Source organism: Arachis stenosperma, chromosome 3 (assembly GCF_014773155.1).
Source record: "Arachis stenosperma cultivar V10309 chromosome 3, arast.V10309.gnm1.PFL2, whole genome shotgun sequence".
NCBI lineage: Eukaryota > Viridiplantae > Streptophyta > Magnoliopsida > Fabales > Fabaceae > Arachis > Arachis stenosperma.
The window spans coordinates 26,783,891-26,855,979 of record NC_080379.1 but is presented as its reverse complement, the minus strand read 5'-3'; the positions used below and the strand labels follow the sequence as shown (position 1 = coordinate 26,855,979).

General features: G+C 33.4%; 3 protein-coding genes across 5 annotated transcripts; all 3 read right to left on the bottom strand.

Moving 5' to 3' along the window:
* Nucleotides 1-5,520: 5,520 nt before the first annotated feature.
* On the bottom strand, nucleotides 5,521-6,632 carry LOC130965754 (uncharacterized mitochondrial protein AtMg00810-like). The gene is made up of 2 exons (XM_057890515.1): nucleotides 5,763-6,632; nucleotides 5,521-5,706 (listed from the first exon to the last, which is right to left on the bottom strand). Exons 1-2 carry the CDS (start codon nucleotides 6,630-6,632, stop codon nucleotides 5,521-5,523), a joined length of 1,056 nt encoding a protein of 351 aa, XP_057746498.1.
* Nucleotides 6,633-19,411: 12,779 nt separating this feature from the next.
* On the bottom strand, nucleotides 19,412-28,571 carry LOC130965753 (pentatricopeptide repeat-containing protein At3g58590). The gene is made up of 3 exons (XM_057890513.1): nucleotides 28,531-28,571; nucleotides 27,102-27,595; nucleotides 19,412-22,499 (listed from the first exon to the last, which is right to left on the bottom strand). Exons 1-3 carry the CDS (start codon nucleotides 28,569-28,571, stop codon nucleotides 20,227-20,229), a joined length of 2,808 nt encoding a protein of 935 aa, XP_057746496.1. The 3' UTR covers nucleotides 19,412-20,226.
* Nucleotides 28,572-28,702: 131 nt separating this feature from the next.
* LOC130967525 (pentatricopeptide repeat-containing protein At1g77360, mitochondrial-like) lies at nucleotides 28,703-32,602 on the bottom strand. Of its 3 annotated transcripts, XM_057892421.1 has the most exons (3): nucleotides 32,241-32,602; nucleotides 31,630-31,760; nucleotides 28,703-30,285 (listed from the first exon to the last, which is right to left on the bottom strand). In XM_057892421.1, the coding sequence occupies exon 3, from the start codon at nucleotides 30,264-30,266 to the stop codon at nucleotides 28,824-28,826; it is 1,443 nt and encodes a 480-aa protein (XP_057748404.1). In that variant the 5' UTR covers nucleotides 30,267-30,285; nucleotides 31,630-31,760; nucleotides 32,241-32,602; the 3' UTR covers nucleotides 28,703-28,823. The 3 variants fall into 3 exon arrangements, with proteins under 3 accessions (XP_057748404.1, XP_057748403.1, XP_057748405.1); XM_057892420.1 differs by lacking the exon at nucleotides 31,630-31,760 and having other exon boundaries at nucleotides 32,241-32,601; XM_057892422.1 differs by lacking the exon at nucleotides 31,630-31,760 and having other exon boundaries at nucleotides 28,703-30,243; nucleotides 32,241-32,601.
* Nucleotides 32,603-72,089: the final 39,487 nt, after the last annotated feature.

The window sequence follows — 72,089 nt, the reverse complement described above, 5'->3', positions numbered from 1 at the left end:
TTTCAACTGCTTATTTTCTTCTACAAGATCACAAGCAGTTTCGGCCTCCCTCACTTTTTCTTTAAGAAAACTATTTTCAGCTTTAAGAATGATAATTTGTTGTTCAAGATCTTGATTTTCAAGCAGACAATATCTTATTTTTTCAGAAAGGTGGTCTATCATGAGATGAAGGTCTTCAGTGTCAGGATTTTGAAAGAATACCTGATCTACATGATTTGCCATGAGACAAGGTTGTGACTTGGTTTCAGATTCTTCATCACTGTCTGAATCATTTTCCAAGTCTTCCCATGATGCCATTAGACCCTTCTTCTTCCCTCCTTTTTTCTTCTCCTCTTTCTTCAACTTGGGACAATCAGATTTGAAATGTCACATTTCCTTGCAGTTGTAACAAGTTACTTTGCTAAGGTCTTTCTTCATTTTTCTTGAGCTGCTGCCTTTGCCTTTGAACTTCACCATTTTCCTGAATTTTTTGGCAAACAACACAAATTCATTTTCAGAGGAGTTATCACTGGATTCTTCATCCAGGGGGGTTAGTTACAGAAGAAAAAACAATTCCTTTCTTTTTTGACTCCTTTTTCAAATAAGTGTTTTCAAAAGCAAGAAGGTTTCCTCTCAAATCATCAAGTGTCATGGAATCAAGGTTACTACTCTCAGAAATAATTAAAGCTTTTATTTCCCACTCTTTAGTGAGACATCTCAGCACTCTTCTCACAAGCACAGAATCGGAATGTGTTATTCCCATAGCATCCAAGCCAACAATGATGGTGTTGAACCGTTCGAACAGTTCATCAATGGATTCTCCTTCCTTCATTGTAAACATTTCATACTCCCTGTTTAACATGTCTATCCGAGTCTTCTTTACAATGGTGGTTCCTTCATGAGTGATTTGCAATTTATCCAAGATTTCCTTTGCCGTTGTGCATCGTGATACCCGTCGATACTCCTCGAAGCTGATAGCACAATTGAGTAGATTTACAGCCTTGGCATTTAGCTCTACTTTCTTTCTATCTTCTTCGGTCCAGCTTGCTTCAGGCTTAAGAGTGACTATTCCTTCAGCACTTGTGTTGATCAGAAATTGAGGACCCTCCAGGATAATCTTCCATAGTCTGTAGTCTACTGCTTGCACAAAGATCTTCATTCTCTCCTTCCAATAGGTGTTGTTTTTCCCATTGAAAAAAGGCGGTCTGTTGCTTAACTGTCCTTCTGTAAGGTTATAGGACACCAGATTTGAGCCACTGCTTTCTGCCATGAGGATCTTTTCTCCAAGCTGCAAAGTTTGATCTCTTTGAGACCAAGCTCTGATACCAATTAATGGTTTCAATGGCTAAAAGAAGGGGGGTTGAATCTTAGCCCCCTTTTATAGATTACACTTTCTGGTCTTTGAGGGGACTTTTCTGTTTTTGTCTCATCCCTAGCCACGAGACTTTTATTTTTGTCTCGTCACTTGGCACGAGATATTTTTTTTTTTGCTCCTGGACAGTAGAAACAAAAATGAAGTAGAAGAGAAAGAAAATTATACCCAGATATATCCTGGTTCAGCTGCTAAGTGCAATGCAGCCTACATCAAGTCTCCATCATAACAATGATGGAATTTCACTATAATCAACCTGATTACAAACTGTAAAGTGCTAACCCAACTTACAAGAGGATTCCCATAGAATCATAAAACACAACATAGACGTACAAAGGAACTCTAAGGACATCTATGGCTTTTCTTTTAATTTTGCACTTTCTGCCTTTTTCCGCTCTATGACTTTTTCATACAAACTTCACTTGTTTGCCTTTTTCCATGAGACTCAAGACATGATAAAATTAAACAGAAAAATACAAAACAGAATACATTGAAGGAGAAGAAAATCTGTAAGCTTAGGTAGCTATGAGAATCCTGTGCCTTGCACTCTCACTGCTTACTTCTAACTCCTTGAATCAAACTGTGACTGTTCACCCCTTTTATAGAGAGGAGAAGCATTCACAGTTGAAACAAAAACCAAGCTTAACTTCTTTTCCTTCACTACAGAACCGGTTCGGCCACAGAGAGAGAAGAGGTAACTCATGCAAAACCCAACATGCAAATACCTCTAGTTCTTCCTTGGTCATCACCCTTCATCAATCCGAACGCTCCATCCTTGGCTTGTTCTCCAAGATGGATTTCTGGCCCTTGATGCTTTATGATGATGATGGCTTCATCTGCTCCAATCTCTGCCTCTTCCATCACTTCACCACTCTAGCTACTTCCTGTGGTGGTTGAGCAGAATCAGAGACAAGCCATGCCTCCAAGAATCTCTTTCTTGCTGGCCGAATCTCCTTCTTTCTTTTTGGGTATGAAGAGCTCGAGATTATCTAACCAAATCTTACCATTTTTGGTGAAAATCTCAGCCACAGTATACTTTTATTTTGTTATGTTTTCTTGCCATCATCATGATGGTCTTGTAGCGTGTTCTTCCTTAACTTTGGTAGCTCGTTTTTGCTTCCATGGTTTCCTGGGTAATGAGCAAAACAGAGAAGGAAAGAGATGAGAGAGAATAAATAACTTGGAAGGAAAGCAATTAAATGAGTTAAACAATATAATTGAAAAAGTTGCTTTTACTTCCCTTAGAGTGGCGTGTAGCTTAAACACATCAATCATGTCACTCATATTCTCTCTCTCATTTATGTTTCCAATGCTACCAAATTAAAATTTGAAATCCATCCTTAATGAGAAATGGAATCCGTTGGGAAGCATAAGACAAATGATAACATTTGATTTCCTGATGGATTTTTGAATCAAGCATTGGATCACTTACCGTGGATCATAGTTGGGCTTTGAGTAATAAAATTTATTCTGGCCCAAGTGACATTTTTCCTATTCAGCCATAAGAGACTAACTTCATATCAATGCTGAATTTTTAACATTGGACTTGCAACATTTTCTTTTTATTTCGGTCCAATTATAAAACTGCAACACAAAATTATTAATTAACATATGTTAAATAAAAATCAGATTAATAATTTTGTAATTAAATATTTCAATAATGTTTGTTTTCATCATCAAAATTAAATTAGAGTTTTCCAAACTCATCAAAACTCATTATACACATTAGTGACATGTATGCATAGTCATAGCGCGCGAGTGTGTCACACATCAGATGCGTCATACACATTAATTACACCTTTGCTTAATTGTGGCTGTTAAAACTAATGGAAGGATTTAATAAACCAAAAATAAAAAAATTTTAAGATTTATTTAGGAGTTAAAATTTTTTTATAGAGCAACTAGTTTCTGGTGAAAATCCTTAAGAATGAATATATATATATATATATATATATATATATATATATATATATATATATATATATATATAGGTGTTGTCTATAGTGGCTTTATTAATTTGGTAGTTATGGTGACTAAGATCCAACAATCAATCCAAACTTGACATGTGAAATGTTTGAAATTATGAAAAAAAATTTGACTAGATGTAATGATCGTGAATGTCTTAATAAAGTAAGGTAAAAATTTTGAATCAATAAACAACTACTAATTAACATTTTGAGAAGTTTAGTAATTCATTATGAAATTTCAAAAACTAAAAATACAAAAATTGGATAAACTCAAAAAATTGAAAAATCCTCGATTCTAATTTTCAACGGTAGAGAATGCAATTCTACGAAACTTTGAAAAACTAAAACTCCATCTGTAATTAGTGGGTAAGAATTGGAAAGCACTCATCGCTCACCTCGCCTGTAGTTTTTGGCGGCCAGTTGTTCTCTGAATTCGCTTCCGGAAGTAGTAGGGGAGGTCCTCGTCGGTGTTGAAGGTGAGAGGGATAGGTGGAGTCTCCGTTGGCATTGAAGATGAGAGGTGCAGCTGAGATTTTCGTCGACTATGAAAGAGTGTGATCCTGAGAGGGGCATTGGAGATCTTCTCATCGTTGAAGGTGTGCGATGTCAATACCAATCCATCCATCGTTATTAACTGTCTTCAACTAAGTACAAAGCCACTTTCTTCTTTTTCGTCATAAATTATCAATCCGTTATCCACTTCATCGACTTCCAGACGAAGTCATACCTATTAGTACTAAGCATACATCATTCCACACATAAACAACCAATTATTGCATTTTTTTTCCAATGACAACAACTTCACTGTATCCCATCTTGGCACCGGCCAGCGACTATAAGAAAGACAATCTGGACGAGTGACAAAGGACGACGACAGTGATGCGGAGGCGACACAAATCTGAGAAGCGCGACAACAAAAGAGTGCGGAAGAAATCAAATCTGAGTATGCAAGGGAGGAAGAGTGATGCGATATATATATATATATACTGAAATTTTTTAAATTAATTAAGGACAAAAATAAATAATTTGTATCCCATAAATTATGTTTCATTGTCCCAATAACTTTAAATAGAGATACTTAAAATATGTATTTTATTTGTTTTGTGTATTTTTATGTCTATAAAAATATGTATCTCGATCAACAAACAAATAATAGACATATTATATATTAGTGTTCATATTTCAGCAAACAAATATAATCTAAGGGAAAATTATGTCTATGTTAATTTTATCTCTAGATATTAGATGAATATAAGAAAAAATTATTTCTAAGATAAACATATTTTATCCGTTTTTATATTATATTTGTTATATGATAATCAGAAACTCTGTATATAATTTTCATTATATCTATATCACTTAATTTTTCTTCACCATGATCCATAATGAGTGAATTTTTTCATTTTAAAGAGGGCAATGGGAAGCGAATTAGGTGTGTCAAATAAAATTTTCATCATACAGAAACATATAAAGTCGAGATAATAATTTATAATTTCGTTATGTATTTATAGATTTTGTTTTTGTGGAAATAGCTTTTAAAGAATTATAACAAATGAATATTATTTGATACCAAATATTAAATGAGAATTAGTAAATGACCACTACTTCTAGTAAATTTTTTATTTAATGTGCGATTATATATAACTGTATTTTTTCTGTGTTTTCTTTGTTTTTTGTGTTTTATGTGTTTTCTTCATTGTTATTTTTTTCATTTCCTCCTTTTTCCTCATCTTTCTCTTTTATTATCATCATCGTCACTGTCACTATCTCCATATCCTTATTCTCTTATTTCTTTTCTCATTTGAATTTCTCCTCCTCCTCTATCATCATTATTATCATCATCGTCATCTTCTTCTTATATGTATAATACAAAAAAAAAAGAAAGAAATAAGAAAAAAAAAGAAGAAAAAATACAACATTAAAGAAGACATTTTTATGTTTTTATAGCAAACTCTTAATGTAAATGTTAGAAATAAGAGACTGAGAAAGTAATCTGAAGAGTGTTTTATTGAGTATGGTAAAAAGTACAATATACAAGGGGTATTTATAGGTGTTAAATGAATCAAAGTAATAAAGGCATAGAATCCTACAATTAATATACAAATATTCTATATAAATATAAACGATACTAATTGATCTAAATTAATTCTAATGATTCTCTAACATCCCCTCTCAAACTCAAGTGGGAGCTAAGGATACCAGCTAGAGTTTGGATAATAAAGTCCGGAAACGAGTTGGGTGATGAACTTTCGTGAAGATATCAGCAGTCTGATCCAGTGTTCCAACAGCAATGAGACGAACAACATCAATAAGGATACGTTGCCGAACAAAGTGACAATCAATTTCAATGTGTTTGGTGCGTTCATGAAACACATCATTATGTGCAATCTGAATAGCATTGCAGTTATCACAAAAAACAACAATAGGAGTCGACTGAGGAGCACCCAGATCTTTGAGGAGCCAACGAACCGAGATAACCTCAGCAGTGGTATCAGCGAGGACACGGTATTCAGCTTCTGTGCTTGAGCGAGCAGTGAACGTTTGCTTCTTAGCACGCCAAGAAACAAACAGTAACCAGTAGTAGAATGACGATCAGTGGGATCACCAGCCCAATCAGCATTGGAGTAAGCCTGAAGAGACAAAGAGGAATGAGCAAAAAAATAAAGGCCATGAAATAGAGTGCCTTTGATATAGCGAAGAATGCGAAGAACTGCCGCATAGTGAGTAGTACGAGGAGCTGACAAGAACTGGCTAAGTACATGAACCGGATAGGCGATGTCTAGTTGGGTGACAGTCAAGTAGACGAGACCTCCAACTAACTGTCGATAGAGGGTCGGATTATCCAAAACAGTGCCATCCATAGGGATAAATCGAACATTAGCCTCAAGAGGAGTAGACTCAGTGTGACTATCTGTAATCCCAGCGTGAACAAGAAGATCTGAAGCATACTTAGCCTGAGAGAGATAGATGCCATCATCAGTAGAGATGATCTCGAGACTAAGAAAATAGCTGAGAGAACCAAGATCTTTCATCTCAAAGGTACCGTGAAGTAAGGCCTTGAGATCAGAGATACCATCAATATTATCCCCAGTGATGATCATGTCATTAACATACAAAAGTAGAAGAACAACTCCACGTTCGCTTTTATGAATGAAGAGGACATTCTCATGAGGGCTAGAAGTAAAACCAAGACTACATATGGTAGTGCTGAACTTGTCAAACCATTCAAGAGGAGCTTGCTTAAGTCCATAAAGTGCCTTGCGAAGGAGACAAACCTTACTAGAAGGACAAGGATATCTCGGAGGTGGTTTCATATAGACTTTCTTTTTAAAATTCCCATTAAAAATGCATTCTTCACATCCATCTGACTGAAAGACCATTTTTTAACCGCGACAATGGCAAGAAGAGTTCTAACAGATGTAAGACGAGCGATAGGAGCAAAAGTCTCTGCATAATCAATACCATACTCTTGCGTATAACCTTGAGCAACCAAGCGGGCCTTATAACGGTCAATAGAGCCATTAGAGTGAGTCTTGATCTTGTATACCCATCTACTACCCACAACTTCCTGATCAAAAGGAAGATCAACTAAATCCCAAGTGTGTACTTTTTCAAGTGCCTATATTTCTTCCTGCATTGCTTGTTGCCAATTTGGGTTTGTGGAGGCTTCTCTGAATGACTTAGGTTCATTTTGATGAAGGATAGTAGAAAATAAATGATAATCAAGAAGATGAGGAGGTGGATTCCTTACCCTAGAAGAACGAGCGGAAGGAGGAGGCATGACGGTAGGAGTAGGATCATTGTCCGGTCTGGAATCATTGGGAGATGGAGAAGGCGGAAGAACAGGAGGCTGTGGAGGGTCAATCGAGATAGAATCTGTAGAATCATCACTAGGAAAAAGATCAACATTGGGGTTAGTAAACAAAGGTGACTGAGTAGTAGGAATGGACTCAAAGGATGAGAACCGAGAAAACATGTGATGCTCCCAGAAGACAACATGACGAGATATACGAATATGTTTAGAGAGAGGATCCCAACAACGATAACCCTTGTGTTCAGTGCCATAACCAAGGAAACAACACATACGAGCTCGAGATTCAAGTTTACTATGTTCATGAGGCTGAAGAAGAACATAACATACACAACCGAAAACTCGAAGAGAACTATAATCTGGGGAGGTATGATAAAGATGCTCAAAGGGAGTAACATTACCAAGAACAGAAGAAGGGAGTCTATTGATAACATGAACAGTAGTAAGAACAGCTTCACCCCAAGTACGCTCAGGACACGAAGAAGAAAGAAGCATTGCACGGACGGAGTCAAGAATGTGACAGTGTTTGCGTTCAGCTCTACCATTTTGTTGAGACGTACCAGGACAAGAAAACTCAGACAAAAAATCCTGTTCTGGAAGAAAGGTTAAGAGTTTGGAATCACGGTATTCCATAGCATTATCATGTCGGAAAACCTTAATGATCTTGGAAAACTAAATTTTAATCATAGTAGCAAAGTTGATATAGATTTGAGGTAACTCATGGCGATTAGTCATCAAATAAACTCAAGTAAAATGGGAATAATCATCAATGAAAATGACAAAGTATCGAGCTCCGTCCATAGAGGCAGTGGGAGCGGGGCCCCAAACATCAGAGTGAATGAGATCAAAAGGAGAGCAAGCAAGAGATGAATTATTGTGAAAAGATAAAGCAGGTTGTTTGGCAGCTTGGCAAGAAATGCAATCAAAAGATTCATTTGGAACCTGACCTAAAACACCCTAAGACACAAGAGGACGCAGTTTTCCTAAGGAGATGTGGGCAAGAAATTGATGCCATAAGTGAAGGGTAGAGGGAGAAGAAGCAGCACAGAGATTTGGTACAAGAGGAATATGAAGATTCTCGAGTTCAAACAACCTTCCGACCTTACGTCCAGTCCCGATGATTTGTCCCGTCTGAGGATCCTATACACGACAACCAGAAACGGAAAAAGTGACTTCAAAACCCAGATCAACAAGTTGGCCAACAGAAATAAGATTAAAGTTTAATTTGGGAATATAATAAGTATCAAGAAGATTAAGAGTTGACTGGGATATAAAACCCTTGTGTGTTGCGTGCAAGAGGGAGCCATTTGCAGTATTAACAGAAGGTCCATTTGTAATGGTAGACATGGACGAGAAAATATTACGCAACGGAGACATGTGATTAAAGTAACCCGAGTCAAAGTACCATTTAGAATTACCTGGAGGGGTCGAAAAAGCAGTAGGGGTATTATCAGAAATGGAGAGAAGACGCTGAAGAAGAGATGCAATATGAGATAGAGAGACAAAAGACGGGTTGAGTGGATCAGGACGTGGCGGGCGAGTAAGACAGGCAGTAATTAAATGTCCCGAGAGCTTGCAGTAACAACAGAACATCTGTGAACAATGGTAGCTAATGTGGCCCTTTTGGTGGCATGTGCGACATTCAACAGAAGGACACTCGGAGAAAAGGTGCCAGGAGCGGTTACAATTTCGACAAAAAATACCCTGCCTATCTGTGGCAGCAAAAATAGCTGATGTTTCCATAATAGTAGACACACAAATTAAGGAGAGGAGAGAAAACTGTAATTTCATAGCAGAAAATGAGAAATCCGATGACGGAATCGAAAAGAGCTCACAAAAAAACCTTAGGAAGGGTCCCACTGTCTGCCACGTCAGCAGCCATGTCAGATGCCACGTCAACAGGCAATGACAGTGGCACGGAATGATTGGAGACGCAAGACATGTTAGTGGTTGACTGGGCGTGAGGTGGCACACGGGTTGGCGGATCGGGTCGGGTCGAGCGCGCGGGACGATCGGGTCGGGTTGAGCGCGTGGGCCGCTCGGGTTCGTCTCTCGTCAGGCTGACACGTGGTGCATTGTTGAGCCGTTGATCTGGGGCGCTGATCCAACGGCGATGGAGGCTTCTAGAAGGAGAACGCCTGCAACCGAACAGGCAACTTCAAGTGGCGCATGGCGGCGCGTCTGGCGGAGTCCGATGGTGATTCCAGTGGCGTTGGAAGCGTTGCAATGAGGAGAATGCGACGGTGGCGGCAGTGACGAACCAAAGCGTCAGGAAGAAGTCGAAAACTAAGCACAAAGTATTGCTCGGAAACAAACGGATGGCGACCTTTAGACAGGGCGTGGCGGCACGTGTGGTGGTTTCTGGCGACGAGACTGAACTCGTTGTACTCGCAACGACAAGACGAAGGCGGTGGTAAGGGCGGTGACGAACCAAAGCGTCCGAAAAGGAGTGAAAGAGAGACCTAAGAACACTGCCAGAAGAGAAAAAACAAAGGACTATGAACGAATTATCATTGACAAAAAAAAAGAACATAAGCTCTTGATACCATGTTAGAAACAATAGACTGAGAAAGTAATATGAAAAGTGTATCATTGAGTGTGATAAAAAGTACAATATACAAGAGGTATTTATAGGTGCTAAATGAATCAAAATAATAAAGGCATAGAATCCTACAATTAATATATAGATATGCTATATAAATATAAACGATACTAATTGATCTAAATTGATTCTAATGATTCTCTAACAGTAAAAATTAAGAAATTTATGTGTTATTGTTAAAAATTTTTGGTGTAGTTGTATTTTGATAAGTTTTGCAAAATTTAAAACTCTTTCTCTTCATCTTTTCCTTCTTGTTTTACCTTCTCAAGTTTCTTCTTGTTTTATTCTCTTAACAAGAATAAAAACAAAAAATATCAAACAAAGAAGAAGAAGAAACACATAATATTGCAAAATTACTAGGAAGAGGATGAACCTACATTTATTCAACTAAAAGAAAGAAAAAAAATAAAAAAAAAGAAGAAAAAATGTAGCATTAAAGAAAATATTTTTGTGCATTTGTAGTAAAATTTCGGTGTAAAAACAAAAAAAAATTATGTGTTATTGTTAATAAATTTTGGTGTATTTTTATTTTGAAAAGTTTTGCATCATTCAAAATTCTTCCTCTTCCTCCTTCTCATCTTCTGCTGCTTCTTTTTCTTCTTCTTTTTCATTATCATCATCATCTTTTTTTTCTTATTCATCTTTTCCTTCTTGTTTTACTTTCTCAGGTTTCTTCTTATTTTATTCTCTTAACAAGAATAAAAACAAAAAATATCAAACAAAGAAGAAGAAGAAACATATAATGCTGCAAATTACTAGGAAGAGATGAACCTACATTCATTCAACTAAAAAAAAAGAAAAAATAAGGAAAAAAAGAAGAAAAAATGCAATATTTAAAAAAATATTTTTGTACATTTGTAGCAAAATTTCGGTGTAAAAGTCAAAAAATTTATGTGTTATTGTTAAAAAATTTCGGTGTATTTTTATTTTGTAAAGTTATGTATAATTCAAATAAAATTCTTCATCTTCCTCCTCCTCATCTTCTGCTGCTTCTACTTCTTCTTTTTTATCATCATCATCTTCTTTTTTCTTATTTATGTTTTTCTTCTTATTTTACTTTCTCAAGTTTCTTCTTGTTTTACTCTCTTAATAAGAATAATAAAAACAAAAAAAAATCAAAGAAAAAAGAAAAATAAACACATAATGATACAAAATGACTAGGAAAAAGATGAATTTACATTTATTCAACTTAAAAAAAGAAATAAATCAATAAAATACAGCATTAAAGAAGACATTTTTGTGCTTTTATAGTAAATTTAGGTGTAAAAACTAAGAATTTATGTGTTATTGTCAAAAAATTTTAGTATATTTTTAATCTGATAAGTTCTGCATAATTCAAAATTCTTTATCTTTTTTTTCTCATCTTCTGTTGCTTCTTCTTCTTTTTCTTTTTCTTTTTCATTATTATCGTCTTTTTTTTTCTTATTCATCTTTTCTTTCTTGTTTTACATTCTTAAGTTTCTTTTTGTTTTACTCTCTTAACAAGAATAAAAACAAAAAAAATCAGACAAAGAAGAAGAAAAAATACATAATGCTGCAAAATTACTAGGAAGAGGATGAACTTACATTTATTCAACTAAAAAAAAAGAAAGAAATAAGAAAAAAAAAAAGAAAAAATGCAGTATTAAAGAAAATGTTTTTGTACTTTTGTAGCAAAATTTCAGTGTAAAAACTAAAAAATTTATGTATTATTATTAAGAATTTTCGGTGCAGTTATATTTTGATAAGTTCTACATAATTCAAAATTCTTCCTCTTCCTCCTCTTTATCTTTTGCTGCTTTTTCTTCTTTTTATCATCATCATTTTTTTTCTTATTCATCTTTTTCTTCTTGTTTTGCCTTCTCAAGTTTCTTCTTGTTTTACTCTCTCAACAAGAATAAAAATAAAAAATTAAACAAAAAAATTAAAACACATAATGATGCAAAATTACTAGGAAGAGAATGAACCTACATTCATTCAACTTAAGAAAAAAGAAATAAGGAAAAAAAGAAGAAGAAAAAAATTACAGCATTAAAGAAAATATTTTTGTTTATTTGTAGCAAAATTTCGGTATAAAAACCAAAAAATCTATGTGTTATTGTTAAAAATTTTCGGTGTATTTTTACTTTGATAAGTTCTGCATAATTCACAACACTTTCTCTTCCTCCTCCTCATCTTCTGATGCTTCTTCTTCTTCTTTTTCATCGTCATCATCATCTCTTTTTTTCTTTTCATATTTTTCTTCTTGTTTTACCTTCTCAAGTTTTTTTTACTCTCTTAACAAGAATAAAAACAAAAAAATCAAACAAAGAAGAAAAAAACACATAATGCTGCAAAATTATTAGGAAGAGGATGAATCTACGTTCATTCAACTAAAAGAAAGAAAGAAATAAGGAAAAAAGGAAGAAGAAAAAAATGCAGCATTAAAGAAGACATTTTTGTGTTTTTGTGGCAAAATTTAGATGTAAAAACTAAAAAATTTATGTGTTTTTGTTGAGTTAAATCTCAATTTGGCCCCTGAAATTTGGTCTGATATTCAGAATAACCCCCACAATTTCGTTGGCCCCAATTAAAACCCCCAAATTTACAATTATGGCTCCAACTTGCCCTGCGATCATCTCCGTCACCAGAATATTGATTTAGCGCAATTGCATGACATGGTGGACACTACTTAAATGACGGCGCATTGGTTTTGCGTGCAAACCCTTTGGAAACCACGTAGTGTAAGGGTTTTCTTGATGTTTGGCAACTTATGATCGTCGTAGTGGAAAGAAAGAGTTTTAACTCACAAAAAACTGAAACGACGTGGTTTCTAAAGGGTTTGGGTGCGAAACCAATGCACCGTCATTTAAATAGTATCCACTATGTCACGCAATTGCATCAAATCAGCATTTTGGTGACGGAGATGATCGCAGGGGCAAGTTGAAGCCACAATTGTAAATTTTGGGGGTTCTAATTGGGGCCAACGAAATTGTGGAGTCATTTTGGGTATCGGGCTAAATTCAGGGGCCAAATTGAGATTTAACTCGTTTTTGTTAAGAAATTTTGGTATATTTTTATTCTGATAAGTTTTGCATAATTCAAAACTATTCATCTTCTTTTTCTTCTTTCATTTTCTCGTAATGCTTCTTGTTTCATTCTTTTAAGAGAAATAAAATTAAAAAAAAAGAACAAAAATTAATTCTGCAAAATTATTAGAAAGAAAAGGAGGAAAAGAAAAAATGTAGCAATAAAAGAACGACGATGGAGAAAAAGCACGCGAAGAAGAAGAAGGAAAAACATGAAGAAGAAGAAAGATATGTTTGCATTAGTGAAGCACGCGTATGTGAACGTTGCATGTAATGAAAGTAATTTTTATTGGGTTTGGACCAACTTGATTGGATTTAGTTGTCACAAAGACTTAAATATATAGCGAAACTATATATATAGATAGACACACACACAATTAATGTTCAGTCTAATTTATTTTATATAGATAAAGAGTTAACTACTAATTCACTACCCAAAAGATTAAGGCATTGACAAAAAGATCCATAAATAATGTTATGGACAAAATAATCCCTGAATAATTTAAAAACGCGACGATAATAATTAATAAATATTATATTTTTTATAAATAATAAAAAAAACTTTTGTATTTAATAAATAATGACATATTCATTTGATCTAAATTTTATAACAATATTTGAATAAATATTTAAAAGATACACACAAAAAATTCAAAATAAAATTTAATGTTTAAATTTTTTTATTTTTCAATAAAATTTGGTCATTTACAGTAAAAAATACAAAAAAATTCACTTGACAAAAATATTAAAATTTAATAAAGATAAATTTTTTTTATTATTTTAATAATTCTTGTAAAACATTACATCAAAATATAATCTCTAAAATCTTGTTTAGAATATATATTTAATATCTAAACTTTTATGTCGTGTTTTTAAAATTTTTTAAAAAAATTTGTTCACCGTTAACATCTTTTTTAGGTTATTTTTATCAGCGATTTAAACTTTTAAATACTATTTTAATAAATTATTCTTTAGATACATTGTCCTAACATATTCATACATATATATATATATATATATATATATATATATATAATTAAATAAAATAAATTAGACTGAATATTAATTGTTTGACCTAAATTATTTTTTTTTATATTTGTCCATTTTATATGTATATCATAGAGATACATCGGTATTATATTTTAATGTAAATATGAACTACTTATAGATCCCCACAATTTAGTGGTAGAAAAAATATAATTTGAAGTTTTGCTTAAATATGCTAATTAATATAAGATTTGTTATGATATACTTATTTGCATTAAGATATCATTATCTTTTAATTATTTAAATTTTGCTCGCTACTCTTAAAATTTTATATGTTTTACAAATTTTAAAATAATAGTTTTAGTTATTAGTATGAAATTTAATATATTTTCAATTTATATATATATATATTGTGCCAATTGACCAACCGCTAGGCAGTTTTTCTTCGATTTTTGACTCCCAAACAACAACAGAGAATAAACTACCAACTTGTCTCTTGTCTTTTTTTAATTAGTGCGTGAGGTAAACGTTAAATGCTTAAGAAAGAATAAGGGTTTGATTTCTCTCTAAACTTAAATTGATTAATTAAGAGATTATTTATTCATATTTACATGGACAAAACGATGTTTTAACATCAAATTAATAAAAAATTTATTTGTCAAAGACCTATCACAACAACAACAAAAATTAATTTAAAAAAAATATTGGAGTAAAGTGATAAATAAATTTTTAGAGATTTACACTTCGAATAAATTAACCACAAAAAAAAAGTTACTAATGAAATTTGTTATGATAGTAGATATATATACATACTATCTCCAAATGAGTCCTTATAATGATAGTAAAAAGTCTTAATTTAAATATAATTTGCTCATATCTTTTATTTTTAAAGACTTTATTAGTATTTTTTTTAGATTAATTTATTCAAAGTACAAATTTTTAGAGACTTATTTATCACTTTAATCAAAATATTATATCAAAATTTTTTAAAATAAATAAGTCCCTAATAAATAAATTCCTAACAAATTTGATACTAAAACTTAAAATAAAATTATTTTATTTAAATGAATTAAGAATAAATATACCACTGACTAATTTAAATTAATCGACTCCTATTTTTTTTTTAGCCATCCAAATTTAACACTTAATGTCCACTTTACTAATTTAACATGTCAGATTAACAACTTTTATTAATATTTAACAACAAAACTTATAAAAGAATTATATTGTCTCACAGAGATCAGAAATAAGAGTCAAAAAGAGTTTTTTATTTCGTCAAAAATTGTATTCTCTTTTGGGAAAAAAGATATGGACTAGGTTGGTAATTCAGTCTCCAACCACGAACTATGAAGGTTGATCACTATTGGCCATCTCTAGAGTCTTTTCTAGTCCACCTTAGATCACTCCCTTGGCTCGGGTATTTTTGCCTTGGTACCCCTGGCCAATAGAACTTTGGTCTTATGCTGTTTTTTTCTTTTCTTTTTTTTTTTTTAGGATAAAAGTAACCATCTTAGTGTTTTATGCCTTTTTTTTGTCATAATCCATGAGGTTAGGTCAATAGGTCCAAACCTATTTGGAATTAATACCTATTTCTCTTTCTAATTTAATAAATTTTTTAATTGCTTATTATTAAATTACTGTTGAAATAACATAATAAGTTCAATTGTAAAATATTAGATAATAAATAATAAATTATCATATAATATTTTTAAATTTTTATTTTAAGATAAACATTAAATACTAATATGTACTTTAATTAAAATGATTAACAATAAATAAATTATTCTATAATATTATTATAGATATAAATACTATTTTTAGTCAAATAATGGAAATCTTAGAATGATAAAGGTCTGGACCATCCTGCTGTAATCATCATAAAATCATCATAATAAAATAATATGCCTACAGCCCTACACAGTTCAAATTAATTAATATATCGTACCAATATATCATACCATACCTTGCTAGATACTGTTGAATTAGGCTGCATACACCCGCAAATTAATTTTGCCATGACTGCACATTTAGTGAAATATAACCATATTATGACACAGTGGAATATTTTTTGTATATTAAGGATAAATAAAAATTTAGATAAATAAAAATTTAGACTCTCTGATTTTTTCTAAAATATAAAATATTATCATTTAACAATAAATTAGACTATACGATTTTTTTAAAAAATAAAAATAAAAAAAACCAAAATAGTATCCTATGATTTTCTTTTCAACGATGAAAAAAAAATTCAAATTAGACCTTTTGATTTTTAAATTAAAAAAATAAAAGTACACTCTCTATTTTCTCTTTTAAAAAACCATTTTCACATTTTTAAAAAATCACAAAAGTTAACAATATTTTTTAATTTCACACAGGCTGAACTCATTAAAATTTTTTAGCTTACTCATTGGGCAGCTAGTTATTAGCAACCTATATATATGTAATAGAGAGGGATGTGCCTTCTCTTGTTCTTGATAGATTTTCTTAATATTTTATATATATACGTGATGGAGAATATTTTGCATATAATTAATTAACAACCGACCATTTTAGTAAATAATGAATAATGCATGCTAACTCTTCGGCCTCCAGAAGCTTGACTAGCTATCCCCTCCAGGTCTTAAGAGTCATAATCTCAATATAAGAAATCAATAATTTATTATTTGAAAATATTCTATAACTTCATTGATCAAACTTTGGTGTTCAATCATTTTTTTTTATAGTATCTCCTAATCCTATTAAAAATTAATTTATCACAAATCTAAATTTATTTTAAAAATTTATCATTAACAAATAAATTATTGTATAAATAAAACGAAATTCGAATATATTATTTTATTTATTTAAATAATTTATCTTTATAATAAATTAAAAACTAATTTATCCCGAATTCAAATTTTCAATATTTACTTAAACAAAATAAATAAATTAACCACTTCGTTCTCTATCGATCCAAGTTAGTTGGTAATTTAATCTAATTGACATACATTTTAAACAACATACAACATGGTGCAGCTGACATTAACTATATTGTATATCATTTTATCTTTTTTCTTTTTAAATGAACGGCTAAATCCATGAGCTAGCGGATGTAATAATAATAATAATAATAATAATAATAATAATAATAATAATATAATTATTATTATTATTATTATTATTATTATTATTATTAGCTCCTGTATGAATGAATATTCTTTATTTCGAAATATAATTTGTCAATTACAATGTTATAGAATGTTTTTCTTTGAACTTTGATGAGTATAATTCGATTGTTGAAAAACACAGAAAGTAACTATTTGTGAAAGACACTCCGATATTCAAATAAGATTTTTTGTTTATCAAATAAAGATTAAGATTAGCTTTTCAAAACATGCCTTTCTTATGTAAATATGGTACTTTATATAAGCAGCTCAAGATTTCGTTGGTCGGTTATAATTTAAATATTTAGAATTTAATTCTTAGTGTCTGATTTCTCTAAATAAAAAGAAAAGTTTCACGAAAGATAATATAAAATTATAGATTGTCTACGCTTTAAGATGTACTATTTAATCACTAAATAGATAATTATTTGAAGAAGAAAAAAATCACAGAACAAATGAATGAAAAATGTAAAATTGACAAGTATAATTAGGACTGATCTGCTTGAGCTATTCATATACAGATAATTATGCTATGCTCATCAACTATAAATGATGCAATTTTTTAGCATAAAAAATGATGCAAATTATAGTTATTTTGAGTGTAAAAACTAAAAAGAAAAGGCTTGTTTCTTTTCCTCAAAACTTGGAATACATATCTAAAAGCATAATAAGAGTAATAAACGCTACATTTCATGTTAAAAAATGGAATAGAAAAGACATAAAAAGAGGTACGGAAAAGGAAAAGAGATAGCAACTTGCATTTTAGATACAAGTAACATAAATTATTATTTTTATTATGCTGGATGAATATAAAAAAAAACTCTGCTCATTCCATTGTACCGACTGAGGGCTGCTTAACTAATCAATGACTGAATGAACAATTATTTTAATTAGAGAAACAAAAATAATTATCACATCTTGCTTTATTTAGTATTCATTAATTGTTATTAAATAGACAAATTCTAACTATTTTTAATTCATTTATTTTGGTCAAATTTTGTAGATTTATATATATCACTTAAGCATACTATCACTCTTAATTACCAACGAGCATATGAAAAGAATTACAATGAGAAGAATGCATTAAAGTTAACTAACAAAAAAGGAGTATAAATTTAAAGAGCAATAACTATAGTAGAAGAAAAAAATGCCATTAGGAAGAAGAACAACAACATCCTAACTATAAACGATTTAGGTAGAGATGTATGTGGTGCTTGTTATGGTGTCTATAATTATGGTGATTATGATGTTTATACAATTTTAGTAATATTTAAATTTATTAAAATTAGAATAATATTTTTTTAAAAAATATAGTTTTAATTTTAGCAACACTTCAATTTAAAAAGTATCGTTAAATTTAACCGAAATAGCCACCATAACTATGAGGACAGTAGACATGACCGATGTATGGTATCTTAATCTCGTACACACATCATTTTCATTTTTCTGGTTGTCCCTGACTATATTATAATATGTTGTAATAAGTTAGTTTAATTAATGAGCAACACGCAAGATATAGTCAAATAAAGTAAAGAGCCACAATCATGATAATGACAACTAATTAGTGGTATTTCGAGAGTAGCATGTAAAGAATCTACTTTAAAGGCATTTTGTAACAGTAGGAAATGTAGAGAGCATGCAATGCATAAACGGATTCATGAGGATACTAACATTAACGCACCGCCCACCTTATTCTTTGATATCTTCCACTCAATTATTTACTTGTATCAACAGATAGAACCATAGATGAGCTAGTACTTTTGAAATTCTTCTTTTATTAAAAAAAAAAAAGAAAAAAAAAGAAAAAAAGGAATACCCATATATATGCTCCAGAGAATATGCCAGAATTAATGTTGCGGAGATGTAATAGCAGCAACTTAATATATAGTTAGAATTGAATGAATGAGTGTAATTTTAAATAATTATAACACTGGTGAATAACTTTTTCATTCACATATTTTTTTATTTTCACTTTACAAAATCCACCATTAAATTAGTTTATAGCAATACATGCTATCTAGTTGGAACCAAAACTAAAGTAGTAAAACAATGAGTTAACTGTCTTCCACTTGAAAGATTTAGTTGCTAATGACTATTATCTCTGTCAAAAGACTACATAGGCTAAAGTTTCAGATTTTATGCATGTTCTTCTGTTTGATTATTTACTTTATGCGCTTGCAAGCGTTTTCACTTAAAGCAGTACCATTTTTAATCCATTGCTCACCGTAGGAATCTAGACCTCAAGTAGATTATAATAGAAACCTGTTTTAAGGAATATACCTTTTCTCGAATTCAAGATATTCAAAGTCTCAAACATGTTTTGAAGATTAATATAATTTGCAACTGGAATTGTAATAGAGAATATAATGGAATATTAACTATTAACCAAATGCCAATCAAAGTGCATGATTAAAGATATGGTGAAGAAAACAGAATGAAAGAGCAAAAATAATTAACACTTAAAAATTATGATATAAAAATACTTCTATACAAACATCCAATTTTGTATTGTTATATCAGCATATTTCATTCACATCATCAACTACTCTAAAATTCATACAAATAGAATAGTATAAAGTTATTTTGCACTATGTATACAAAAAAAATGTATATATCTAACTTAAATATTAAGAGTGAGATTAATAGAGTGTAGGCACAAGATTATGTGGAGATCATTGATGAATGCAGCACCAGATTAATCTCAGACCATTATTTTACCTGGAACAAATTAAAAATGCTGATGTAAGTAAGAAATATGTTTAGCTGATGAGTGCCATAATGAACATTTGATCAAATTCTGAGTATATAATACAGTTATCACCTGTATTTACTAGTAGTAACAATACCAAAAAATTCTGCTTCCCCATAAACTAGATGATTGCATAATACAAGAAACAAAGAGTGAGTATGATGTTCTGGTTGAGTGTATTTCTTGATTCTCTCAATGCACATTAACATAAGAGATATGGAGTATTCAAATTTTACATATAACAACACAAGCACTTTTTTCCCCTTATAATCTGAGGGTTGAGTTGATTTCACATTGAAACAAAGGTTCTTAAGGATCTCATTAATTAATATCCTGGTATTGCAAGCTGCAATATAAAGTCAGATATGAGGAATACTTCTATGCATGAAAATTGGTTGAATTAGAAGGTTTTACCTAGCTATGATGGAAATTTCAGACACAAGGACATTTCAATTGTCCCATGAAAGAAGTCCCTACCTTGCATTTGGATAAAATCTCATGGAAATTCGTTAATAATTGGTCTATCAGGAAATATACCAGTGCTTGGAAAACCACATTGTGGAACATCTTCAGTGCATTGCTTCCAAAATACAATTAGATTTTTCTGTTTGCCTCTTGGAGCCTTCAAGGAAGCTACGCCAAATATTCGCATTTGGTGGAAAAGGCATGCTAGTGATGATTTTCTCAGCTTCTTCAATTTCTCCACGTTTAGCCAGGAGGTCTACTATACAATGGTAATGATCTAGTTCTGGCTGAATCCCATAAGCAGTTCCCATCTGTTTGAAAATTTCCATCGCCTCGCTTACCAATCCACCATATCTGCAAGCAGAGAGCACTGCTCTCAGAGCTAATGCATCCGGCTTCAACCTGAATGATTCCATATTTTTGAATCTCTTTAGCGCTTCATGTGGATAACCATTCAGCCCGAGGGCAGTAATTAAAGCTGTCCATGTAATAATATTTTTGTCAGTCATTTCTTCAAAAACTTTTACCGAACTATCAATGTTTCCACACTTTCCATACATGTCAATTAGTGCATTGCAGATATAAGTGTCCCAGTTATAAAGGTTAGTCTTCATAATAAGTCCATGAAGAGAACTTCCCAGATCAAGATGACAAAGCTTGGTGCACACGCATAATATACTCATAAATGTGTAATTATCCGGTTGTATGTGTGCAACATGCATATGGTTGAAAAGTTCCAAAACCTCATTATAATTATTGCTCCGAGCACAAGCTGAAATGACAAGGTTCCAGGATACAGTATCAGGGCTTTCGAGCAAAGAAAGGAACTTTACCGTTTCATAGTATTGGCAAGTCCTGTTATAGATTCCGGCAATGATGTTTGAGGGGACTAGAGGAAGTGAATTACTGACTTCCTTGACAAAAGAAAGTGCTTCAATTATGAGACCGTTTCTACTGTAAGCCATAACAAGGGAGCTTAATACATATTCATGACTTTCATACCCCATTTTTATAAGCAAACCATGGAGCTGACGCGTGTTCAATACTGATGATGACTTAAGAGAAGCAGAAAAGGAAAACTCATTAACTAAGTGACCTAATTGTAGCATTTGTCGTAGTAACATAATCGGCATGGAAGAGCATTCATTCGAGTAACCCACCATCAAAGCATTCCAAGACACAATATTCTTCTCTTCTATTTGATTAAAACATTTATGGGAACACATCATGTTATCAGATTTAGCATAAAAGTCTACCAATGCAGTACCTACAACAACATCAGATTCGAAACCATTCCTGATTACCTTAGCATGGATAGATTCTCCACAAACAAAGTTCTTCAAACTAGCACACGAGTCTATAACAGCTACAAATGTGGCCTGACTAGGCACCAATCCCCTTCTAGACATATTCACAAACATCTCCAATGCCACTTGAGGTCTCCCACTTTTCACCAATGCGTCAATAATCGTATTCCAAGACACAACATTTTCAGCCGGAACTTCTTGAAACAATCTTTGTGCCGAGAACATGGCTTTGCATTTCACATACACGTTAATCAGACAATTAACCAAAGCAATGTCACCATCAAACCCACATTTCGTCATCAAACCATGAATCATTGCACTATATTCCAAATCCTGCTCAGGATCAACAAGTCCAGACAAAACAGCCACAAAGGAACCTTCTGACAAAGCAACCCCTGTCCTCACAAGATCACGAAACAAATTCTGGCAGTCTCCCACAAATCCATTACGTGCCAGAATCAATAGCATTATATTCCAAGTCACCAGGCTCTTATGGACCATATCTTCAAATGCAATAAAAGCTTCATCCAAACATCCATGCCTCCCAAACAAACCCAACAAAGCAGTACCCACAAAAGCATCAGCATAAAAAAGTCCACTCTTGATGCTCAAAGCCTGCAACTGCATACCCTGACAAATGCTCAACAATTCACAAGATAGTAACCCACTCAAAGTATATTGTGTTGGAGAAAAGTCAGAACCCCTCATGTGGCAGAGCAGGCTCCAAGCATCACTCACATCACCACGGCGACTATAAGCATGGATGAGCATGTTGTAAGAAACTACCGTTCTTTGGGGCAATATATCAAACACTCGACGTGCATGAAGAAACTCACCAAGGGATAAGTAATGAGAAATGACATTGTTGTGGACGAAGATGGATTGGTTTGGAATGGGACCCATAGTGATAGAGAGTGCATGGAGGCATTTAGTTGCATCAAGGGTGCAAGTGATGGAACACAATTCAACAAGCTTGAGGAGGTGTTGGCCATGTCGGACAATATGTCCATGGCAACTCATGCAGCTAACAACCCCGGCGCCAGATATGGTATATTTGATTTGATTGTTTCCTAAAATGATGCAAATGAGTTCCTAAAATTAAAAATTGAGAATTTATAATATTGTGTTTTTTAATTTGATAATAATTTAAATTTTCTACATATATTACGTTATACATGAATACATCTATAAAAAGCAACTAATTGCAAGAAGCAAGCATTATTGATTAATTGTACCTAATTCAAAACGGTCTCGTTACACATTCAAACTTTTTCGTCAACCAAGTTGACCCAAACCCAACAAAAACCAATCTCATCACGAAGTGCGTGTAAAACACACTCCAACTCATCCACTAATCTAGCTGAATGATGTGCTTCACCTATTAATGATTTTCAATTGTAATTTTTTTAGTAATATTTGTGTTTTCCTATTAACTAAATAGTTTTGATCTTTCCAAGCAAAATGGTCAAGAAATCACATTGCCCAAAAACCGAAAATATCAATAACGAACTCGTATACAAAAGAAAACCACATGAAAATAAACACATGAACTAATTCCATTTAGCACCGAAATGTATCGCATACAGCAGCAAAAAATCAGTAAGGGAACTTGTATATAAAAGAACCCACATCATAGTAAACAACACAGGAACTACTTCCATTTAGCACCGAAATTTATAGCACACAGCACCAAAAATATAGTAAGGGAAACTTAACTAGATTCATTGAAAAAACCATTCAAACCTCCTCGATTTGAACCAAACTCTCATTGATTTATGTAATCTGAACTTCAATAAACCTCAACACTTGTTCACACACACAAAAACATAATAGAAAACGAACTTCTTTGGCTCATAAATAAAAGCAACCACGGGAACATGAACAACATAGGAACTACATTGATTTGAAGAAGAATTAAAACCTCCTCGATTTGATTTGATTCATAAAAACGATCCAATTTGCCCTGGTTTAATTGATCTGAATTAGAATCATCCATTATTATCGAAAGAAATTCTGGACAACAAAGAACTGATGTCACGAAGACTAGAGTCGCAAATCTAAAAATTTTGACCGAAAAGAGGATAAGTAGAAAAATCTGCGGAGAACGCAGCAAAATCAAGCAAAACAAGTGCAAGAATTCGAAAAAGAATGAAAGTCTGGATTTTACACAACATTCGGTTATAAACAACTTGGTTTGAGATGAATAAAAGTGGCGCGTGGGGCAGGTTAGGGGTCTGAGACGTATTTTCAACTTGGTTAGATTTGATTAATTTATTAGGTTGGCCACCTAGCATTTACGAATTCAAAATATCAAATTTCAAATTGGAGTACATGAAAATAACAATATATACAATCTAAGTAGCTAACCATTACCAAGTATTTCAGTTTAGCAATTGAGGAAGTAGAGGACGTGGTCCTAAAAATCCTTTTGATGCCAAGTTCTTGCAAAAATATTAGCATATTATCAAATATCAATGTTTTTTGAGTATATACCCATTTTGGTCCTCAAAGAATTTCAAACAAGACATTTTAGTCCTTAACTAAAATTAATTACTTGATTGGTCCATAACAATTAATTCTGTCAGTCACTTAGGTCCTTGGCTCCGTTAACTCTAACGGAAGACAAAATGGTCCCTGAAAATTCTAACATAGAACAAAATGATCCTTGACAACTCTAACAAGGGATAAAATGATCCCTGACTCCTTTATTTGAAAATGACACTGTTCTTCCTCGATTTTTATCATATCTCGCATAACCCTAACATTCATACTCTCCTTCTTCACCTTCACAGTCTTCTTTTTCATCTTTTTCTTCCTCCTCTTTAGTTCCAATATTAAGTCATGGTGTAATTGTCATACGTGTCGCACCTATCTCAACATGTCATGGACCACACACTTCCTAAATCTTTGTGACTGGTACATCCACCTCCTCTGCACTTCACCCACCAAAAGCATCTACTTCCACGTATTTGATAACATCACCTCCAACCCTGACAACGTCCACGACATCCTCAAGACCAAGTTCTACAACTACCCTAAGGGCACGCCTTTCTCCACTCTCCGACAAGCAATATAGATTGTTGGATATCAGGACATCATGAGAAAATTCTCCTTCGACATCATATGTAAATTCTCATTTGAAATAGACACTGAGTGCTTCATTCCTTCTTTTTCGGAGTCCAAGTTGGCAGACAGCTTCGATCTCGCATCCAAGCTATTACAACGAGCAATGTCATCGTTGTCGCTTATATGGAAACTGCAGCAATTATTGAACATTAATTCGGAGAAGAAGCTGAAGGAAGCGATCAGAATGGTGGACAATGTGGTCATGGAGATGTTAGGGTAGAGGAGGAGGCAGATAGCAACAACAACGACGAGTCTTAACAAATCAGACTTGCTGTCTAGATATGGGATCCATCGAAGACGACAACTAGTTGAGAGACATAGGCATTGATTTCCTAAGTATAAATTGGTTGAGAACAAGTTGAGGATTTTTTTTTCTTGTGAACATTAAATTTATAGAGTGTGCATTGTGTAGTTTGAAGTTACAGTGTTATGCGAGATATGATGAAAATTGGAAGAGAACAGTGTCATTTCCGAACATAAGAGATCAGGGACCATTTTGTCCCTGTTAAAGTTGTCAGGGACTATTTTGTCCTCCGTTAGGATTAACGGAGTAAAAGACCTAAGTGACTGACGGAGTAAATTGTTATGGACCAATCGAATAATTAATTTTAGTTGGGAGCTAAAGTATCCAGTCTGAAATTCTTTGAGGACCAAAATGGGTATATACTCATGTTTTTTTTATGTGTACTTGTATTACCTAAATTTTAAAATAAAAAAATTTTAATAAAATAAAATTAACTAATAGTGAAGTAGAACTAAATCAATAAATTAACTAATTAGCAACATCAAGTATTAAATCAAGAAATCAACCAATGAACTAATTAGCTCAATCAGGAATTAAATCAACCAATCAACAAACTAGCTAATTAGCTAAATCAAAACAATCAATTAACTAACTAGTTTAGCTTTTTTCTTATTCGATACTATATAAGAGACCTCAAATACAAGAGGAGTACTCCTAGCTGAACAATTATGCTAGTCCAAAGAAAGTTCAGAAATTCAGTAACACATACACCAAGCTTCCAAGAAAACATAAAGTAACACAGGTACTACTAGTTACTGCAGCAGCATCAAGTCATCTCCCATTACACATTATACCCCACAAGTCGTACTCCAAGCATATATATATATTATATATATATATATATATATATAGAGAGAGAGAGAGAGAGAGAGAGAGAGAGAGAGAGAGAGAGAGAGAGAGAGAGAGAGAGGACCACAAGTCGTACTCGAGCATATATATATATATATATATATATATATATAGAGAGAGAGAGAGAGAGAGATATATAGAGAGAGAGAGACTTGTGATTTGTTATGAGTGAAGTGTGGAAAGTAAAAGCATCCAAGTTTCCAAACAATCAAAGCATCAAGATATAAGCACAAATAAATTTAAAAAAAAAGTGAAAAAAAAAATAGAGGAATGCACTTCAACAAGCAGAGTGAGAGTGATGGTAGTGTGTTGATACTTGATAGGAAGAAAGACTAGAAGACTTCTTGAAGAAGTTTAAAAAAAGTAACAGAAAATAAAAGAGATTTGGCATTTTGTGCAAAGCTGAAAAGAAAAACATGTGATTTAATTGGGCTTTAGGGCTTACAAAAATTTGCTGAGAAAAGAGAAGAGGGGGGAGGGGCTTAGTTAAAAATACTAGGAGCCGTCACTATTGGTTTTCTATACTTCTTCAAATAGATAAACTATAATGCATAGTTGTCAGAACTGACCCAGTGATCGAATCGGTCGGACTACTAGGTCACTGGGTCTCTAGTTCAACTGGTGGATCACAGGTTGAATCGATTGACCCAGACTTATTTAAATAAAAATATAAAATAATCGAAAACTTAAAATTAAAATTTGAAATACATGTCTTTACAAGCATTTTAACAATAATCAAGTCTCAAATTCTAAAAATAACTAATACGAAAATAGACATAAAATTAGTCAGCATTATTACAATAGTATCTTAATTTGACACAATAAGAATAACAATTCATAAACTAAGTCCAAGGAGTAATTTCAAAGCATGAGCTTCTCGCAATAATATGCATAACAAAATAGTTTTTCCAGATTCAACTAATTGTTTACAATGGCTCCATGCAGGATCATTTTTTCCTCTATTATTATTTGTTTGGGTTATGATTGTTGTATCAGGAGTTGATCCTTGTTCTTGGGACGATGGTGTTTGTGGTGAATCCATCTTAAAATCCCGTAAAAGAAAAAAATTCAATCAACTAAGTAACTAAGAGCAAAACTAATCAGCATCATTACAACAGCAACAATCAACAATCAACAAAACCACTGCATATTCATAATCAGCAAAACCAATTCATAAACAATTCAACACTCAACAAAATCACTGCATATTCATAGTCAGTTGATAAACCAATTCAACAATTAAATTAACAATAATAACATTTCAACCAATTCAACATTTCTAATCAGATTCATAAATCAATCAACAATAAAATTAACAGAAATAACATCAATGAATCAACTATTAAAAATTAACATAGAATATTAGAATATCTGGAAAAAAAAAAAAGATTACCAGTTGACTGTTGTTGCAGCGGCAGCATCGAGCAGTGCAGGCAGACAAGCAGTGCAGTGCAGGCAGCAACACCCACGGACGACGAGAAGCAACAACCACGCACAGCTCGAGCACTCACTGGCGGAGGGAGGCGCGGCGAGAAGCGAGCAGAGATGGAGGACAGAGGCGACGCGAGCAAACGAGGCGTTGGGTTGGGTGCAGTGATGGCGGACGACGACGACACGCTGCAGGAACTAGGAAACACAGCTTGAGGTCTCGAGCACTCACCGGCGGAGGCGCGGCGAGACGCTGGCAGCCGAGCACAGACAGAGGAGAGCAGCGACACGAGAGCACTCGGAGGATCCGGCGAGAGGCGCCGCGACGGCGGCGAGCGTGCGGTGGCGGTGAACGGAGGTGGACTGAGCCGCTGAGGCGACCTCTGATGGTGTCTGGGGGTAAGCACCCAGCCGTTTGTGAGAATGAGAGAGAAGGGGGTGTGGGGTTGTGCTTCAGAACTAGGGGGTTTCTTGAACCCGCCGGTTCACCGGTTTTGATAAAATCCGACCAAGTCAAACCGGTTCTTACCAGTTTTGCTCCTTATCTGGTCCAATGATCAGTTCGGAGTTCGGACCGACCTAAAGCTGGATTGGCGATTTTTCCGATCCGACCGGCCGGATCAGTCCAATTTTTACAACTATGTGCATATTATTGGACTAACGGATCACATTTTATTAGCTATTCTAAGAGAGTGAAAAAGGAATAAATGAATAACCTAATTATGTTTTCTAGTCAAATTAAGGAATCTAATGTCTCTCTGCCACAGCATGTTTGAAAATGAATGAAGAATGAAAAGATATATCACACAATCTATATATCTTGGTAATGTACTTTAGAAATCCATTAAACCCTATCCCTAAAAGAATATTAACCAAGGAAAAAAAAATCTAACATTAACAAGGCAGTTGAAGTAGGTGAATCAAATTCACTAATATAACGGTAACTATTCTTTAACTGTTGAAACTATTAAGCCTTGGAGCAAATACAAAAGTAGTGAAGCAAATTCAGTCTGAATAACAAGATTTTTTACATAAACTATTAAATATATAATTGTTTATGCACTTTTACCTAATAACTTAAGTTTTAGAGATAAATAATTTGATAACAAATATTTTGAATATTTTAATTACTAACTTAAGGCTTATTCACTTAATTATGTGATGTGATGCCATGTTGGAAGTGTCACCAATAAATATATCATTAAGAAACTTAAAAGTTAAAACCATTACAGAGAATATATATTTCACTTGATCATTTTAATTCAAACAAAAAATTCAATTACAAAAATTATCAAATAATCAGATATCAATTGAATCAATTTGGTTTTTATTGAAAACTTTATTAAAAATTAATGATTAATTGGAATTTTCAAATCTTTGTGAATAACTCATACATGGCAAAGTCATTTCTAAAAATTGTATTTGTTGTCTCCATCGCCGAGCTCTAAGCCTGCACGATCCGAGCCATATTAAGAATAAAAATCAAGAAGACATTTATCTTTTATCCCTCTTTATTTAAGCCATATTTATCATCTCAAACCATATTTAAGCCTCCATAATTGAACATAAAGCTCTAAGGCCCTTTACTTATTTACCGGCAATGATAGTTACAAGTTTATAACTTTATAAGCTACATTGATTAAATAAAGGCTCACTACAATGTAAAGTATGTAAGATTAGCTAAAGCCTAATCAAATAAAGGCTCCTTAACAAGAAGATCAACTTTCTCATGAAGAAATTTTAGCACATCCTCTCGCCCTTCCTTTATAAGTAACTGTCTTAACTTGGCAAATGTTGAACCAGATGGTCGAATTCCATTTTCTATCATCTCTTCCATCAAAACACATGCTTTCATAGCATTGCCCTTTTGGCACAACCCATTGATGAGGACTGAATAGGTGTGCAAACTTGGGACAAACCGTTTTGACTTCATATACTTCCATATTTTCATAGCCATCTCTAGTTCATTTCTCTCGCAAAACATTTTTATCAACATTGTATAGGTATCAGCATCCGGTTCACAAGACTTAACCATCCGGCGGAAGACCCTAAAAGCTCTATCAGTCTCTCCCTGGCTTATCAAACCGCTTATGATAACATTGCAGGTCCTTGAATTAGGATCAACACCATTGGATTCCATCTCTTGCAAAACTCGATGAACATTTTTGAATTTGTTTGCTTTACAGAAAGCACCAATCAATGCATTATACACCACAACATCTGGCTTGATTCCCTTGCTTTCCATCTCTATGAATGTGTTGATAGCATCTTCAATTCGATTTTCCACCCCATATGTGTGGACCAGGACACTATAAATAAAAGGAGTTGCCCCGCAATTGTTAGCATCCATTTCCTTTACTACCTCTACAGCTTCATCAACTCTTCCGGCTTTGCAAAGAATGTCAACCATTATTCCATATGTGACAATATCCGGATCACATCCCATGCAAACCATCTCTCTAAAAACCTCTCTTGCTTTCGGAAGACTCGGGGCCCTTCCCCATCCATCAAGCAATATGCTATAAGTTTTTGAGTCCGGGACAAAGCGATCCTTCATAGAGTCAAAGATCTCCTGAGCCTTTCTCACATTCTTGGACTTGCACAATGCACTTAGTAAACCGTTAAATGCAGCAAGATTTGGAGATATGTCATATTTTTCCATGACATTAAACGTATAAATGGCCTCATCTACCTTCTGAGCTCGGGCATACTTTCGCATGATGATACAGAAAGTCTCAATATTCAACATCCCCTTTTTCCTCATAGCATTGACAAGATCCCACATGATCTGGTATTGCCTTATTTTGGCCAAAGACTCAATCATTGAGTGATATGCCTTGACGTTGTGTGTGTAATTTCTCTGCTTCTCGGCCCACTCGAAGAACCGGAATGACAACATACCGGCATTCTCAAAACTCTTGAGGACACTCTGGACCAAATCCGGTGAAACTCTAACACCAGTTTGATTAAGAGCAGTGTCCAGTGCCATTGGAGGACATGACATCATAGTCTTGCATACCATTCTAGTTGCATCTGTAACCTCTTGAACTGGTTCACTTGTACAGTACAATTTGGCAAACAATACCCATTTGGATAATGGTTTTTTCCTGTTGTCAAAAACTCTGATCATTGTTCCTTCCAAATCAAACCTAATTCAACACAAATAAACAAACACATGGTGGGCATCACATGTTACTATATAATCTAGTGGTGGTTGTTTAATAGAACGTACTGCATAAACAAATATAATCTAGTGCACCATTTATGGGAGTGAATCAGCAATGACATAGTACAATGTTTCAATGTGCATTTTTATTTGACAAAACAACCTCGTCATTTGAGTTGCTTTTCAATACACTTGTTAAATCAATAGATAATCAACCATCAAAGCCGATTTTCCAGATAAAACTCAAAATGAAGCACCACTTCCAGATTTAACAAATGTCATATATCAAGGAGGTATGCTGTCATACTAAAAGGGATGACAATTCAGATCTCGGGGCAGGTTTTTTCAACGATTGACTGGGTATAGAGTGGATTTTAGGTAACATTTGCTGATTTATGTTTGGATATGGGGCAGGTGTTGGTAATGGCTCCCACGCCCTATTGTTAATTTAGTTTTATATGCTGTGTGTTAAGACTATTTTGATGTTCTAAGGCTATTTTGATGGATTGTAAGACTATCTCTATGCTATTTGTTGTTGTGAACAATTTAAAATTATTTTTATACTTAATTATATTTTTGAAGAATTTAATCATGTTTGGAATTTTATTTATTAATTTAGTTCAATTTGTTTATTTTCATGCTATAGTTTTTCTAAAGAGAAAAATTATAAATCAATTAAATTCCAAGGTTCCAACAGAGCAGGTACAGGACAGGTATACATACCTGCAGGTTTGGTGTGGGATAAAAATTAAGATATCCATAAGTAATGGAGCGGAGAATGGGCAATGCATAGGTGTTCAGGACGGATATGAGTACTCAAATACCCGTCTCACCCCGCCCCATTGCCATCTATATATACTAATAAAATTTTTGTTATATGACCATTATATTGTTAATATTAATCATTTTTTTCATGCTAATTCTCTATTTAACTGGTATATTATTTCGATCTAATAAGGATATGATAAATAATAAGTAATGGACAACATTTTTAAGCTTCATTTTGAATTTGGTTGTAACCAATTAATGTTCATGCTAGAAACATGAGTTTAGTGTGTTCAATAATGGTTAAAATCAAGAATATAAAATCTTGAAATCAATTACATTTTATTCAGTTTGGCCTAATAAGCATGATGTATCATGTCACTTTCTACTTGGCTAAATGGCGAACAGAATGGACTCACACTTCAAACAGTCAAAACTCATAAAGAGTGATAATTTTCAGTTCTTTATCAGAAGCTTCTTTACCGAACAAACTTTCTCCTATTTTCATGAGAAACCGACAAAAATATTTGAAAAAAAAAAGACAGTGGGTGAAGAAATGTACCAATTTAGCTATTGGAGTGGGAAAAAATCATTAGGAGGTTCCCCTTTTTCTTTCTATAGAAAGCTTAAATAATTTATTAGGAGGTTCCGCGACCACCCAAACCGAATTGAAATGCACTGTTATCAAAATGCCTAAATATCACAACCAAGAAACAAACCAAGAATCAAGAACAAAATCAGAACAAAGACCCAAGAACAAAATACAGTCTAGATCCAAGAATCACAACCAAAATCATAATAGTATTAATATTGAATAAAAAAAAAGTTCAACAAGCATCAGAACAGAAAAAAAATAATACAATAACAGAGAACAGAACAAATAATTACACAATAATAAAAAACAGTCCATCCATCAACCTTAACCAGGATTAGAAAAATCAGAACCATGAAACTAACGAAGAACAAAAATCATAAAATAATCAGTCCAACCATAAACCATAACCACAATCAGATTTTCTCAGGTCCAAGAACCACTAATCATCAAACCCCAGTAAAAATTGTGGATACAGATTTTTATTGCAACAAATTTCTTTCAAAAAAGAAAGGAAAATTCAGAACAAGGAAAAAAAGGCATGCAGTTACAAAATAGAAGAAAAAAAATCAAGAACCAACCTGAGGCAGAGCGCAGATGCTCCATTCTTGATGATGCAGACAGAGAGTGGCAGAGTGCAGGGCAAAGTTGACTGTTTCACACTGCACTGAGGACATCATTGAGGCCCGACGACACGGCGGATGCTGCTCCGAGCTGCTGCTGCTGCGTGGCCAACGGCGGCTATGAGGAAGGGAAAAGGGGAGGAAGCGACCGCTGGTATGGCGTCTCGGCGGCAGCTGCTATCCGGCGGATGGCGGAGGAGAATGCCGAGGAGGTCTGGGCTCAGCACTTCAGCAGAGTGGAATTGAAAATGAGGATTGGGGCTTTCGAGGGTTGAGAGGCGCTGTTGGCAAGATTCTGAAAATCGAACCATCAATCGAACCTCTCCGGTTCAACCGATTTAACTGGAATAATTATTTTACGAGTATATACCCATTTTAATTTTCAAAAAATTTCGGACTAGATATTTTAGTTTCTAACTAAAATTAATTACTCAATTCGTCCTTAACAATTAACTCCGTCAGTCATTTAGGTAGCGTTATTTTCGAAAACAGGATAGAACATAATACTAAAACAGAGACAATAAAACAGAAACAATAAAATTTATGTTTTATGTATTGTGTTTAGATACGATAGACAATACACTAATATAATGTCTGTATTATGTTTGAATAGATATAGACAAAATTAAAATATTATACAAAATGACCAAAATAGACATGTCTCTCTCCTTGCCCTAACCCCTCCCCAAACACCAAATCAGTCTCTCTTCTTCGTCAATTTTTAAAATCTAAAAATCTGAAAAATCTAGCTAAACTCAGTTTCTAAAAATCGTGAAGGGATTAGGGGAATAGGTTTCTTTCCATCTGCGTCTTTTGCGGCACCAATCCTCACAAGAATCTCCCTCCCGAGCCCATCAAATTCAAGGACACACTCGGTTACAAGTGACTCCTTGATTCCCTTCAGCTCGATGAATCGGTAATCTCAAATCTCCTCAATTATATATAATCAGTTTTCTACTTATCAATTTGTTGAAATTGTTCTCTTATAGTGCTGGAATTTGGGAAATTGTATGTAGCACTTTGATGAATTCTTATGCATAATTTGTGCAAATTATTTAACTAGGTGTGGTTTAATTGGCGTGGTTGTGGATCCATGCTATTTACATGTACAACTACTTAGAATGTTTACATATAATTAACCCATCATATCTCTTGTTAAAAGAAAAAAGAAAAATTCTAGAACTGTGGGATAAATCCATTTAAATGTGATCTAAAATTTTATGACAATGACTTATGAATCTTGGATTGTAAATAGGCCATTACTTCTTTCTTGCATTTTCCATTATTTCTAAACTTCCTAACATAATTTTACAATATTTTAAATTTTTTACTACAGTTAAATTGGCTTGTTGGCTTTAGACTTTTTATTCATAGTATTTTTTTCACATTTCTAAACAATAGAATCATTTCCTAACTTGTTGAAGCACAACTCTTTTTTTTTTTTCATACAATTGGCTATATAATGTTTAAGCTGCTAATAACATGGCTCTCTTAAAATTTTGGGTGTAATCATTGATGCATGACCAACTTTTGGAGATAGATAGTGTTTTACTCAAATTTTTGTTAATGTTTAAAAGAAAATGTGAGTATCTCAATGTCACAATTGTAACATCAAATAAAATTAAAAGGAATAAAAGTAACAAATAAACAAATAAATGCAAGGTGTCGGTGGCAAAGTAAATTGCAGAAATTTGAAACAAACAGAAAATTAAAAAGAAGATGAAAGAAGAAACATAAACGTAAAAGAGAAGAAGACGTAAAAGTAGAGGAATTTTATTAATAAAAACTGGGAAAAAGAAAAGTACAAGTGTTTGAGTTCAGACTTCAGAGAAATTACTTAAGATTCTCAGTTTTACTCTGTGATACCAGGGAGGCTAAGAACGTTTTTGAGTCTCCAAGTGTTTTCCAAGAAGAACTGAACTGATTACAATATTTTCCTAAAGCTCTATTTATAGACTAGCCTAATATCAGTTAACAGTTACCATTTGTACACCGCTTGCAGAAAATTTAAATTTCTTATAACTATTCCCGCACTTCTTGCTTGATGTTAATTTCAAAATTTAAATAAATAACCAACTATCATTTAAAATAGATATAAATATTATATATAGGAACATTACCAAATAACTAATTATTTATTTTTATAATTTTCTTATAAAAATAATATTTTGTCTAACACTAAGTGTTAATAATTTTTTGCCTAACAAGATGCCTCCAAGATTTTTCATTTGAAGATATGCAATGATTGAAAGTGAGAAAACTTAGTTGTTTATTGACATTTTTCTTATTTTTGATATTGAAAGTCAATGGACATCTTAGACACATCCGCTTGACAGATTAAATGCCTACTAGTAATAGACTTAACAGAATTTTTAAGTCTATAAAATTTTTACATTAATAATTGAACTGTCAACGAGGTCTATTCTTTTGTATGAAATTTTTAAGTGTGTCAAATGATATCTGTTCTAATTTCGGCACATTAAATGTGTATCAATTGACCTTTGTTTTGACCTTTAATATTTCAATTAAGAGTTTTTTGACACACACTTTCATTGTTTTAATTGACACAATTTTCCTAACTTCAGAAGTAACAGAATCTTAACTTCGTGAAGTCGTTTCTTTCATATGTTAAACTCTAGGTGTCAATTAAATTTGATAAAATTTCTAATCCTATAAAATCTCCACACTAACATTTTAATAATTTTGACTCCAAGCGCTAATAGACTCAACAGAATTTCTAAGTCAATCAGGCTTTTGTATTTATGAAGTACATACCCAAATGTCAATGAGAGATTATTTTTTTCATTTTAATCTCTTTTTTCTGCACCAAGAAACCAAGAAAATTTCCTGCACTCAAACCAAAAGCACATTTTAAGGGATTCATTTTCAATTTATGCTTTCTCATTCTTTCAAATGCTTTTTTTAAATTTTATAAATGCTCTTTTATAGCATTTGATTTGACAACCACATCGTCAACATAAATTTCTATAAAATTTTCAATAAAGTCATGAAAAATTTTATTCATCGCTCTTTGATAAGTTGCACCAGCATTTTTGAGCCCAAATGGCATCACAACCCATTCAAAAGTTCCTAAAGCACCTGGACACCTAAGTGCAGTTTTTGACACATCTTCCTCAACTATGTATATTTGATTATAACCTGAATATTCATCCATAAAACTTAACATTTCATGACCAGCAGTAGAATCTATCAACATATCAGCTATAGGCATTGGCTATTCATCTTTTGGTGTTGCAGAATTTAAATCTCTAAAATCAATGCAAACCCTTAATTTTTCATTCTTTTTCATGACATGAACAATATTAGAAATCCAGTTGACATACCTTGCTGTTCTTATAAACTTAGCCTTAAGAAGTCTTTCAATCTCTTCTTTAATCTTCTGCACGACTTCAGGAGCAAATCTCCTTGGTGGCTGCTTGACAGGTTTAACATTGGCTTTCAATGGCAATTGATGTTCTACTAATTCACGACTCAAGCCTAGCATCTCTGCATAATCCCATGCAAAACAGTCGCAATATTCCTTCAAAATCGCCACCATTTCTTTTTTTTTTTGAAATCATCTGGCAGCATCTTGTTCATATATGTTGGTCTAGGATAATCTCCGTTACCAATATCTACTTCCTCCAGAGGATCCTGCACCTCAACCTTTTTTACAGTGTCAGTGTTATTCTTTTCAAAACCTAAAGGACTATCATCATATATACAATTATAAGGTACACTGTCAATGCACCATTCTCTGTCAGCCATATAGGCTGACAGCCGAACCAGTTGGCTCGTCAAGCTCATCTAAGTTTCTCCTGAGGCTGTATCTGCCCTGGCCTTAGGGACCAAAATAAAGCCATTCATATCTATTTTGCACATCTCAATACTTTCAAGATTAAATGCCTTGCTGTCAACTGTCAGCGGCTTGACTCCAGGATTATACATCCTGAACTCCACATGCATCTCATCATAGTAATAGGTACTGTTGTCAGCAAGAACTTCTTCCACTCCTCCATCTTCATTCCAGAAAATCAATTTTTGATGTAAAGTGGATGGAATAGCACACATTCTATGAATCCAATCACGTCCCAAAAGCAAGTTAAAACCAGCCTTTGAAAGAACTACAACAAATAGAGTTGGCCTATTGACAGAATCGACCTCAATTGACAGCAGAACCACACCTCTAACAGAAGAAGTCTTTCCATTAAAATCTGTTACCCCAATGCTACTTTTAATCAGATCTTTTTCAGTTTTCCCAAGCCTTTCCATTATTCTTTCAGGCATGAGATTAACAGCAGCTCCCCCGTCAACCAAAATCTTATTGACTATCCTTCCATCAACACGAGCCTTGATATGCAGTGGACGCAAGTGTTCCTTATCATTTTCAGTAGGCTTCTCAAATAATCCTCCACCACACATATTGTCATCTAGCAATAAACATTCGCTTCCAGGGAAAACATCATAACAATCATCTTCTAATGACTCTACTTCCTAGACTTGACTATACTCCTCAGGCGGTATTGACACCACAGCTATAGGTTGCTTAACACCAAATATTGCTTCTAAGCTGTCATCAAAACCAATGTCAAAATTATCAGTAATTAAATCTTCATCCTTTTCTATCTTGTTTTCAACCATTAACCTCTTCCCATCAAGATTCTTCTTGACATTTTTATTGCATTTAGGGTGATTAGAAGAATTGCCTGTTTCTGCAGACTTGGCCATGGTTGGCAAAGGAGGAAAATCTACTCCGTGTCCCTTGTATGGATCCAAAGGAACATACTCAGGTATATTCTCCTTCTGCTCAAAAGTTGTAAAAGGAGAATATTTTTGGAATATTTTGACAATTTGGCCAAGGAGAATAATTAGAAACCTACTGCATATTAGGATTATAACAAGAATAAATTGGCTTTGAGGGAATAGGCACATTTTTGGAATATATATACTACCTCCGTCTTGTGCATGATTTATGTTCCATAACTGAGACTCATAGTACCTGGGCTTGAAAGGTCTAGGCTTCACCCATTTATTTTTTCCTCTTGCAAAAGCAGTAGGTTGATTCTGCACATTTCTCACATTTTGGACCTATTTATTGTTTGAAATTTTGGTGGGAGAAACTCTTGTCTTTTGAGAAAATCCATCAGGTTTTCCATCAATCATGACCACAGTCTTTATCTTCTAGTTGACAGGTTGTACCCCAGTATTGTTGACGCACTTGTTCAAAGGAGTTTGACCGCCCAACTTTTGTTTTCCCTCGGCTATTTTCCGCTTTAGCTCGTTAGTTTCATTTTCTTTTTCAGCAATCTTCTTTCTCAATTCAGCCTTTTTTTTCTCTTCAACTTTGTACTTTTCAAACTCTTTTGCAGCTTCCTTGTCAAAAACAGCATTGCACTTTGGGCACATGGCAATGGTGCTATCAGATTCTTTAATTCTCAACAAAAAATCTAACAAATCCTCACCAGGACGAGGATAAATTGTCTTCTTGTCTTGCTCAAAGATCCTCAAGTCTTTATCTTCATCTTTAGCACTAACCATTGTGGCATCAACTTCTACCATGTTAATTGACAAATTGAATGGCTCAACATAATTTGAGTCAGCAGCAAATGGTTCAGTGTCCATCTTCATAGTAGTTTTATCCTCAAACTTCAATCTTCCCTCCTCAATTGCTTTTTGTATCAAGTCCCTGAAACGGACGCAATTATTAGTGGTATGCGAAAATACCTAATGAAACTTACAAAATTTCTTATTCTTTATTTCATCAGTTGTAGGCATCTTTTTTCCTTCAGGTAAAATAAGCTGCTTATCTTTTAATAAAACCTCAAATATTTGATCTGACTTAGAAATATCAAAAGAATAAGTGTTATTTTCAACTTTAGAATATGAAGAAACTTTTTCTTTTCCTTTAACAGGCTTTAAAGATTTGCATACATAAGGCGGACCCCCACGTAATTTGGAATATAAATCTCTTTCTCATTTGAATCACTACTATCGGAAAAACAATCAACATATGCGACCTTTTTTGAACCCTTTTTAAAATTTTCTTTTTCTTTCTTAATTTGTTCTATCTGTCTTACTCTCTCAACTAATTCGGAAAGATCTAAAGTATGTTGTTTAACAAGTTTCTTCCTAACTCCAAATTCTAGCCCATTAGTAGCTATTTTGACAACTTCAGATTCTGGAATCGGAGTAAAATATTTATTCCTCATGTTTCTAAACCGCGCCAAATAAGTATCAATGGATTCTCCTTCTGCACGTTTGACAGAGAATAAATCCATAAGACTAACTTTCAATTCACCTCGGAAAAATTGATCATGAAAATTTCTTTCTAACTGCGCCCAAGAATGAATAGAATTTGGTCTCAAGTTGGAGAACCATGTAAATGCATTTTTTGTTAAAGAAGGAAAGTATCTCATCTTAAGATATTCATTAGAAGCTGCTTCCCCAATTTCAACAGTATATCGAGCAATATGCTCTACTGTAGACTCATTTTCTTCTCTAGAAAATTTTGTAAGGGATTTTGGAATTTTCCAACCCCTTGGGAGCTCTGCTTGTTGGACACATTCAGGAAAAGCAGACACAAAATATGGCTCATTTAAGCAACCAACATTAAATTCCAAACGGTTTAACACTTGTTCAACATTTCTTGCTAGATTATATTGCCCCCTAAGTTGTTTTGCCTAAGTCTTTCTAACATATCATCAGCATTTTGACCATGTCTAGGTATATGGACATCATAATTAGGAATTGCTCCACCATTTTGATTGACATTATCAAATCTTAAACCCTGTTTATCATTTTCTTCTAAATTTATCACAGTAGCAATCCTATTGACTTGCCTATTTAATTGTTCAATTCTAGTATTTGTATTTTCTAAAAGAGGATTTAAAACTGTTACCATTTGATGAGTTAACATGTTTATTAGATCATGGTGGCTTTCATCCATCTGTTGCCTAATATTTGCTAAAGATCCCACAATTTGACTAGGTTGATTAACAGACATTGCTCTTGACATGTCAGGAAATACAGGTCTGGAATTTTCTACCCTAGTGACACTGGATGTAGTAGAATTAGATGCACTGTTATTTCCTATATTAATAGAATGTGAAAAATTTTTGTTGTGATACGTGTGAACCTGACGCCCCAGAAACAGGTACATTTGACATGCCATATGAATTTTGATAAATATGATTTTGAAAAGTTGAGTAGAGAGGCACAGGCAATCCTTGTGTCACCATGGAGGGGACATACCCCGGTGGCAAGCCATATGGCGGCCACCCCATGGTATTTATGTGAGTTGCATTTAACCCTGTATGGGCATGGCCAACGCCATCATGCCTCACTGACATCAAGGTAGGCTCTGCGTTTGAAATCACAGGAGAATTTCCGGATTCATTTTCTCTAATCTCATCACTAGAAGTAGAAGAAGATGCTACAGAAGTATTTGACATGTCAACTGACGCTGATTTCCTTGGCTCTGGACGCATGAACTTACCACTGCGCAACCACATGCAAACTCAAAAACTTCTGGTTTTCCTTTTGACAATTACAATCTATTGACAAAGTCCCACTGGGCATACCAATTTGTTTTACTCAAATTTTTGTTAATGTTTAAAAGAAAATGTGGGTATCTCAATGTCGCAATTGTAACATCAAATAAAATTAAAAAGAATAAAAGTAACAAATCAACAAATAAATGCAAGGTGCCGGTGGCAAAGTAAATTGCAGAAATTGAAACAAACAGGAAATTAAAAAGAAGATGAAAGAAGAAACATGAACGTAAAAGAAAAAAAGACGTAAAAGTAGAGGAATTTTATTAATAAAAACTGGAAAAAAGAAAAGTACAAGTGTTTGAGTTCAGACTTCAGAGGAATTACTTAAGATTCTCAGTTTTACTCTGTGATGCCAGGGAGGCTAAGAGCGTTTTTGAGTCTCCAAGTGTTTTCCAAGAAGAACTGAACTTATTACAATATTTTCCTAAAGCTCTATTTATAAACTAGCCTAATATCAGTTAACAGTTACCATTTGTACACCACTTGCAGAAAATTTGAATTTCTTGTAACTGTTCCCACACTTCTTGCTTGATGTTAATTTTAAAATTTAAATAAATAACCAACTATCAAATGATCTAATTTAATTTAAAATAGATATAATTATTATATATAGGAACATTACCAAATAACTAATTATTTATTTTTATAATTTTCTTATAAAAATAATATTTTGTCTAACACTAAGTGATAATAATTTTTTGCCTAACAGATAGTAATTTTGCTTTATATGCAAAGCACCACAATACATAATCTAAGGCATTATTGATCCACTTAAATGGTTCAGATTGACTAAGATAGAGTGCTCTACGATTAAGTTAATGAGAAATTCTCAAGAAAATTTAGTAAGATCTCACAGATTCATTCCATATGGGAACTTCGTATTTTTATGGAACAGATGGCAAGGATTTAGATATTTTCAAATTCTTATTCATAACTTCTTCTCCTTTCATTTATTCTTTCTTTCTTTCTTTCTTTTTTATCTTCTTATTTTGTTTTGTTTTGTTTTTTTTTTTCAATGAAAAGTGAAGTATGTGGAATTTGAAGAAGTCAATAAACCTCATTATCTGCCCAATACAAACCTCCATTAACATATGCATTGATGCATCATCCAAAATTAGTGTCTTTGTTTATACTCCACCTAAATCCGCTTTACAGTAAGTACAATTACAGTACTAGTAAAAGGATAGATTGTATATGGGGGTCTTGAAAATGTGCTGCTGTGAAATGAGTTTTGGTTTCAAGTCTCTTAATTTATTATAATTAATGTTTCTGAAAGAACATATTCAAGAGTCTTCATTTTTGGATATTTATGGCTAATTATCTTTGGATTCTCACTGATTGATATTCACAGAGCAATTTGAGTTCTGTGTTGGCATTGCATGTTTGATGGAGGAAGAATATTGTATAAATAGAGATATAATAGGTGAGAAACATGGATTGGCTGGACAATTTGGATTTTCGAAATTGGTTGCTGAAATAATTATTTTTGGATTAATATTCTACAATTGAGGAGAACCTAAGCTACCCTATGTCCCCGATATTTGCTCCCTAAGATTTAATGAGGCATGCATATTTGAATAGTATTTGCCTTCTTTGCTTAAAATTTTCAAAAAGGTTGTATCCTGCACCCTTGCTTCCTCCTATTCAAAGTGTTCAATATTCACTTACTCATGCTCCTACACGTCATCTCAAAGCATGCATGCATGTTGCACTATGATACTGCAGAGAACATCAATCCCACATAGATGAAGCATCAGACTTAGCATCCATGAAGTTGAAATGCAGTGGTAATATAACACTTGGACAAAAAGGTGGGATACGGGATTACCAGAGTCGCACCTATATAGCCAATATTTACTACTAGATAAAATTTACATTTTAAGAGTTTATGTCATCAATAATAAAAGAATTATGGCAGTGCCTTTTTTTTTGGGTATAAAAATAGTTTTGGTAATTTGTTTGAAAATAATGTTTTCGTGTGCTTTTGCAGGAGATGGTGGCACCTATGGAGGAGGATGAGTGAATCTAAAGATGAGATTCTCTTATCTGAGCTGCTAGATTTGGAAAACGGGGAATGGAATGTGGTTAGGAAGTTAATCAAATCCTAGTTCTCTCCACTTAGTTGAAAATGGTAATGATTGAGAAGCTTAAAGTTGGAAGTGTGGGACCCATTCCCTGTATACCAACCACATAAGCGGTAGGAACTTGACAAGACCATTGATCATCTCTTTTCTTCTCTTCCACTTCTCTGTTTCTCAGAGCAGCATGCAGGACAAAGCGAGCCGATTACATTTAATTTCAGCACCATCTGCAATGCCTGCAACTAGCAATTTGAGGAGTGTAATATAGAACCCAGTTAGGTGACCTTTACTATATAAAGTGTCTCTCATTCTAGCAATTTGAGGAGTGTAATATAGAACCCAATTAGGTGACCTTTGCTATATAAAGTGTCTCTCATTCTGTGAATTGCTGTTTTACTATTCTTATTGGTATTTTTACACTAGCTTAACAAAAGAAATTTCATCATGTTGAAAAAAAGATTTGAAACTAATCTTGTTCTAATTTTCAAACTAAATTCTGCATTTAAACATACAAAAGGAACTCCCGCACAATTGAACTGAAATCCAAAATTAATTACAACTTATATGCAGTAATGTTAAACAAAATTCTGTACTATTTTTAACTAAAATTCTGCACTAACATTAACAAAAGAAACATGGCTACACATATTGGAAACTAACTCTGCACAAAATACCAAGTTGTTCTAAGTCTAAGATACCAAATTCTGCTAACAACACTTATTATGTATTAACATATGCCAAATTGATAAGTCTAAAAAACAAAATATACTATAAATCCAACCTCCAATTTTCTTTCTTGAAAAAGAGATTAACTCTAAGTATGCAATATAGCTCTAACAAATCCAGTTTTTTGACTATCTCCTAGTAAACAAAAGGTTTTTTTCAACTGAGAATTTATGGAGAACTTGAGTACAATAGAAATAATTTCATCATCGGTGAACCCAAGCTCGCTAAGCATGTCACCAACCTTTTTTTCCTCCTGAGTCTTTACCATAGCTTGAGCAAAAGCATCGAAACGCTTTTCCTGTTGGTCGAACACATACTTCAGGGTGTCAGTTAACTCCTTCATCATCTTTGTATCCTTTACCCCTTTAGATGCGTATGGATTTTTCCTTATTTCTTCTCAGAAGATGAAGGCACAGAATTCGATTGTTGGAGTAGGGAATCACTGAAATCATGGCTTGAGTTAAACATATCCATATCTTCTGCATCCACTTCTTCATTTCCATCTTGTTGCACTTCTTCTTCAGCATCATTGTCGCATACAGCAGCAACTCCATTTTCCCTATCCTTACAAAATATTTTCTCCAAACGTGGATAAAGGGGAAAATGCTTTCCTGGAGTATACAATCTTACTCCTTGTTTCTAGAAAACAAATAAAAGATCATCAAAGAGGGATAGAACTAATTGTCAAATAGAATAAAATTAGTGAATCAAATCAAACATGAAAATTAACCTTCATATATGCAGCTAGAATCTCTTTGTTGTCCACAACCACGCATTGCTTCACATCATCCCATCCAAAACCGCTACAGGCTGCCATGTCAGCAGCAAATTGATATTTTTCTTTTAGCCTCTTAACCTTGTTCTTTCAATGACTTATTTGAAAGCCACCACCTGAAAATCTCTCTGCAGTAAGCTTCTCAAAAGATCCAAGTTTAAACTGACCTGCATCAGCTATTCTTTCTTCACTGACAAGCTCCTCCATAAAACCAACAAATGTCTCAGTCTCTTCATCAGTCCAGACATGTCTGTCCATTTGTCTCTACTATCTAGATTAACTCAATCAAAATTTAAGTGAGCATCCTAAACACATTATGACATCATTTTAAATAAGTGGTATATGTAGTCAAAACACAACATCAATATTGATTACAGTTTCACTGTGAGGTCTTACAATAAATATTCAAGACAACAAATTATCAAAATAATTCAAATGAAACACATACAACAAGTAAACTAGCTAACTTATACGGCTATGCATCCACTCAGTGTACATTTCATGTGCTAAGTTATCTCGCCAAGCAGTCCATTCGTTGATGCCCTCTACATTGTCAATAATCTCATTGTCGCCATCTTCATTACCACCATGCTCCTCTCTAATAATTACGTGGTCATTCTCAAGTAAGATGTCCTCTTCAGGATCGGAGTCCATATTAAGCCGAATAAAATTTTGCAGTAGACAACATACAATTATTATTCTATTCTGTGTCTTAATTTTGTAGAAACAAGGACTCCTCAAAATTGCCCATCTCTTCTTAAGTAAACCAAAACAACGCTCAATAATGTTCCTAGTTAAAGAGTTCTTCTTGTTAAAATATTCTCGAAAGTTTCTAGGTGCATTTCTTCCATGGGCCCATTCTTGTACATGATATTGAGTTTGCCTATATGGTGCTAGAAATCCCTTGCAATTAGTATAACCAGCATCCACTAAATAATAATTCCCTATAAATTAAAAGATATAGGTTAAGAGGATTAAAAAATTTGTATGAACTAACATTTTGAAGTGTTTTTGTTACCTAAAACTTAACTATTACATACCAATTGGAATCTTGAGGTCATTACGACGTGAAATAGCATCTCTAAGAACTCTTGAATCCGATGCAGATCCTTCCTATCCACTAAGTACGTATACAAAATTCATATCTTAATTGCATACGCCTAGGACGTTGGTTGATATTTTACCCTTTCTTGTTCGGTATCTTGATTTATCTTCTTCAAGAACAGTCACATCTATATATGTTCCATCTAATGCTCCTAGACAACCCTAAACCAAAGAAATTTAAGTGTCAAGACTAACTCTACAAAATTATACATAAGACAAAACCACTCCAGCAGTTATTCACTAGATTTACCTTGAACCATTTTCATCGGGGATCTATGCAGTCATCTGGGACAGGAACAGCCTTTGCAAACAATAAGCTTTGAACACGTATAATCGAGTACAACATCTTATTGAAATACCTACTTATTGTTTCTCCTGACCTATAAAATCTAACTTGAAGTGTGCGATTTTTTTTATGATGAGCTAATATTATCAAAAATGTAATCACTTGCTCAGGTATACTTACACAACAATCATCACTTAATCCACCCTGAACTTTAAGCAACTCACATAATCTTCCTAATGCGTCTACACTCATCCTTAATTCCCAAATGCAATTTTTATCGCCTCCTCCTATTATGCGGTTTAACACATTTCGTCTTTAGGGATTAGTATTAATTTCTCTATTCCTAATAAACAAATGCCCTCTTTTCCTGTTTCTCAAATAGAAAAATACAAACATCAAAACTAATATCGAAACTGCCTCAAACTCAGACTGAATCATAAAATAAGAAACAAAAATTGTGTAAATTGCTCAGAGCGGTCTAATGGTTCCATTATTCCCTAAACAACAGGTCAAAAATATAAATAATAAATTATAATAAAATTTACACAAAGACTAAAAATAATCACCAGCAAAAATAATAACAGCAACATAACCTCTAATTATTTTATTTTTGAATTCAAACAAATAAGAAGAGTTTAGTATAATTTTTTTTATTCATTCTTCTATTAAGAACAACATAGATATAACTTTGTCCATTCATTCATAGCATCATTAAAAAAATCACCAATTTTGTCACACATACAATTCAAATGAAACACACATATAATTTTGTCTATTCATTCATTCATAGCATAATTATAAAACTCACCAATTTTGTCATACAAAATACAATCTTTTTTGTTCATATTTAATTTTTAGATTTTCAATTCACTTAGCATTATTTGGTTTCTCTGTAAGATCCTCCTTTTCAGCTTTAGGTTGGGCCATGCAAATGGTCGAATAGGTGGCATGCGTAAAAACTTGCAGTGCTTTTATAAATGGGGGATTTGAAAATGATTCAAATAGATAATACCCAGAAAAATCGAAGCATTTGAGATTCTTGAAATTCAGATTGTGTTTTTGAGATTCAGCATGTGCAGAAACTAATTAAATAGCAAGTCACTTTGATTGATCAAACTACAACAACGAATTTAAGAGAGGGAGTGAGAGAGTGAGAGAGAGACCGACCTGAAAATGCAAAGTGAAGAGGTTGTAGTTGCTACAAGGCGATTTTGAAGTCAGCTACAGAGACTAAAGAGACTACAGAGATCAAGAACAAGATAGAACCTGCCAGAGAAAGACGAATAGAGAATCAGCAGCAAGAAGAAAAGGAAGAGAGAACACAGAGAGCAGGAAGATAAAGAACGAACCTCCCAGAGAAAGAAGAAGAAGATAGAAGACAGAGAATAGGGAGAAGAGAATAGCGTGGAGGAGATCAGCGTTGCATTGAAGATGTAAAATTAGGGTTTTTTGATAGATATAAAAAAGGGCAATGATGGAATAATAAAAATATTTAAGGATAAAAAAGGAAGAAAAAATTATAAAAAAATCTGTGTCCATCTTGTCAAATGCCGTGTCCATCATTGTCCTCCGTGAAAAAGTGGACAAAAATATAAAAAATTGTCCTGGAGACAATTTGTTCAATGTCCATGTCCCTGCCAACAAACACTTTTTAAAATTGTATTGTCCATGTCTCTGTGTCCTGTCTTCGAAAACAAATGCTACCTTAGGTCCTTTACTTCGTCAACTTTAACGGAGAACAAAATAGTCCCCGACAACTCTAACAGGGGACAAAATAGTCCCTGATCTCCTCTGTTCAAAAGCGATACTGTTCTCTCCTAATTTCTATCATATCTCGCATAACACTAACAGTCTAACACTGTAACTTCAAGCTACACAATGCACACTCTATAACTTTAATGTTCATAAGGGAAAAAATTCTCAACTTGTTTTCAACCAATTCATACTCAGAAAATTAATGATTATGTCTCTCAACTACTTGTCGTCTTCGATGGATCCTATGAATCTAGACAGCAAGTCTGATTTGTTAAGACTCGTCGTCATCGTTGTCATCTCCCTCATCTTCTGCCCTATCATCTCCATGACACCACATTGTCCACCACTCTGATCGCTTCCTTCAGCGTCCTCTCCGAACCAATGTTCAGTAATCGCTTCAGTTTCCATATGAGTGGCAACGGCAACATTGCTCGTTGTATTGATAGCTTGGATGCAAGGTCAAAGTTGTCTGCCAACTTGGACTCTGGGAAAGAAGGAATGAAGCACTCGGTATCTATTTCAAATGAGAATTTGCATATGATGTCGAAGGAGAATATTCTCATGATGTCCTAATGTCCAACAATCTATATTTCTTGCCAGAGAGTCGAGAAAGGCGTCCCCTGAGGATAGCTATGGAAACTGGTCTTGAGGATGTCGTCGATGTTGTCGGGGTTGGAGATGATGTTATCAAAGATGTGGAAGTGGATGCTTCTAGTGAGTGAAGTGCAGAGGAAGTGGATGTACCAGTCACAAAGATTTAGGAAGTATGTGATCCATGACATGTTGAGGTAGGTGCGACACGTGTGGCAATTACACCACCACTAACTTTTAGCACCTCATGACCATACTAAGAAAAAGATGGAAAAGAAGACTGTGAAGGTGAAGAAGGAGAGTGTGAATATTAGGGTTATGCGAGATATAATAAAAAAAATGGGGAAGAACAGTGTAGTTTTCGAATAAAAGGGTCAGGGATCATTTTGTCCTTTGTTAGAATTGTCAGGGATCATTTTGTGCCCTGTTAGAGTTGTCAAGGACCATTTTGTCTTCCATTAGAGTTGACGGAGCCAAGGACCTAAGTGACTGACGGAATTAATTGTTAGGGACCAATCGAGTAATTAATTTTAGTTGGGAACTAAAGTGTCTGGTTTAAAATTCTTTGAGGACCAATGGGTATATACTCTTATTTTAAAAAAAATAATAAATAAAATATAAATAAACACACTAAAATATATAAAATTTATTTGAGTGAGTTTTTAAGAAAATATTTTTTTTTGAGTTATCTTTCTTAAAGAATATATACCTAAATAAGTCCTTAAAAAATTTTACATAGGACGTTTTCGTCTCTAAAATTTTTTATTACGGTAAGGTTCTTAAACTTTACAAAAATAAGACATAAATACTTTCATTACACTTTTGAGGATCTATTTGTCTAAGTGAAAATAAGAGATAAGTCTCAAAGTAGTCCCTGAAGTTGCCCTTGAGTTTCAAAGTGATCACTGAAATTAATAATTTCTCAAATTCGCCCCCAAAATTGCACTCCAAGACTCATAGTAGTCTCTAAAATAATTTTCATCCATCCTTGCCACCAAAAAACTGAGCTGGACTGAAACGACATCGTTTTGTATTTATAAAAAAAAACCTAATTCCCAATACGACGTCGTTTTATATTTATAAAAAAAAACCTAATCCCTAGTTATCTTCACCAATTCTCTTCTTCACACTGTTCTTCTTCTTCTTCAACTTCATAAGTAGCAACAACAACATCATCAGAACCAGCAAAAATCACAGAGTTAAGAAAACAAATTATAAAAGATCACAAAAAAGAACCTGCAACAATCAGAAAAGATCAATTAATCTAAATAGCATCAATCAACCTAAATAGCAAAAATCACAAAAAAACCAGCAATAATTACAGAATATAAAATAACAAAAAATCAACCATGGCAGCTACATTAAAACACAATCAGCAGCAGCAATAATCACCCAAAATATTAACAATAATGATTAAATAACTAAAAAATTAAAAAAAGTTTACCTTGGCCACAAAGAAGAGAATAAGGATGCAGAGGGAGACAGAAAGGAGAACAGAGAGCAGACGACGACAAGTAGAGAGGGAGGGACTGTCAGCCGGGACAGTGGAGAGCGCCTGGAGCTGGCCATGAGAGACATTCTGTTTGTCGCCTGAACCGCTTGCCGCTGTTGTGGAGCTATTGATGGGCCTTAGAGTCGCTGGCAACTGCGGCGCGCTCGAAAGCGATGACGGTGGCAACAGAGGGGTGGTGGCGGTTGACGGAGCACTTAAAAATAGTAGAAAAGTGTGAAATCTGGACGGCGAAGTCGGAGAGCACCTCGATCTTGTGGTGGTGAGGGAAAGTTGATTGGGGAGTGTGAAAGACTAGGTTAGGGAGGGGCGACCGGCGCGACCCCGAAATGGAGGCCAGCGACAGAGAGGGTTGAGGAAAGCTTGCCTTTGCAGTTATGAGTGAGAGAAGGGGAAGAAATGGTAGGTTGGGGAAGGGGAAGGGTTGGGGAAGGGAAAGGGGAGGCTCGGGGAAGGGTGGGACTTTAGCGTGTTTTTTTTAATAAATACAAAACGACGTTGTTTTCAATGTTTCGATGAACGGAAAGTGTCTTAGGGACTAATATGAGTCTCGAAGTGCAAGTTTGAGGACAAAATTGAGTAATTATTAACTTCAAGGATTACTTTGAAACTCGAGTGCAACTTCAGGGACCACTTTGATGCTTAACTCGTGAAAATATTGAGTTTGACTAAGATAGGGACTTATATGTTTTACTTTTGTAAAGTTCAGAAACCTCAAGTAATAAAATTTTTTTAGGGACAAAAACGTCCAATGTAAAATTTCTTAGGGACCTATATGTGTATATACGTTTTTTTGAAAGATCTTGTAAAAAAGTAATATTTAGATATTTTATGCAAAAAGAAATTTTTTTATCTGTCAATTATATTTGGGTATAGCAATATAAAAATACTTTTTGTTTATTTATTATGTAAAAAATATTTTTTTTAAGAAAAATTTATCTTTTAAAAAAAATGTAAATGATAACTTCTCAAGGAAGATATTTTTTATTTTTTTAGTGTTTTTACTTTTATTAAAAAAATTTATCAAATACACAAAAAAAAATCTTTTTTATTGAAAAAAACTTTTTTTATCAACTTAATGACACTCAAATAAATACATAGTCTAATATAAATCTTAAAATATTATCTATTAAAAGTATTATATCAACTATAATGTTATAATTTCATCCAAATACAAATTCAAAAGTCAAATAACAAAAAAACACGACCAATTACAATGTAAAAATTATCTTTGGTGAAAAAAGTAGAAAGTGGTTCTTAGAGGTCTAATATAAAATATGCTAATATTGTGACTTTCATTACTTCCATACGTAAGTTTTTTCTCTGCTGTGTGTACCCAAAACTTTTTAAAATTCAATTAGGTGCCCAAATAATTAAATAAATGAATGAGGGTTTGGATTTTTTTTTTTTTTGGTCTTGGACTTAGTTTGAAAATCGTATCTGAACCCGCAACACCACCCCGCCTGAACCCAAACCTGATATTAATCATCTCTCTCGATGTGTTGAACTTGAATCCCACATGACCTAAAAAAAAAAAAAGAACTTGAATCCCAGGACCGAGAACAAGCTCCATGGCTTCCATGATATGTCCTTAGTTAACTCCACTTCCGTTTGATCGTGGGGTCTAGATTCAAGTCTTGAATGAGGATGCTCTTGTTCATAAATTGGTTCTTGTTTGTCATTATTGCTCCATCTTAAAATACTATTAAAAATTGAAAGGTTTTTGTAGTTAGCATAAGGAGCTTCATGCCAAATCATTTGCATTTCATCTTCTCCATCCACCTCATCTTAGTCACCATATTTTCTCCAAGACATACACAAATTATTAGTTCCTACAACTAGATGTTAGTCTCGTTATTAATATCAATAGCTTAGGTGCATAAATGCATTGACCACTTGAATAGATGGGAAGGTGTTATGATTTATTGTCTAAGTGAAAAAGTGTGAATAAAAACTCAATTAAAACAACAATCACAGTAAAAAAGACCACAGATGGGTGGATGCTAACTGGAGAAGAGGTGGCCTGGAGCACCACAAATCTGGAGAAGGGGAGGGGTGGACTGCGACGGAACAAGAGCAGAGGAGGGCGGACGGAGGAACGACCAATGCAAGACAAATTGCGACGGAGGAACAATGGCTGTGTGATGGAAGAATGATGCGAGACGAGCACAGACAAACGACACGAGATGAGCAACTTCGAGCTTACGCAATGGCGACAGTGACAGGGGGTTAGTTTGGTCAATCATTTTTCTTGATTTCTAAAGTGCGACTTGCATAAAGCAATTCAAGAAAGAAAAGAGGTCAAAATGATGAACTAAAAAAAGCCATCAAATGAGTGCAAATACGAGTATTCTAATTTGAGTGATATACGTAAGAAGAGTGTTGTAAGGTCTTTATTATTCTTTTTGTAGGTTCCCAAATCAGAATCAATGAGGATTAAGGGTGGTAATAGTGATAATGAAGGAAACTCATATGAGAGAAATATTTTCAAAATGCAAATCCTACTTTTAAAGGAAGGAATAATTCTATACTTATTTCGAATGGGAAACGAAGGTAGAGTTGATTTTTACATGTTGCAATCTTGCAGAGGAAAAGAAGGTTAGATTAGTATAAACTAAATTTTTAGATGATGCTTGTATTTAGTGGATTGAGTTAGGTAGATCTAAAAGAAGATTCAGAGAAAGTCCAATTTGGATAGGCATGGCAATTTACAAGAATATGGCCGATTAACTACCACAAAAAGAGTTGTAAAATCATCGCTAACCTGACGCAAAATATAATTTGTGACGGATTAGCTACCACCTAGCAACAGTATTTTCCTCGCTAATTACAAGTCGCAGATCAGTGAAGCACAACACAACAATCGCCAATTCATCGAAAAGTTTTTTAGCTATCGAATAGATAATCGCAAATCCATCACTAAAGTAAAAGCTAATTTCATAGAAAAAATAGACTAAACGGTAGTCGCTAATTAGCGGCAAACTTTACTGCAGCAAACTCATCGTTAAATGTAAGCTAACTTCATAGACAAAATGGAATACTTAGCTGATGCTAATTAGCGAGAAATTTTTCCGAACCTAACTCGTCGCAAGTTGTCCATTAATTTGATCGCTAATTTGTCACATTTTGTAACAAATCTATAGCTAATCTTTGAAAAATCCTTAATCAAATTTGTAGGAATTTTCTCGCTAAACCAAAGCTATTCGAAATGAGAAAGTAGAGTTATGAAATAGTCGCTAATTTGCTAGGAAATAATATGTAGTCAATTAGTTACAATACTATCGCAAAATATCATCGCAAATTCCTTTTAAACTAGTAACAAATCGATAGTTATCTCACAAATGTTTCAGTCTCAATGGAGTCTTTAATTTGTCACCATCATCATCAGCAAGTATGTAACTAATTTTTCTATAATATCGGTTAGAATACCAATTTTATCGCTATATCACTACACCACATCCAACAAATAGTAGCGGTTGATAACCTGCTGGAAGATAGCATGCGGCTAAACCTTTAGCAGCGGTTAATAATAACTGCTGGTATAACCGCTGTAAATAGTATTTTGCAACGGCATAGTTTTGCGGCGGTTCTATTTGCTACGAAATTGTAAATAGGATTGCTTGGAGATGGCAGCGGTTGTTAACCACTGCAAAATGCCATCTGTTGAAAAGTTCTGTTAAGATATAGCGGCAAATTTGTAACCGCTGCCAAATGTAGAGTTACACTTTTAAAAAAACCGAATTTATAATAATTTATGCTAATTTTTTTTATTCTTTATACATTCTTCCACTAAGTTGCTTTAATTTATTAAAACAACCAACAGCCAATCAAACTAAAACACACAAATCAGAACAAAAATATATATGAAAAAGTGAATCATTATAATAGTAATTTGAATTCAGCGCATCGATGTCTGTAAACTACAAATAAATAGTCACAAAAAACTACAAATAAATATCTCAAAGTCATTAGGACAGTGAATAGTTAAAAAGTATTCAGATTCCAAGATTGATCATTCAAATCATTAATGCCAGCACATCATCTTGCATGGGATGAGGTCGGTACAGTTCCCAAAGAATCCAGATCTGCAGCTATTTCAGGTGACAAATTACCTCCTTATTTCTGGATTATGTATCTTAACAAATTTCTAATTGTCTGCATTTTTGCCTTCTCCTCTGCTACCTCTGCCTCCATTTTCTGTCTCTTTGCCTTTTTCTCTGCTGCCTCTGCCTCCATTCTCTGTCTCTTTGCCTTTTTCTCTGCTACCGCTGCCTTGAGTTCTATTGCCTCCGCCTTAAGTTTTACAATCTCTATCTGATACTCCTCAATCTGCACACCGGAGTCAGACTGCTGTGAAATGTTATGAAAACACTGAGTGGGACATGGACTGAAACCGAGTCCACGAACTCTTCTTGGGTGCTCCTTTCCAAGCACTTGTGCAAGGGAATCATTCTGTGAAAATTCATTGCTGGAGGCATCATGGCTCTCAATATGTTCAATTGCTTCCTGTAGACATGTGAGATTTGGATTTATACTAATTTAAATTCAATGGTATTAATTGCAAAAGAAAATTTGAAAAAGTAAAGAACGTGATTTACCCCAACAACACGCGCATCTTCATTCATATACGAACAATTTTTTATGACTCATGGCCCATATCCCTCCTCTACCAATAGGCCTTCCCTGTCGTTGCTCCTATAACATTCATCAAGACACAATCATATAACAGACAACACTATATTACCAAAAACAAGTCAAAATTCTGGAACTGAATTTTAATTAATTACTTCTTCGTGTCTATTTCTTGTCATTGTTTTAGAACTTTCGGTATGTGTGTACAGTTGCTTTGAACGATTAATGACATTTTTTCTACACTTCTCCTACGAACAAAAAGACAAACATAAATGTTATCGGGATAAATTACTACAATGTTAATGGTCTATAAGTGAGCCATGTACAACTTCAGGAAAATAAAAAAAGGATAAGGTGAAGATATTTTGGGTAGTAGTTTTTCCACTATCACAATAAATTTAGCATATTTAGTAGTAATTCATGACGGTTTAAAATCGAATACAATGAAATACCAACTCAATATTTGTTACCTGTGTGTCCTCCATCAATCGATATTCAATAAACCATTTCCAGTGATTTGCATCTATTCCTGATGGCTTACGCTTGAGGTTTTCCTCAAAAGTAAGTTCTTTGTCATAAGCCTTATGGAACAAATGATTTCTTGCGTTTCTCCAGGATCTTCCTATTCTTTGTATAATTTCCCGCTTTATTCTCCCTCTTCCATCATCCTCATAGTGAAAGACTCGCTATAAATAGTTCAGATCATAAGATAACACAATGAAGATAATAAAGATCTTCTATCAGTGCTTTCACACCGTCATTGTAACCACTTAACTTTAACTCCACATCCATTCTACATCACATAACTTTATACACGAGTGATCAAATCAACACACAAGCAAATATGATTAAGAACTTTCCACCATGAAAACTTTATCCTAAAGGCTAAGTTCAAAATACAAGTTTCACAACCAATATAACCATATAAAGAGCAAGAATCACATCCAATATGAGCATGCCTAATTACATAAGGCCACATAACTTGGTCCACATAAAGATTAACAAGAGCTTATCATACAGACAAAAAATCAGATTAGGTAGACCTTGATCATGAACTTCAAGAATAAAGAGACCCTTGACAAAGATGGCTCAATATTGAGTATTTTTTTCAGTAATCAAAGTTAGCTGGGAACAAGCGCATGAAAGACACTCTTACCGTTTATATTCCCTCCTAACATAGACCTTATTAGTAACAGGATCAAATTAAATCTTGATGCACCGCTCACCTGATCATACATGCCACAAAAATCAACATGCCACAGAAGGTTCCCAATAATGATAATGGAAAATCACCTTCAAGATATGAGAAGAATCCCCCTTGTTGGACCAGCTTAGTAGTAATCAAGTATATATCACTTCATTAAATAATGATTTTAGTTACTAAAACAATTTGTTAAAACTTTTTGGTAAAGGAACCTATCAAATCCTATTAAGGGAATCAGGCTGAATCTCTTCTGCAATAGCTTTCTACAGGTAGGGACAAAAATAACAAAGTTGAAAGGTGAAGGGGTTTTTGGTCGGGAGGGTTGAGGAGGAGCAGACTAAAAATTAACATAAAGAAAACATATAATAATTAACCACCTGAAACAGACTTACATATTATCAAATGACACATCATTAGACATGAACAATTCTCGGCAACAAAATTCAAAGCAGTGAACAAAAAGAAACCCAACTTGCACTATCCTTCTCTAATTTACCAGACTAAAACAGAAAAATAGAAAACCAAAGAAATCCACCTACTGACGAAGAATAGTAGCACAGAAAAATAGCATAACCAGAGCTAGTTAATAATCAAATAATCTCTCAATAAAAAAATTAAAACCACAAAACATTCAAATTTTCAAAGTTAGGAGGGTAACGGATTCAACTTGTGCAAATGTGTTCCATATTTATTTTCTTCTAACATTTTCATTTAACCAAAGGTCATAAATAATAGCTAGTCACTTTCTAATTGTTTACTATAGGAGCAGCTTTAACATTCTCATGAGGTTTATTATTATTATTATTATTATTATTATTATTATTATTATTATTATTATTGGTTACATTGGTATACATGAAGGACCAGATTAATTGGGGACTAAGCTATACAATAACGTAGTGCAATTTATACTAAACAAAAAGTCCTTATATATTTATTGATATTCTCTAAAAATTTGTATGGTCGATATCATATGTGTGCGTCTTAATCTTTCTCATGTACTATTCATTTAATAGATAAAAAAAAGCTTTTTACACTAAGCATTGGTAACACCTTACTTTATCAACAAACTTAAACATTACCTTAACCTAGTCAAATGCATGCTCCTTGAAAGCCTTATTCATTGTCTTCCAACTAGTTTCACAAATTGGTAACTGTTGAAAATTAGCCCCCAATGTCCCCAAGAACCCACTTAATAGGCCCGCTACCTGACCAACTTGTTACAACTTTCTGTTATGTCGGAGTACGATCTTCTTTCCAGGAGGAAGTGCTAATGCCTCTTTAACAGTCAGCTCCATACAAGAAGTCACGCCATTTTCTAACAGAGGAAAAAACTTTAAATGTTAGTTTACTAAGAGAATTAGAATGGAAGGAGAAGAGTAATTGCACTTTCTAAGAAGCAAGCAAAAAAAAAAAAAAAAAACACCTATGACATCAACAACCTAAAAATTGGTGTCCTTTTTTTTGCTGTTGGCATTGCCTTGATGTTCAACTTCATGAGCGGCAAACAAGTCGTCGACATGGTCATCAAACGACTCGACCTCATCCACCTCCGGGTCATAGTCTTCATTTTTTGAATGGTCATCTAAAACTTCATGTAAATCCAGATGCTCTGTGCTTGTTGCAGGAGCTCGAATGTCCCCCATGTCACTTGACGGAGCCAGCTGTGTTTCATTGCGCAGTGGTCGAAACGGTACAACATTAACACGTGTGCTAAAAACAAAGTAGTTAGTACATCAACCATTTTTTTTTCAATATTCCAACAAATTATATTGAATAAAAGTCTATCCTAAAAGGTAAATCAACATTTGAGATAAGTGTTGCATTACTTAACTCACCAGAGTAGCGTGGGTTTAACTATCAGGGGCAGCAACAGTTTCGGGTGCAGTACTAACGGTGTAGCGAGTTTTTCTAGGCATTTGATTAATCCTTTACACAACATAAGGTCATTAGACAATTAGCAAGAGAACGATGATGTAAAAATCAATAGTACGCAAAACTCACACCCTCACCAATAGAATTCTGTAACCAAAATAGTATTTAAAAATTATCTTTTTGGTTCTGAAAATCGAACCGGTCATTGAACCGTGTTAGTCACTGATTTACTGGTTTAACCGGTTCTACCGAGGTTCAATGACCGAAAAAATGGGCTTATAATAAAAAAATTATAAATAAACACACCATACAATATAATTATTATCTAATATAAAATTTAAAATATCTTCAAAATTTAAAATATTAAATGTAAGAACATCAATTAAATTATTATTCACATATGCATTACTATAATTGAGTCGATTGTTTTAAATCATAAAATGTTTTAAAAATCTGTAAGCCGATCAATTTAAATAGAAACTCATTAAACTAAAAGACTGATTAATTTAATTGAGCTACTTCAATTCATATATTTCCTCATTGAACTACAAGGCTGGTCATGATCAATTTTACTTCTTTATTAACTAAGGTTGATCATCATTCTAATAAATTTACAGCATAATTTCCTTCTTCCCTAATAAACCTTTACTAAATTTTTAGCACAATTTTTATAAAAATTAACAAAATTTCAGCTCAATTTTAACCAATATTGATCAAGTGAACTAAAATCAACTAAACATTCAAATCAATTATTTAGTCCAAAGCAGAGAACAATACAACACATGAGCATAATTAATCATTCCATGAGACAAATTTCAATTTGTGTAGCACATTAGCACTAGTAATTCCTGAAAGGATACTGATAGTAACACTAAAGAAGAAAGTTAGGCAGTAGAAAAATAGAGGACATGAGTATTGTGCAGAGGAATAATATCATGACTCTTGAAAACAAACCCTAAATTGTTATTATAAAGTTACTCATTTAAACCACACTTGGCTAAAAAGTCTTATATATTCTCCTTAATTTATGAATCTAACCCGAAAGTACTAAATAAGCTAAAGATAACACAAGGCCAACTAATACAACTGATTATACTTCTTTCAATCTTTTTCTTGATCACCTTGACTCTTTAAAACAAAAGAGTTATTCTCCTTTACAATCCATAAAAAAATTTTCTGATAAAAAAATGAACAAAGAACAATAGATAAAAAAATGAACCCATTAACAAAATTTTCATCACAATTTTAATAGCCATTCACCAGGGAACTAAAATCAACTAATCATTCAAATTAATTATTCAATCTAAAGTAGAGAACAATACAACATTTTGTGAGAGGGAACAGGGTTTGGAGAGAGGAAATTGTTTCAAGCAAACAATTTGTTCCTGAGAAAAAATGAACAAAGAACGAAAATTAAAAAAATGACCAGGTTAACATAATTTTCAGCACAATTTTAAAAGACTTTCACCAGGAAACAAAAATTGCATAATAATTCAATTCAGTGATTCAAACTAAAGCAGAGAAGAATACATGTTTTGGTGAGAGGGAACAGGGTTTCCAAAACGAAAATTGTTTCAAGCAAAAAAATTGTTCTGAGAAAAAAAACTTAACAGAAGACGAAAATTAAAAAAAATGAAGCCATGAATATTACGACGGAGGCTGCTACGCCGATCTCTCTAGGAATTCCAAACAACGAAGATGGGGTGACCTTCCAAGGAGCAAGGGCTGACGACACGCACGATGTACAGCGACGGAAACAGAAGGAAGTCCGGCGTTAATGAGTGGTGGTGCTCTGGAGGATGAAGATGATTGGAGGCTATACGTTACACTTATAAGGGTTTGTGATCTGGGGTTTAAGATGCCTTAAGGTTTTTTCGTTTGGGGTGAAGGAGGCGCGGAGTAGGTTAAGAAGACAGGAGAAAGTGACTGCTAAAATATTGGGTGATTTTTTTGAAATCCTAACAATTTCATCTCAATCAGATTTTTCGCCATTTAGTTAACTAGCTTATGGATTTCAAATTTAATAATTTAAGTTATCGGATTTGAGAAGCCCGTTTCTCATTCTAATTAATTTATCCTTTTATATAATTAATTTATCCTTTTATTTAATTAACTGTAAATGAAGAAATGCCTTCTGTTAAAAAAGTGATTGTAAATGCGGTGATAGATGGAAAATTCATTTTTTTTATCTTATCGTCAAATCATACTCGATTATTAGTTATATTTTAAAGGTGGTTGGTAGTCTATATAATAACTTATTTCATCTCGTATAATCATAAACTCAATAGCTCAACTCTTCTTCTTTTCAAATGTTAGGAGCCAACAATAGTCTTCTGTGATTTTCATTTATATCATTTTCCAACTACACATTCATCCAGGTACCACCATTTTCAGTGGTAGATGCTAATCTTTTCTCCAATATGTACACTCAAATATTCATTGTTTACAATTTTTCAACAAAGTAAAAATTTCCTTAATAGAATTTTTAAATTGATTTTTTTTCATTTGTATGACCATTTTGGTTGTTTTATTCTATATTTTTCGTTTTCATTTTTTTCTTGATTAATTCTGTTCTATTTAAGGACAGACTATTAATTGAGGTTAAAATCGTTTTATATCATTGATCCTTTTGAGTTTTTTTTTGGATTTTGATTGTTGTTTACGATATATTTTATTATTAATATTTTTATTTTCATCCATTATTGAAATGAATACAATATTTTTAAATTATATTTTAATGTAAAATTTTTGAAAATGTTTCCTTGAAGCTGTAAATTTTTAGAAGATTATTTTTTTTAATTTATTAACTCTTTTGCTCATTTTTTATATCTTTCACCTACATGAATTAGGTGAGTAATGAGTTATTAGTACATTTTTAGTCTCTTTTGTATGTTATCAATTTTGTTGGTTTGTCATAATAATGAACCACATGTTTATCCAAAATTATTCAAAATTATTCCCAATTATTCAACAAACAACAAAATTCAGTTCAGTAAACAATGAAAAATCAACTCAGTAAACAACCATTATTAAACAAAGTTCACAGTTCAGTTCAGTAACTTCAGTTCAGTAACTTCAGTTCAATCAGTTCACATTTCACAGCTCAGAAAATTAACATATCAATAAATCACATATCAGTATATCAGAGACATGCAACAGAGCTTTAGTAACTTCACAGCATAGAGCTTCACAGAATAAAAAAAATTTTCAATCCTACTCATTAGGGATACAGACACATGCAACACTGCAACAGTTATTTAATAAGTTAATCAAACCTTCATATCTAAAAAAAATTACCTGGAAGCTCGAAGATACCGTCAACAGAGATAGAGGAGAGATAGAGCCACCGAGTGACCAAGGCAAGGAGCAGTGGTAGAGCACCTTCGAACCGAATGAAGAACAAAGCTAACGGCGCCGTGGGTGCGCGATGGAGGCTTCGACGTTCCCACTGTGGTTGCTTAATGGAAGGGAGGGAAGGTTGCAATGGAGGGGAAGGGAGCAACCTGAGGGACGACGGCGGCGGCACGAGGAGGCGGCTGGATAGAGGTGAGGGACGATGCGCTGGAGGAGATTGGGAGGAGCCATTCGCGTGAGAGAGGCGCTCTAACCTTTGGAAGCTGGATCTCTTCATCTGGATGCAGTGGGATGGAATTAGGGTTAACTAGAGGTTGAAACGGAACGTTTGGATGTTCTTTCAAAAAATCGGCCGGGTTACGGTTCGGTTCGCCCGACCGGTTCTAGGCCGTTCATCGGTTCAATTCTTATTTTTAAAATATCCAGTTTTTTTTGTTTGTTCAAGTCGTATTTTTTTGCGGATCACAGTTTAATCGGTTCGACCGACTGGTCTAAACCGATTTTCATAACATTTGGTACTTGTTATGTTCCTTATAGTAAAAGCTAGTTAGTACTCACTCCACCGAATATATTTAAAAATAAAAGAAAAAAGTAAATAAGTCATCATTATTATGCCGAAACTAAATTTTGGTGAATTACCTAATGTTTATGAATTTCTTTTACTAAAATTATTAATGATGGCTTCACTTTTTAATTTTTCGATTATCTATGTTCTATTTAAGGAGAAACAATAAATTGATTTTGTGGACGTTTTATATCGTCGAACCTTTTTTTTCATTATTATGTTTGTTGTATGTGAAATATGTTATTCAAGTTTAAATATTCCTAAATTATTGTTTTGAATATAATAATCTTAAATTATTTTTCATAATAAAACTTGTTGTAAATGTTTTGATGAAGAGATAAATTTTTTCGAAAGTAATTTTTTGTTTACTAACTCTTTTGCTTTTTTTTATACACATTTTAGACTATTATTTTGGCATCATTGACCTACAAAAATAAGGTGAGTAATGAGTTATGTGTATATTTTGTATATCTTTATTAGTTCCCTTTTTGGTTTGTCATAATAATATTCCACATGTTTATCCTCATTATTTATTTTTATGAAATGGTCAATTATTAGTGAATTTTGATATTATGTGACATATTGAATTAATATTTAATGTATTCATTTTATAATTAAAAATATTAATCTTAAATTATAAATATTTTCATACTTAATTAAATAGTTTGTCTCAATTTTTTATGTGTGTTTGTTGTGTTCCTCCATTGAGTACTGATTAGTGATTGATAAACCACTATTTCATTATTTATCTTGTGCTCAATTGAGTGGTTTTTATCAAGTCTTTACCCACTTATTCATACTATTTGCATGGTTTTATTTTTTTCTTCCAGATTTTGTGCTATGATTGAAAACATATTTTCTGGGCCTTTAAATTGCTAATATTAACCCTCTCTTATTACCATTCGATGCCATGACATGTGTGTTAAGTGATTTCAGAGATTACAAGGCAGGAATGGCTCAGAGAATGGAAAGAAAGCATGCAAAAGTGGAAGGAATACAAGAAATTGAAGGAATTGCCAAAGCTGTCAGCCTGACCTCTTCGCACTCAAACGGTCATAACTTGAGCTACAGAAATCCAAATGACGTGGTTCTAGTTGCGTTGGAAAGCTAACATCTGGAGTTTCGAAATGATATATAATTTTCTATAGTGGCCATACAGATAAGCGATGCGAACGCGTGCTTTATGCAGACGCATCGCAGTGACAAAAAACCAGCGTGGCCGATTTCACAACCAGCGATTTCTGGGCTGTTTTTGACCCAGTTCTTAGTCCAGAACACAGATTAGAGGCTATAAAGTGGGAGAATGCATCCATTCATCAGCACAACAGATTTAATTCATAATTTTAATTTTTAGATGTAGTTTTAGAGAGAGAGAGAGGCTCTCTCCTTTCTCTTAGGATTTAGGATTAGGATTCCTCTTAAAGGATTTAGGATTTCTTCTTCTCAATTTCCAGGGTTAATGTTCCTTTTATTTATTTTCCCAATTTAACTTATGAAATTTTCCATGTTAGATTTGATTTCTTTTATTAATGCAATTTGAGGTATTTCAGATATACGATTTTTATTTAGCTTTCTATATTCTTGGTTCTGGTTGATTAATTGGTAACCCTTGAGTTGTCAAACTCATCATGATTGATAATTGTTATCTTTGCTGATTGATTTAGATTCCTATAATTCTAGTCTTTCCTTAGGAGTTGACTAGGACTTTAGGTATTAAATTGATTTGTCCACTTGACTTACCTTCATAGTTAGAGGTTGACCGAGTGGGAGCAAAAATATAATTGTCATCACCATTGATAAGGATAACTAGGATAGGACTTCCAGTTTTCATACATTGCCAAGAGTTTTCTTTGCTATTGATTTAATTCCCTGCAATCTATTTTCCTTGTTCAACCTTTCAAAAACCCAAAAATATTGTTTTCCATAACCAATAATAAATCATACTTCCCTGCAATTCCTTGAGAAGATGACCCGATATTTGAATACTTCGGTTTATAAATTTTACTGGGTTTGTTACTTGTGACAACCAAACTTTTGTACGAAAGGATTCTCTGTTGGTTTAAAAACTATATTTACAACGCGATTATATTTTTAAATTTCTTTACCAATAGAAATCCGATCGTCAGTGATCACTCTATTTATGATTTGTAACCAATAAAATAAATAAATAAATAAGGCCATATTTATCCAGGAAAAATTTTTTGGTGAATTACATCATGTTAAAGAATTTTTTTATATTATACATATTATTAGAGAATTTATTCTATTCTAAGATGCCTCATATTTTTAATCTCTTTCTGTGTTCTCTTTAATCCTAAATCGTTACTACCATATATTAGTTCATAATTATTACACCCAGAAATACTACAAAAGATAAGATAGAAAAAAAATGTCTCATAACTCTTATGTGAATCATCTATACTCCTATAAATGTAACGAACAAATAAGTTTTATTTTTTTCTATTATAAGTACTTATTTTATTTTATAATGCTACAAACTACAAAGTCACATATTTTCATTTAGAATAGAAGTTGAAAATTAAAGTTAGATGATATTAGTACTTTTTTGTTTAACAAAATTAAAATAAAGTAAAAAAAATAAAGATGAAAACTAAAAAAATAGATAACTCTAGAAAAGAAAAATGTTGAATTTTTTGTTATTATATATGGGAACAATGGTTTATTTCTTATTATATTTATTTTTGTACCAAATAACAAGAAGGTTAAATCTTATGTCCAATTTTTATTACTTATTTTACTTAAAAACAGTTGTTTAAATTAGATTTTATAGTAATTGAGTCATGTTTTTGTCCAACAAAGAAATTGTTATGAAGTCATTTTCAATTTTTTTAACAGGAGTACATCCATTATATCATGATTTTAATAATTAATGTAAAATTTAAAAAATTAAATAAATTTATATTTATTTTGATTGCATTCAAGAGTGAATTATATGTATTCCTATGGTCAAGAAACAGACTTAATTTCTTCTATAATAAATAGTTTTTTAATCTTCTAATTTAAAAAAAAAAGTCTCATATCTTTGGTGTATAATAAATATGGACAAAACCTGGATTCTTAAGCCATGAGATAGCATAGAATATAGACGAGGACTTAATAAGTTCTTAGACTTTGCATTTGCGAATGCATCGTCGAATGACATGATAAAGTGTCCATGTCCTCAATGTGGGTTTCAATTTATGCAAACAAGAGAGGATGCATACGTCCAGCTGTTGATAAAGCCATTTCCCCTGGATATACTTTGTGGTTGCGTCATGGCGAGAAACCAGTTGAGGAGAGCTCTATTTGCACACCGATAGTTGAAAAACCTACAACCGAGGTGAATCCATGTTTTCAAATGGTGCACGAGGCATTTAACTTCACAGTGCCTCATGGAAGTGAGGAGACCACAATGGGTGAACCTGTAGAAGACGATGATCTGGAGTTGCCGTACTTGTACGATGGTCCAAGTCGCGAGGCACAGGATTTTACCAATCTTCTTGCGGATGAAGCGGAGGAATTATATCCCGGCTGCTCGAAATACTCAAAGTTGTGTTTCCTAGTGAAGCTTTATCATATTAAGTGTATGTGCGGTGTGAGTGACAAGGCTATGTCAATGATTCTGGACTTATTACGGGATGTATTTTAGCAAGCCAAACTCTCGTCCACATTGTATGAAGCCAAAAAAAACTATTCGAAAGTTAGGGATTGAATACGAAAAGATAGATACATGCGCGAATGATTGCATGTTATATCGGGGTGATGATTAGGACGCGACCAAATGCAAGCAATGTGGGTCTTCACGATGGAAGCAAAAGATGCGAAAGGGTTCCGTTACAAAACTCAAAATACTTGTCAGGAAAAACAGAAAGCCTCTCCCAGCAAAGACTCTCTATTACTTTCCTCTTATACCACGACTGCAACGGTTATTCATGTGTAGCTAAACTTCAATTAACATGTTATGGCATAAAGAGGCTGATAATAATGATGGGTACTTGAGGCATCCAAGGGACGCTGAAGCATGGAAAGAATTTGATGCAAAGTGTCCATTTTTTTCTAACGATCCGCGCAGTGTTCGTTTAGCTTTAGCTAGTGACGGATTCAATCCCTTCGAAAATATGAGTTTGAAGTATTCCATTTGCCCTGTGATTCTTATTCTGTACAATCTTCTCCCATGGCTTTGCATGAAACAGGCATCTTTTATACTATCTATGATTATTCACGGTCCTAAAATGCCAGGTAATAACATAAATATTTATTTGGAGCCCTTGGTGGATAAGTTGAAGCAACTCTGGGATAGCATTGAAACTTACGATGATAATAAGGGGACCACTTTCAAGATGCGTGCGGCGTTAATGTGGACAATTAGCGATTTTTTAGGATTGGGAAATTTATCTGGGTGGAACACGTATAGTGGGTTAGCATGTCCCATGTGTAACCTGGACGCTAAAGCTCAGTGACTAACATTCAGTCAAAAATGGTGTTACATGGGCCATCACCGCTTCTGGAATCAGGGCCATAAATATAGACTAGACCGGAATAGATTTGACGGACAAGCTGAAAGCAGAGATCCACCGAAAAAGTATTTTAGAACAGATGTCTTAAGGCAACATCTAACATGCAAGTTTCATTTGGAAATAACTCAACTTTGACATCCAAAAGAAAACGCATTGGTGAAGATGCAGATCAAGATGGCTCGTATTGGAAAAAGAGGAGTGTGTTCTTTGAACTCCCGTATTGAAAGAATCACATGTTGCGTCATAACCTTGACGTGATGCATATAGAGAAAAATATTTGTGACAATATGGTCTTCACTATCTTAAACGATAGCGTCAATTCAACAGACAATCTTAAAGCCCGCAAAGATTTACAAAGCATGGGCATAAGGCTTGAATTGTGGCCGGACGAAGGTGATAAATATTCTTCAGCAATCTTCACAATGTCGAATCTACAGAAGGATGTATTCCTGAAGACTCTACAGAACGTGGTCTTTTCAAATGGTTACTCGAGCAATATTACTCGTTGTGTTGACATCCGACAGCACAAGTTGTATGGGTTGAAAACTCACGACTGCCACATTCTAATGGAATAATTACTTCCAATTTCGGTGAAGAATGAATTGCCGAGTCCGGTGTCAACTGTGATTGCAAAATTGTCTTCATTTTTTTGAGAACTCTATGGGAAAGCTATAAACCCTATAAAGCTTGGTGGCCTTCAGAATCATGTTGTGCAAACTTTATGTCAGATGGAAATAATTTTTCCTCTATCCTTCTTCACTGTCATGGTTCATCTTACGGTGCATCTCGTTGATGAACTAAAACTTGGTGGTCTGATACATTATCGGTGGATGTATCCAATAGAAAGGTTAGCTTGCAACTAAACGCCTTTAATACATTTATTTTGTCTCGTTACGTATATACTAAGCATTATGTTCTATTTATATAAAAGGTATCTAGGACGATTGAAGCAATACGTGTGTAACAGGGCACAAGCAGAAAGCTCAATTACAGAGGGCTATTTATCCAAGGAGATTTTGACATTATGTTCCAAATATTTGGATAATATTGAGACTAGAATCAACCGGCCAACACGAGTTGATGATCAACCTGTTGATATTACAAATAATACAGGAAAAACTATGTTCTCAGAAATTGGAAAAGCTTCAGGGGCTGTTTCACATTTTGGACTGACCCCGATGGAAAAAGATCAGGCACATCGTCATGTGCTAGTCAATTGCGAGGCCGTCGTTCCATTTATTGAGTAAGTATGCACATGTACTTTTAAAGCACGATTATAACCCATTTCAAACACTCAGTCGTTGGACTAATCTCTTATTGTGTCATAAAGTACATTTAGGGCAGAAACGAAGCGAAAATTACGTCATCAAACAAGGTTGCAATCTAAGATAAACTGTATTGTGCATGTAGAATTTTCTCGATGGTTCAAGCATGAGGTTGGTAGAAATTTAACCTGACTAAATTATTTGTGCCCTAGAATTATAATTTACGAATTCCAATGTTTTATACGAACAAACTCTAATTTATGGTGCTAGGTTTTAATGGATAGTACTATACATTCGAAAGAAATGAAGTTGCTGGCATGTGGTCCCATGCTCTAGGCAAGACGTTTTGGGGGCGTACAATGTCAATGGGTACAAGTTTAAAACTATCACAAAGGAAGACGGGTTGAAAACCCAAAATAGTGGAGTTTATGTCTCATCCAATACAAGAAGTTATGCAAGCATGCGTGACAATAGAATGGCTATTGGTAGTGTTCCATATTATGAAAAAATTGTGGACATAATCTAATTGAACTACAGCTGCCATTTCACAGTGGTTTTGTTCAGATGTATTTGGGCTGATACAACTACGAGCTGAGGCATCAAACAAGACCATCTGAGCCTTACCAGCATTAATTTCACTCGTCTGATTCACACCAGTAATCGAGAAGAGGATGAACCGTACATATTGGCATTAGAAGCTCATCTTGTGTACTATGTACGTGATGAAGTAGATTAAGAATGGAGTGGTTCATGTAAAACCACGAGACTTCTATGACATGGGAGGAGAGAATGAAGAAGTTGAAGCTGTTTTTTCTCCATAACTCGGGTTGAACATGTCAGCGGCTGGTGACATCAGTGATTTACAGTTGACAAGGGATTATGATATAGAAGACCCAATAGAAGATGTTTCTGATAACATCGATGATGTGGCATAGTTAAAATATAGAAAACGTGTACATCACTTATAGAAGATCTGTGTGTGTTTAATAAGTTTAACATTGTTTATGATGTACGCAGTTTGCTAGTTACATTGCGATATGTGTTTTCGTATTTGAATTAAATTTTCATTTCTTGTTGATTTTCATGAATACCACCAGTTTCTCATTTCTTCTAACGATTGTTGCTAGCAAAAGTAAGTTTTCAAGGCTTTGTTGTTGTCGCATCATTGTTGTTGTTCTTAGTCTCCAATGATGAAAATTATGGTATCGAGTAAATTACGTTGAATTACATTATTGTTATCATTGACCTAAATAGTCAACATAAAATGATGTTGTAACAGGAGAAATGAAAACGGAGGATTTCTCATCATGTTGTGTAGGCACAACATTCGCTAACAAAATTACTATGGTCTCTCCATTTTCTTCATTGGAACATGCAATTACGATTGCCAGAGACATATGATCCCGAAAGTTGAATGTTAGGTCTTGGTTGGAGGCTATATCAGGACGATCTTGTTCTAATGAATACTTGAAAACGGCGAACGAAGCTACTGTGCAGGTTTGTTTATTAGCCACACCTTTAAAAACTTAAGTTAAACTATATTTGAATAATAAGTATTTTAAGTTGATATATGCTTACAACATTTAACCAATGATAGTTGTTACGTTCATGCTAAAATTTGTAGGAACTTCATGAATGGAGATTAATGTACGAGGAGAAATTTGGGTATGTTTTGGTGACATTTGTAACTGGTAGGACCTCTGAAGACATACTTGCTGAATTAAAGGTTAGAAATAAATTTCTAGCATAGAAAGTGAATCACAAAGACACAATATGCTTTATAAAAAAGACCATCAACTATACATTTTATTATGATGCAGACGCACTTTAATAACACGCATGTTGTTGAGTTGGAGATTGCTTCAAAAGAGGAATTAAAGTATATAGAACGTTCTATTAGAGAGCTTCTTTCTAAGAAATCTGTTCAAACTACCGACGAAGGAAATGGTAATTGTTAATTTTGTATTTGTTAATGTTTAAAGTCCCCTTCCCATAATTTCGCAATTTTTTCTTAATTACTAGGTAATGACCTGGAAGTTATCATTTTCTTTTATGTAGATTTATGTTGTTGGTTGCATGTACATATATTCAGTGTCAGCTGAATATTCAGGCGAAATAGTTGATGACACTCTAGATGGGACAGACACTGATTCAGAAGACGATTTAGATGCTATCTCCTCCGGTGGATATGACATCTCTAGGAATGTTGAGCTCAATAAGGTTCCAGAAGAGGACAATGAAACTTTATACACCCAACATAGAGAAGATGACGTACATGCTATAAAAAGGGGATTCAATCTGAACAAAAAGCCATGGTTTGGAGATGACTTATCAGATCCTTTATCATGTGACTACAGTAGATTTTTGACAGAATATTTCTGGCCAGGTCAATACGATGTTAATGAAAAATTTTGAGTCAATGATTGTTTGTCTACTTTAGTAATTCTGATTTTTATGCTCAATTGAATTTTGTTTTGACTTTATGAATTCAGACATTCACTTCATTTTTTCTTTACCATTTATGCTTGAATACAAACTTAAAATGTGCTGATAGTACAAGAGAAAACCTAAGTCGTACATTTGTGCACACTATTAATTTATAAATATTTTTTTTAATTAATGAATTATTTTTTACGTAACACAAAATCGAAAATTTATTTAATGCATTAAGTTGCAGTGTTTGAAACATGTTTTTCATAAAAAAAAATAGCGAGGACAAGAATAGATTTAACAAGGCAATGTTTAAACAAAAAAATTCAAGTTAAAAATAATATTGCAGCGGTTGAAAGAAAACCGCTACAAAAAGAGTATCAAAGTATATTCGCCAACTCGACATTTTGCGGCGGTTACAGCAAAACTGCTGCAAAATAAGAGCTTTTGGTAGCCTCTCCCAAATCTGCCACAAGAATCGCTGGCAGATTCTATTTAGCAGCGATTTCAAAAAATCGTCGCTAAATATCCACCGCTATCTGCTGATTTTCTTGTAGTGTACTAAAATAAACATTATATTATTTTTTATTTTAGTGATTGAACTAAAAGATTATAATGCATACAAATAAAATTATTTCATTAAAATTATACATGTTTAAAAAACTTCAAACCCAACATATTTATTAAAATAAAAGTCTAATGTAACATTTCCAACATAAACACTTCACAAATAAAATAGCAAAACAAGCTAAATCTAACAATATCAATAACTATAAAAACCAATCCAAATAATTATTTATCAACTAAGTAAACTACCAATAAAAGTAAGCTAACTTCTATAAAACCTGAAAATGAAACAAATTGCCCAATCAATTATCTATCAAACAAATAAAATTCCTAAATAAGTTAAGCCTAAGAAAATACATTAACATAAGCCACCTAATCAATATTATTGCCAGCAAAATCATTCTAATGGCCCTTTTCATTAATCCTACCTAAATTTGCATTATTTTCTTAGGAGAATCCTGGAATCTTAAAAAGGAGAGACAGTAAATTATTCTATATAGGTTCATTTACAACATTAAGAAACACTGCATTTATAGCACTAGGCAATGATTCTTTAGTAGCTTCAGTGATCTCTGCTTGTAAAACCGGTTTGACTATAAAAACATCTCTATCTTCTGGTAATGACACATCTCTATGATCACGAATACCAATATCTATACTGCGACCTAACCCATGAAATTTTCCTTTCTTGTTGGTTCCTGCAACTTCTGTCCACACGTCAGGATCAACTTTAGTTGATCTATTAAATTTTCTCCATATTTTTGTGATATTGCCTCTCCATATAAGTCCTACATAAAAAAAATAAGGACATATTATTAAGAAAATTAAAACTAGATTATACTGCCAAATTAAAGACACTTACAATAATTTCCTTGGATACTTCAAAAATATATTCTCCACTTTTTATTTTATGAACATCATCATAGACTTCAAGAAAAGATACATGACACCTCAACTTAGCTTCCTGTAACAATATTTATTAGAATATACTATCATAAATCATTTGAGATAGGAAACATTTTTCTTTATACCTTTCTTCTCTTGTGTTCGCCAAAACTGATAGACCTTGCAGTGTGTAGTTTATGAGCAGGCATAGTATTCCTATTTTTTTAACCGGCCACAGACTTGTTTTGCCACTTTAAAACTAACCAGTGATCAACTAAGCCATTCCAAATATCAACTTTCATTTCTTTAGGTCCATGACCCTTAATGTTAGCAATACTAGTAGAGTTTGCCTCCTTAAAAGCTCTATCTTTTGCTCTTTTCAAAATATCAGGATAGCAGTCATGCATTGTCTTATTCCAAATAGTTCTTGTCATAGTCTTATTATAATTTGATGTAAATTCATATTTTTTCTAAATTTAAAGAGTGAGAGACTTAGCAACTACTCAATCCAATTATTTCTAAAAATCGCATTAAAGTAACATTATAATCACTAACCAGAAAACTTTTAAATAACTCGTCCTTCATGTTTGGACAATAATTCTGCCATCTTGGCGTTGGAGAAGGCATTCTACTTAACAAATCTTTTGTGATGTCACGAGTTATCGTATGATCTGCAAATCTCTTTCAACATTAAAAAAATACACAATTATCAAAAATAGTTTAACACACAACAACATAAATCATCAAAACAACAACAAATTCTAAGCTTAGCTATACTACTCATAACTATAAAATAATTCATGAAAATAACATAGATCATAAGAATATAAAGCTCCCAAGAGTGCAAGACTAAAATGAGGCCTAAAGTCTATTGGTCTTACAAATGTAAACTAATTATACAAATACATACAATTAGTAGAACAATACACTACTATAATTTAATTTTCATATATTATTATACTTCTTTTAAAAATTACAGCATATGCATTACTAACAAGAATAATGAATGACATAATGTATACCAAAATTTAAAAATGCATGGCATAGCAGGTTTGGGTTATAAATAAAAAATCAAACGGAGTTTTAACACTTTGTTCTATGCACAAAAATCAAAACATGCTCAAAATTTGATTTAGTATCCATCCAGAAAAAATCAAATCCATGAATTCTACTTGTGTATGATAATTTCAACATGATAAGGTTTGAAATAAATATATATAAAAGTCACAACATAATCATGAGTAAAATATAGTAATAAACTATTAATTAAAGTCTGTGCACTTAGTGATACCTTTTTTTATTTTAAGTAGAAAGCATGTGGATATAGCAAAGTCAAAATAACATTGTTATAACTACTTATGGGTTAATGCCTTTCTCTACAGCTATTACCAGCTTCTTATTACTCCTAGTTCAGTATGCACAATTGATTGTTCAACATTATATAGCTCATTATCTTTTGCATCTAAAGCAGATGCGTCAGACAAATTAGCACCTAAAATAAATAAGAGACAATTTTAAATTAGATGTGTAGTCACTTGTAAATATGTAAATATTTAGCAGTTGAAGTAAGTCATAACATCTAATTGTGGTGACAGTTGTAATAAAGATTGTGGGGATGGTTATGATGCTGATCCAACATTCAATTGTATAAGATGAGGTTCATCATTATTATTTCTCTGTTGACCTAAACATAAAAAAAGACAAAAAAAGATAGGATAAAATCACTTCCTAGCCTAGGATTAAATAAATCATAATGAAAATATATAACTCAAATATATAGTACAACTAGATACCTAACACGTGTACCGATGGTTGAGAAGAATCAATATCAACAGTTTGCTCACCTAAACTCAATAAAATAAGCATACGTCATATTTCCTAAATCAAGAGTTGATAATGGTAAAATAAATTCAATGGCAAATAATGTATACTTGGCATACACGAGGAAAGTGGAGATTGATCGATAGGAGTGTTTCATACTATTCGTCCACCTCTACCTTTTGGTGCCATGATTATCTGTCAAATAAAAAAGAAAGTGTTATTAAAATATTTAAAATACAACCAGTTAAAATATTTAAAAATGATAGTTACCAATAAAAAAGAAGAATAAAATTTATTGCACAATTTAGATC

What these genes read in the sequence shown, in the direction of transcription:
- LOC130965753 (XM_057890513.1), bottom strand. Translation starts at nt 28,571, where the DNA reads ATGGAGACAACAAATACAATTTTTAGAAATGACTTTGCCAT. An exon ending in TTTAGAAATGACTTTGCCAT is followed by an intron (nt 27,596 to 28,530) that starts GTATGAGTTATT and finishes GAAACCCCCTAG; the next exon opens with TTCTGAAGCACAACCCCACA. An exon ending in GCTGCAACAACAGTCAACTG is followed by an intron (nt 22,500 to 27,101) that starts GTAATCTTTTTT and finishes GCATCATTTTAG; the next exon opens with GAAACAATCAAATCAAATAT.
- LOC130965754 (XM_057890515.1), bottom strand. Translation starts at nt 6,632, where the DNA reads ATGAAACCACCTCCGAGATATCCTTGTCCTTCTAGTAAGGTTTGTCTC. An exon ending in TTGGCTCCTCAAAGATCTGG is followed by an intron (nt 5,707 to 5,762) that starts GTGCTCCTCAGT and finishes AATGCTATTCAG; the next exon opens with ATTGCACATAATGATGTGTT.
- LOC130967525 (XM_057892421.1), bottom strand. Translation starts at nt 30,266, where the DNA reads ATGATCAGAGTTTTTGACAACAGGAAAAAACCATTATCCAAATGGGTA.